General features: G+C 39.9%; 1 protein-coding gene across 3 annotated transcripts; it reads left to right on the top strand.

The window, feature by feature from the left end:
- Positions 1-41,936: 41,936 nt before the first annotated feature.
- Positions 41,937-60,548, top strand: LOC145537792 (eukaryotic translation initiation factor 1A, X-chromosomal-like). 3 transcript variants are annotated; one of them, XM_081568634.1, is made up of 8 exons: positions 41,997-42,524; positions 44,868-44,951; positions 50,372-50,475; positions 51,571-51,621; positions 56,380-56,461; positions 57,372-57,471; positions 59,007-59,043; positions 60,414-60,548. In XM_081568634.1, the coding sequence occupies exons 1-7, from the start codon at positions 42,509-42,511 to the stop codon at positions 59,020-59,022; spliced, it is 453 nt and encodes a 150-aa protein (XP_081424760.1). In that variant the 5' UTR covers positions 41,997-42,508; the 3' UTR covers positions 59,023-59,043; positions 60,414-60,548. The 3 variants fall into 3 exon arrangements, with proteins under 3 accessions (XP_081424759.1, XP_081424760.1, XP_081424761.1); XM_081568633.1 differs by lacking the exon at positions 59,007-59,043 and having other exon boundaries at positions 41,937-42,524; XM_081568635.1 differs by lacking the exons at positions 51,571-51,621; positions 59,007-59,043 and having other exon boundaries at positions 42,321-42,524.
- The last annotated feature ends 400 nt before the right edge of the window (positions 60,549-60,948 follow it).

A 60,948-nucleotide genomic window follows, 5' to 3' on the forward strand; every position in this document is an offset into this window, starting at 1 on the left:
TCCACTGGAGAAGGGACTGGAAAATCACTTCAGTGTTCTTGCCTTGAGAACACCGTGAACAGTATGAAAAGGCAAAAAGATAGGACACTGAAAGATGGACAGGGAGGGCTAGTGTGCTGTGGTTCATGGGGTCGCAAAGAGTTGGACATGGCTGAGTGACTGAATGTGACAGATGTAGCAGATTTCAGTAATGTTCCTTCCTAATATAAAATTTTATTGTATATAGAATAGAGAGTGGGAAGTAAATGTCATTACCTAATAGCAGCTATCCCATGTCCAAATTCATGTACAATTCCACTAAGGAGGACTGCAGCGAAGAAACAGGTTAATTGGTTGACAGGTAAATTTATGTCAGGAACCTGTCCATACACACAATGAGAAAGACATACTTGGGCACCAAGAGACCACAATGTTCGTTCTGTGTTAAAACTTAAAGTTCCAACTCAAAGTCCTGCTCACATTAAAACTCAAGGCAGAGTGTAGAGCATTTAGAACATTTAGATAATTGTGTTAAGCACATATATGAAGAAATGCAAGTTGCCTTGCAAATACGTGCTCCTAATATGTTGTATATGTCTATGTCATTGCATATACATGTGAAGTTTGGTCCTGCAACACCTGCATAACACATTTTTTAAAAAAGATAGCCAAGTATCTTTTTCTATAAGATAATCACTTCCAGTTGTGCCATTGGTTACAAAAATTGTGTAAATCATTTTTTAAACTGCTTAGATATTTTTCTAAAATGTTGGTTCGAAATATCTCTGTCTTAGTTATGGAATTCATTTTTCTAATAATTTTTAATGCATGTATAATACTCTATTCAATGACATGCCTATAGCCACTACTTAATAACACATTTTTGTTAATTTACATCTTCTCATAAAAATGAGCAGAATTCAGTTAAAGATGAATACATTTTTTTATATATGGAAGTATTTTCTGCTCGTATAGCATATTGTCTGATGCCCAATTACAGCCCAATCATAATACCAACAAAAGTAAAAGCTTTATGAGGGCTAGGATTAGATTTTTTTCCTCATGCAGAATTCAGCACATGGCATGTGCTTCACTCAATAAATGCTTAGTGAAGAAAAATAAATCATCTCTTCTGAGGTATTTTGTAGCTAATGTTTTAGCCTCTAAGAGTTATTACCACAGAAAAAATTCTCTATTACTCTCTTCAGCTGATTTCTATTCAGCTAGATCAGTCTCGTGCATCAGCCAAATAGAGGCCCCACAATAGATGAATTTTAAAAATGTATTACTAACACTTAGTAGTATATTATCTTTAACATAAGTGATTAAAACATAACATCCATAGCTTATGGAAGTGGGATGTATAAATGAAAAACTCAATCAGAAGAGAATCAATGTCAGAAGAATGCAAAATGATGAAGTATAGGTAAACATGTGCTTTAAGATGTGAATTATTAGAAAAAGTCTACAATCTAAAAGTATGACATATCACATTATAATTCACATTACAAAATCACAATGTCCATTTAGGTTCTTATGTCTTTATATAAAAGTGTGTTATTGATTAGATTCTCTGCTTCTCTCAAAGATGACTGTCAAGGATTCCAGCCTCCTCTGTAATTCCCTCTCTGAGAGGATGTAATGATTTGTATCTACTAAAAAGAATAAGGCAAAGTGATTCTAACTGTGGCAACAGTATAAAAGACTGTGCCTTCTATTTTCTGTGATTCTCTTTATTTCCTTGTGGATTACATGTTTTGATAAAGCAAGCTACCCTTTGCAAAGGTCATTGTGATAAGAAATTAGAAGGTGACAACAACCAACAATGAAATGAAGGGTTTTATCTTTCATCTCTCAAGGAAATTAGTTTTGCCAGCAACAGTTTGTGTGTATGCGGATCCTAATTTGGTTGAGGCTTTAGATAAGAGGGTAGAACCTGGCCAAAATCTTGAGACATTAAAGGAGATAACCCAACTAAATTATGGTTGAACTTCTGACTTCTGACTCACAGATGGTTTGTTGGTTATAGCCTCTTAAATTTGAAAGTGAAAATGAAAGTCACTCAGTCATGTTCCACTCTTTGTGACCCCATGTATTACACAGTTTAAGAGAAATTTATTATGCAGCAGTAAACAATTACAGGGAATCCTGGTGTGCTGCAGTCCATGGAGTTGCAAACAGTTGGACATGACTGAGTTACTGAACTGAATTGAAATAACAACTAAAGAGTCTGAAAACCATAAAGAATGAAAAGGCAAGCATTTTGCATCAGATTTAAGTGCTATATGTACATTTTAGGTTTTAAGTAAATAGTCTTAGTTTTAATCATTTATTTAACACATCTCAGGAAGACAATATGAATAAACTGGCTGTTAACTATTTGGTGGCAGTCTGAATACTGGTCTGTTTGTTCTGCTATTACTTAATACTACAATAGTTTTTGCTAATTCTTTCTATATTCTTACTACTGTTTATTGTAAAGCACATATTTTATAATGTTATGAGACAACTTATTTTCATATTTTTATTATTGATAGAAATTATACAACATACTCTAATATTTTATATCTATACTGAAACTTATTTTTGTTTAAAAGGAGGGCACTTAGCTCAACTTTTAGTACTTACTCACTATGAATTGAAGAGGAGAAGGAAGAAGAAAGAAGAGGAAGAGGAAGAGGAGGAAGAATGGAGAGAGTTCAGCATCATTTGTGTCAAAGTCTGCATAAGTGTTTTTCCAAGGAAGAAAAAAAGAGCTAAAAATGGCCGTTACTCCAAACATTCTAAAGTTGAACCTGTCAAAGGGGAAAAAAATCACATAAACGTACAACTCCTCATAACTGAAATACTAAGTCATATCTATTTTACAGCCTCAAGAGACTGTCCAAATATTCAACAATTTGCTTCTTTCATTCACATGAATCTCAGCTATTTGACTAAAGCATTTGCACCTAATTATTTTAATGGTTTTACAAAGTTAACTATTCCATGGTTTAATCATAAATGGGTATTGCATTTTGTCAAAGGCTTTCTCTGCATCTATTGAGATAATCATACATTTTTTTTATCTTTCCATTTGTTAATTGGTGGATCACATTGATTGATTTGTGAATATTGAATTCTTGCATCCCTGGAATAAAGCCCACTTGGTCATGATGTATGATCTTTTTAATACATTGTTGCATTCTGTTTTCTAGAATTTTGTAAAGGATTTTTTCATCTATGTTCATCAGTGATAGTGGCCTGTAGTTTTCCTTTTTTGTGGTATCTTTGGTTTTGGTGTGATTATAACCTCATAGATTGAGTTTGGCAGTTTACCTTCCACTGCAATTTTCTAGGAGAGTTTGAGTAGGATAGGTGGTAGCTGTTCTCTAAATTGTTGGTAGAATTCAACTGTGAAGCCGTCTGGTCCTGGACTTTCGTTTGTCGGAAAATTTTTGATAATGGTTTTAATTTCCATGCTTGTGATGGGTCTGTTAAGATTTTCTATTTCTTCCTGGTTCAATTTTGGAAGGTTATACTTTTCTAAGAATTCATCCATTTCTTCCAAGATGTCCATTTTTATTGTCATATAGTTGCTGATAATAGTCTTTGTGATCCTTTGTATTTCTCTGATGTCTGTAGTGATTTGTCCATTTTCATTTCTAATTTTGTTGATCTGATTCTTCTCCCTTTTTTTCTTGATGAGTCTGGCTAATGGTTTGTCTATTTTATTTATCTTCTCAAGAGTCAGCCTTTAGTTTCGTTGATTTTTGCCACAGTCTCCTTTGTTTCTTTTTCATTTATTTCTGCCATAATTTTTATGATTTCTTTCCTTCTACCATCCCTGGAGTTGTTCATTTCTTCTTTTTGTGGTTGCTTTAGGTGTAAAGTTAGGTTATTTATTTGATTTTACTCTTCTTTCTTGAGGTAAGATTGTATTGCTACAAACATTCCCCTTAGCCCTGCTTTTACTGAATCCCATACATTTGGGGTTGTCATGTTTTCGTTTTCATTTGTTTCTATGCATATTTTGATTTCATTTTTATTTCTTCTTTGGTTTGTTGTTTATTCAGAAACGTGTTGTTTAGCCTCCATATGTTTGTATTTTTAATAGTTTTTCCCCCCTATAGTTGACATCTAATCTTATGACATTGTGATCAGAAAAGATGCTTGAAAAGATTGCAGTTTTTTTTGAATTTGCCAATGCTAGATTTATGTCCCAGGATCTGATGTATTCTGGAGAATGTTTTGTGTGCATTTGAGAAAAAAGTGAAATTCATTGTTTTGGGGTGAAATGTCCCTATAGGACATATCAATTTTGTCTAACTGGTCCATTGTATCATTTAAAGTTTGTGTTTCCTTGCTAATTTTCTGTTTGGTTGATCTATCTATAGGTGTGAGTGGGGTATTAGAGTCTCCCACTATTATTATGTCAGGGTTAAAACCCCCTTTGTACTTGTTAAAATTGCCTTACATATTGCAGTGCCCTCATGTTGGATGCATATATATTTATAATTGTTATATCTTCTTGGATGGATCATTTATTCATTATATAGTGTCCTTCTTTGTCTCTTTTCAGTTCAGTCACTCAGTGATTTCCGACTCTTTGCGACCCCATGGATTGCAGCACGTCAGGCCTCCCTGTTCATCACCAACTCCTGGAGTTTACTCAAACTCATGTCCACTGAGTCAGTGATGCCATCCAACCGTCTCATTCTCTGTCATCCCCTTCTCCTCCTGCCTTCAATCTTTTCCTGCATTAGGGTCTTTTCTAATGAGTCAGTTCTTTGCATCAGGTGGCCACAATACTGAAGTTTCAGGTTCAGTATCAGTCCTTCCAATGAACATTCAGGACTGATTTCCTGTAGGATGGACAGATTGGATCTCCTTGCAGTCGAAGGGACTCTCAAGGGTATTCTGCAATACCACAGTTGAAAAGCATCAATTCCTCAGCACTCAGCTTTCTTTATAGTCCAGGTCTCACATCCATACATGACTATTGGAAAAATCATAGCTTTGACTAGATGGACATTCATTGGCAAAGTAATGTTTTGGCTTTTTAATATGCTGTCTAGGTTGGCCATAACTTTTCTTCCACGGAACAAGCATCTTTTAATTTCATGGCTGCAGTTAATATCTGCAGTGATTTTTGAGCCCAAAAAAGAAAGTCTCTCACTTTGTCTCTTTTCACAGCCTTTATTTCAAGGTCTATTTTAAATGATATGAGTATTGCTACTCCTGCTTTCTTTTGGTCTCCATTTGCATGAAATATCTTTTTCCAGTCTTTCAGTTTCAGTCTGCATGTTTCCCTTTGTTTGAGGTGGGTCTCTTGTAGACCACATATAAAGGAGTATTGTTTTTGTATCCATTCAGGCAGTCTTTGTCTTTTGGTTGGGAATTCAACCCATTTACACTTAAGATAATTACTGATAAGTATGATCCTGTTGCCTTTTACATTGTTGTTTTGGGTTCAGGTTATAAGCCTTTTCTGTGTTTCCTGTCTAGAGAAGATCCTTTAGCATTTGTTGAAGAGCTGGTTTGGTGGTGCTGAATTCTCTAGCTTTGGTTGTCTGTAAATGTTTTGATTTTTCCTTCATACTTGAATGAGACTCTTGCTGGGTATAGTAATCTGGGTTGTAGGTATTTGTCTTCCATCACTTTAAGTCTGTCCTGCCATTCCCTTCTGGCTTGCAGAATTTCTGTTGAAAAATCAACTGTTATACTTACGGGGATCTCCTTGTACGTCCATTGTTTCTTTTCTCTTACTGCTTTTAATATTTGCTCTTTCTGTTCTTTTTTGCCTAATATGTGTCATGGTGTGTTTCACCATGGGTTTATCCTGTTTGTGACTCTCTGGGTTTCTTGGACTTGGGTAGCTATTTCTTCCTCCATTTTAGGAAAGTTTTCAACTATTGTCTTCTCAAGTATTTTCTCTTGCCCTTTCTTTTAGATAGAATGCTATCATGTGGGAAATGATTCAATCAACCCAGCCTGCATAATGAATCCCTAACAAAGGCCCGGGATCCCCATAATGAAACACTAAAAAAGACCCGGGACCCTTAATGGTTCAATGAGCCTCCCTGGAGACGCTCCTGGATATGCAGGAAGGAGGTGCCCCAAGAACCCCCAAAGCATAGTGCATCTCTGCATTGGAGCATCACAGTGACTTCTCTCATGGTCCCGAGACGGGGCCTCCCCGCTCCCAGTGCAGGGGGCCCAGGTTCCATCCCTGCTCAGGGAACTAGATCCCACATGCTGCCACTAAGGGTTTGCCTGCTGCCACTTAGCCCGGGTGCAGCCAAGTGAATCCAAATAGCTATTGATGGACATATTCATCTATATAATATTACATTGTGAGCACGGCACTTTTCTGAATGCTGCGAGCCCCTAGTGAACACCAGAACTTGAGGGAATGGAGGAATCCTGCCCTGGTAGCCAATTGATCACACGGGTGGGCAGCCTGGGAACCCACAGAAAACTTGTCTGGTGTCTAAAGAGAGGGCAGTTTTGTGGCCCCCACACCCACCAGGTGAGGTATATAGACCCCAAGTCCTGTGAAAGAAACTGAGCCAAGACGAGGTGAATGAGAACCAAATCAACAAAGACTTATTCGCACGTGTTTTGCCTAGTGTGAGACACAGGGAAGGACCCAGAGGTGAGTGCCTCAAAGAGGGGCCAGGATTTGCAGTCTACGTACCTACCTTACTTACGGGCTTCCCTGGTGGCTGAGACATTCAAGAATCTCTCCCTCGGGAGAGATTGGCTGGCTGGGGAGGCTGGGGACTGTTGCTCAGGCCTGTGCTGTGGATCAGTTTCAGGTGTACAGTGAAGGGCCTCAGTCAGACAGATAACGTGAATCCATTCTCAGAAAGGCCATTTTGATACCTGGCCCAAAGGTGGCAAACATGAGTTCCTTTTTCCCTCCCTTGGACACACCAAACCCAGACTGCCAGGAGGCTGGTGAAAGGAGTGCCTCCCCAGACTCCCTGGGGAGAGGAGACCGGCAGGTCCTGCAGGAGGGAGACCTGCGAGCACGTGAGCCCAGGCCCTCGTCTCCCCCTCGGGCCTCATTCCTCCCAAAAGCAGGGCGACATCATTTCCGAAGGCCCTCGAGGATTTCCCCAGTCATGACTTCACATTCATCTCAGGAGGCTGTGCCTCTAGGTGACTTGAAACCCTGCACTGAACACCACTGTGAAGCGGATGGCATTGCTGAAACCAGGAGTCCCTAGTCCCTGTTTAAAAATACACACGTGGCAGCTGACGCCTGACGTAGGTTTTGCACCCGCTCTGCTTCCCCCGCCACCCTGTTTTCTGCTCCTCAGGGGGTTCAGCTCAAGGATTCAGGGTCCCGCTTTGGGTGACTGCACCTGGAACATCTCCGGCGGGAGTTAGAATGCAGCCGCAGTTCCTTGGCCGCCAATGCCTTTGCTGCCCCCTCCCGGCTTGGGAACAGAAAGAGTGTGGCGCTGCGCCCACCCCCGCTGCGACGCCCTGCGGGACGTCAGAGCCGCCTCTGCTTCTTTGATACCTAGTTGCAACAGTGAAAACTTCTTCCTGAGTCCCTGTCACTCAGGCTTCGCCTGGGGCACGGGGCTGAAGACCCTGCTGGCTAATGCAGGAGACGCGGGCTTGGTCCCCGGGTGGGGAAGATCCCCCGGAGGAGGGCATGGCCACCCGCTCCAGTGTGCCTGCCGGGAGGAGCCCCTGGGCAGAGGAGCCTGGGGGGCTGCAGTCCACGGGGGTCGCACAGAGTGGCACACGACTGAGCGACTACACGGCAATTGTATGGTTCTTAGGGGATGAGGGGCGGAAGACCTCGTCCACCACCCGCTCCGCGGGGTCTCCGAGTGCCTGCTGTGGCCCCGGGCCTGAAGCCCGCGCTGCCCGCTGGCCGGGAAAACACAGCCGCGAGGGCCCCTCCGCGCCGGGCGCCGCGGGCCCGGCCCCCGCCTCCCGCCGCTAGGTGGCAGCAGGCCTCCGCGGGAGCCCAGGCGGCCGGCGCGCCAGACCGGCCGAGAGACGCGGGCCTTCCCGCGCGCCCGCCCAGCCGGCCGGCCCCTCCCAGGCTGCCGGGCGGCGCCCCCTCGAGACCACCCCGCACCCGCAGACGCGCTCCCAGGGCGCCCCCTCGCCTTCGCTCTGCGCCTGCAAGCGCCTCCCCCTGCATCCCCGGTCCGCTCGGCCCCCCAGCCCTGAGCACCGTCCCCTACCCTTCAGAGCCGCGGCGCGGGACTGCCCCCCCCGCTGCCCCCAACCCGGCTGTGACTTGGCACGGGTGCCCAGGGGCACGGAGTCGGGGTGGGGTGGGGCTTGATGCAGTGCTGGACCGGGGCGTCCAGCGTGGGGCGGGGGTCCTCCAAACGGGCCTGGGAGCCACCAGGGCAAAAGCACGGAAGGAGTGGCTCAAGACCCCCCGCGCACCTCGAGTCCACACGGGTGCTCAGATCGAGTGCTTATAACTGCCTGCAGCAAGTTTGTTGTCATCAGGGTCGGAGGACTGGAAATTCTGGCCTCACACCCCCTCTGTGAGCCTAGTGTCCTGGCATCACTGACTCCCCGGCGGGGGTTCCCCCTGGTACCCAAGCCCCGCCCCTCCCTCCCCTCCCCCACCTGGTCCCCGCCCGGGCCCAGGGCTTCCAGGAGCCGGGACGTGGGCTTTCCAGGGAAGAACCGTGTTCTACTGCCCAGCTGCAGAGACACAAGGGCCTGGACGCCCGGGGGTGGGGCGGGGAGGCCCGGGGGCTGAGGTCCCACCCTGCAGACTCACCAAATGCACAGTGACGCCCAGGCTCGCGCGGACCCCTCTCCCAAACACCCACACACTCACTCGTGCTCACAATGGCCCACTCGCAAAACCCCCAAGATTGTGGCAAGTGACAGTCTTTTGCAATGGGCACGCACTTACGGAAACACACCCCTCCTGGCCTGTGTATGAAGGACGGTCCTTACCCTTAAGGATGGACTCTGGTCAGACCTTAATCAAAAGGATTCTCAGCACAAAAGCCAAGAAATGCTGTAGACATCTGGGTAGCTGGCCCTTTGGGACTGTTATGAATGGACCTGTTATGAACATTCTTTATACTTATGCAGGTATGTATATAAAGTTTATATGTATATGTATGTGATCCATTGGAAACACTGATGCTGAAGCTGATGCTCCAGTAGTTTGGCCACCTGATGTGAATACCTGACTCATTTGAAAAGACCCTGATACTGGGAAAGATTGAAGACAGGAGGAGAAGGGGACGACAGAGGATGAGATGGTTGGATGGCATGGGTTTGGGTAGACTCCAGTAGTTAGTGATGGACAGGGAGGACTGGAATGCTGCAATTCATGGGGTCGCAAAGAGTCAGACATGACTGAGCGACTGAATTGGATCAAGATAAGAAAAAATCATATTAAAATTCCCATGATAAATCAAACTGACACAGAAATGGCAAAGATTTTAGAAATTGCAGACAGAGTAGAATACTTGGAAATACTGTGTTTTGTATGTTATAAAATTAAGTAGAGATATGAAAATAATAAAATAGACTCAATTTCCTCTTGTAGATAAGAGAACTATAGTGTCAGATGACAAACACAGTGGATAGAGTAAATAACAGATTAGCCAGGGCAGCAGGAGAAAATTGTGCACTTGAAGAGATAGCAATATTAATGTCCAGAATGAAGCACAGATTACACCAATATTTACAAAGTACACACAGCTTAATTTACTGAGTTTTGTCCCACTAAGAATGCAGGATTGGTTAAACATTTGAAAATCCATTAGTGTAATTTAACTTACTAAAGAAGTAAAAATGAAACACAGTAGCATCATCTCAATAAATGGTGAAATTTGATTTGATAAAATCTAACATCTCTTCCTGGGTTGGGAAGATCCCCTAGAGGACGACACGACAACTCACTCCAGTATTCTTGCCTGGAGAATCCCCTTGGCTATAGGAGCCTGATGGGCTTGCAGTCCTTGGTGTTGAAAAGAGCTGGACACAACTAAGTGACTGGGCACATTCTGTATAAAAACTCTTAGCAAACTAGAAATAGAAAACTTCCTCAAACTGATGAAGGTAATAAACTGTATAAATGATATCACTCTTTATAGTGGAAGACTGAGTGCTTTACTTCTAAGATCAGAATCAACAAAAAGATGTCCACTCTCTTTGTATTGAATTTCTGTCCATGAAGTCATATTAGAAATGATTATGTATTTATCCAGTTTGGAAAAGAAAAATTAAACTGTTTTTATTTGTAGGCAACATCTATTTAGAATATCAATGAAATATATGGCAACAACAAAATTACTAAAACTAAGTGGTAATAGCAAACAGCCTCTTCCAACAACACAAGAGAAGACTCTACACATGGACATCGTCAGATGGTAGACACTGAAATCAGATTGACTATATTCTTTTTTTTTTTTTTTAGGATTTTCAAAGTTTATTTACATATATCATCATCTTACTTTTATTTTTTTTAATAAATTTATTTATTTTAGTTGAGGGCTAATTACAATATTGTAGTGGTTTTTGCCATACACTGACATGAATCAGCCATGGGTTTACATGTGTTCCCCATCCTGAACCCCCCTCCCACCTCCCTCCCCATCCCTTCCCTCTGGGTCATCCCATTGCCCCAGCCCTGAGCATTTGTCTCATGCATCAAACATGGAATGGTGTTCTGTTTCACATATGATAATATACATGTTTCAATGCTATTCTCTCAGAACGTACCACCCTCACCTTCTCCCTCAGAGTCCATAAGACTGTTCTATGCATCTGAGTCTCTTATTCTGTCTTGCATATAGGGTTATCGTTACTATCTTTCAAATTCCATATATATGCATTAGCATACTGTATTGGTGTTTTTCTTTCTGGCTTACTTCACTCTGTATAATGGACTCCAGTTTCCTCCATCTCAGTAGAACTGATTCAAATGAATTCTTTTTAATGGCTGAGTAATATTCCATTGTGTATATGTACCACAGCTTCCTTATCTATTCGTCTGTTGATGGACATCTAGGTTGCTTCCATGTCCTGGCTATTATAAACAGTGCTGCGATGAACATTGGCGTACATGTATCTCTTTAAATTCTGGTTTCCTTGGTGTGTATGCCCAGCAGTGGGATTGCTGGTCATATGGCAGTTCGTATGGTAATAGCAAACACCCTATTCCAACAACACAAGAGAAGACTCTACACATGGACATCACCAGATGGTCAACACCGAAATCAGATTGATTATATTCTTTGCAGCCAAAGATGGAGAAGCTCTATACAGTCAGCAAAAACAAGACCAGGAGCAGACTGTGGCTCAGATCATGAACTGCTTATTGCCAAATTCAGACTTAAATTGAAGAAAGTATGGAAAACCACTAGACCATTCAGGTATGACCTAGATCAGATCCCTTATGAGTATACAGTGGAAGTGACAAATAGATTAAAGGGACTAGACCTGATAGACAGAGTGCTTGATGAACTATGGACAGAGGTTCGTGACATTGTACAGGAGACAGGGATCAAGAAAATCCCCATGGAAAAGAAATGCAAAAAAGCAAAATGGCTGTCTGAGGAGGCCTTACAGATAGCTGGGAAGAGAAGAGAAGCGAAAAGCAAAGGAGAAAAGGAAAGATATTCTCATCTGAATGCAGAGTTCCAAAGAATAGCAAGGAGAGATAAGAAAGCCTTCCTCAGCGATCAGTGCAAACAAATAGAGGAAAACAACAGATTGGGAAAGACTACAGACCTCTTCAAGAAAATTAGAGATACCAAAGGAACATTTCATGCAAAGATAGGCTCGATAAAGGACAGAAATGGTATGGACCCAACAGAAGCAGAAGATATTAAGAAAAGGTGGCAAGAATACACGGAAGAACTGTACAAAAAAGATCTTCACGACCCAGATAATCACGATGGTGTGATCACTCACCTAGAGCCAGACATCCTGGAATGTGAAGTTAAGTGGGCCTTAGAAAGCATCACTACGAACAAAGCTAGTGGAGGTGATGGAATTCCAGTTGAGCTATTTCAAATCCTCAAAGGTGATGCTGTGAAAGTGCTGCACTCGTTATGCCAGCAAATTTGGACAACTCAGCAGTGGCCACAGGACTGGAAAAGGTCAGTTTTCGTTCCAATCCCAAAGAAAGGCAATGCCAAAGAATGCTCAAACTACCGCACAATTGCACTCATCTCACATGCTAGTAAAGTAATGCTCAAAATTCTCCAAGCCAGGCTTCAGCAATACGTGACCCGTGAACTTCCAGATGTTCAAGCTGGTTTTAGAAAAGGCAGAGGAACCAGAGATCAAATTGCCAATATCCGCTGGATCATCGAAAAGGCAAGAGAGTTCCAGAAAAACATCTATTTCTGCTTTATTGACTATGCCAAAGCCTTTGACTGTGTGGATCACAATAAACTGTGGAAAATTCTGAAAGAGATGGGAATACCAGACCATCTGACTTGTCTCTTGAGAAACCTGTATGCAGGTCAGGAAGCAACAGTTAGAACTGGACATGGAACAACAGACTGGTTCCAAATAGGAAAAGGAGTACGTCAAGGCTGTATATTGTCACCCTGCTTATTTAACTTATATGCAGAGTACATCAGGAGAAACACTGGGTTGGAAGAAACACAAGCTGGAATCAAGATTGCCGGGAGAAATATCAATAACCTCAGATATGCGGATGACACCACCCTTATGGCAGAAAGTGAAGAAGAACTAAAGAGCCTCTTGATGAAGGTGAAGGAGGAGGAGAGTGAAAAAGTTGGCTTAAAGCTCAACGTTCAGAAAACTAAGATCATGGCATCTGGTCCCATCACTCCATGGGAAATAGATGGGGAAACAGTGGAAACTGTGTCCGACTTTACTTTTTTGGGCTCCAGAATCACTGCTGATGGTGACTACGGCCATGAAATTAAATGACGCTTACTCCTTGGCAGGAAGGTTATGGCCAACCTAGATAGCATGTTTAAAAGCAGAGACATTACTTTGCCAACAAAAGTGCATCTAGTCAAGGCTATGGTTTTTCCAGTGGTCATGTATGGATGTGAGAGTTGGACGGTGAAGAAAGCTGAGCGCCGCAGAATTGATGCTTTTGAACTGTGGTGTTGGAGAAGACTCTTGAGAGTCCCTTGGACTGAAAGGAGATCCAATCAATCCATCCTAAAGGAGATCAACCCTGGGTGTTCATTGGAAGGTCTGATGTTGAAGCTGAAGCTCCAATACTTTGGCCACCTCATGCGAAGGGTTGACTCATTGGAAAAGACCCTAATGCTGGGTAGGATTGGGGGCGGGAGGAGAAGGGGACGACAGAGGATGAGATGGTTGGATGGCATCACCGACTCGATGAACATGGGTTTGGGTAGACTCCGGGAGTTGGTGATGGACAGAGAGGCCTGGCGTGCTGCAATTCATGGGGTCGCAGAGAGTCGGACACGACTGAGCGACTGAACTGAACTGAACTGATGGCAGTTCTATTCCCAGTTTTTTAAGGAATCTCCCTACTGTTCTCCACAGTGGCTGTAGTAGTTTCTATTCCCACCAACAGTGTAAGAGGGTTCCCTTTTCTCCACACCCTCTCCAGCATTTATTGCTTGTAGACTTTTGGATAGCAGCCATTCTGACTGGTGTGAAATGGTACCTCATTGTGGTTTTGATTTGCATTTCTGTAATAATGAGTGATGTTGAGCATCTTTTCATATGTTTGTTAGCCATCTGTATGTCTTCTTTGGAGAAATGTCTGTTTAGTTCTTTGGCCCATTTTTTGATTGGGCCGTTTATTTTTCTGGAATTCAGCTGCAGGAGTTGCTTGATATTTTTGAGATTAATTGTTTGTCTGTTGCTTCATTTGCTATTATTTTCTCCCATTCTCCCAGCCTATTTCCCAAGGTGAAAAGGCTGTCTTTTCACCTTGCTTATAGTTTCCTTTGTTGTGCAAAAGCTTTTAATTTTAATTAGGTCCCACTTGGTTACTTTTGCTTTTATTTCCAATATTCTGGGAGGTGGGTCATGGAGGATCCTGCTGTGATTTATGTGGGAGAGGGTTTTGCCTATGTTTTCCTCTAGGACTTTTATAGTTTCTAGTCTTATGTTTAGATCTTTAATCCATTTTGAGTTTATTTTTGTGTATGGTGTTAGAAAGTGTTCTAATTTCATTCTTTTACAAGTGGTTGACCAGTTTTCCCAGCACCACTTGTTAAAGAGATTGTCTTTTCTCCATTGTATCTTCTTGCCTCCTTTGTCGAAGATAAGGTCTCCATAGGTGCGTGGATTTATCTCTGGGCTTTTTATTTTGTTCCATTGATCTATATTTCTATCTTTGTGCCACTACCATACTGTCTTGACGACTGTGGCTTTGTAGTAGAGCCTGAAGTCAGGCAGGTTGATTCCTCCAGTTCCATTCTTCTTTCTCAAGATTGCTTTGGCTATTCGAGATTTTGTATATTTCCATACAAATTGTGAAATTGTTTGTTCTAGTTCTGTGAAAAATGCTGTTGGTAGCTTGATAGGGATTGCATTGAATCTATAGATTGCTTTGGGTAGTATACTCATTTTCACTATATTAATTCTTTCAGTCCATGAACACGGTATATTTCTCCATCTATTTGTGTCCTCTTTGATTTCTTTCATCAGTGTTTTTTTTTCTTTTTTTTATCTTATAAATTTATTTATTTTAGTTGGGGGCTAATTACTTTACAATGTTGTAATAGTTTTTGCCATACATTGACTTGAATCAGCCATGGGTTTACATGTGTTCCCCTTCCTGGACCCCCCACCCACCTCCCTCCCCATCCCATCCCTCTGGGTCATCCCATTGCCCTGGCCCTGAGCCCTTGTCTCATGCATCGAACATGGAATGGTGTTCTCTTTCACATATGATAATAAACATGTTTCACTGCTATTCTCCTAGAACGTCCCACCCTCACCTTCTCCCTCAGAGTCCATAAAACTGTTCTATGCATCTGTGTCTCTTATTCCATCTCGCATATAGGGTTATCGTTACCGTCTTTCAAATTCCATATATATGCATTAGTATACTGTATTGTTGTTTTTCTTTCTGGCTTACTTCACTCTGTATAATGGGCTCCAGTTTCATCCATCTCAGTAGAACCGATTCAAATGTAATTTTTTTTAATGGCCGAGTAATATTCCATTGTGTATATGTACCACAGCTTCCTTATCCATTCGCCTGCTGATGGACATCTAGGTTGCTTCCATGTCCTGGCTATTGTAAACAGTGCTGCGATGAACATTGGGGTACACGCGTCTCTTTCAATTCTGGTTTCCTCGGTGTATATGCCCAGAGGTGGGATTGCTGGGTCATATGGCAGTTCTATTCCCAGTTTTTTAAGGAATCTCCACACTGTTCTCCATAGTGGCTGTACTAGTTTGCATTCCCACCAACAGTGTAAGAGGGTTCCCTTTTCTCCACACCCTCTCCAGCATTTATTGCTTGTAGACTTTTGGATAGCAGCCATTCTGACTGGTGTGAAATGATACTTCATTGTGGTTTTGATTTGCATTTCTCTAATAATGAGTGATGTTGAGCATCTTTTCATGTGTTTGTTAGCCATCTGTATGTCTTCTTTGGAGAAATGTCTGTAAATAGAAAGCCCAGAGATAAACCCACGCACATATGGACACCTTATCTTCGACAAAGGAGGCAAGAAGATACAATGGAGAAAAGACAATCTCTTTAACAAGTGGTGCTGGGAAAACTGGTCAACCACTTGTAAAAGAATGAAACTAGAACACTTCCTAACACCGTACACAAAAATAAACTCAAAATGGATTAAAGATCTAAACGTAAGACCAGAAACTATAAAAATCCTAAAGGAAAACATAGGCAAAACACTCTCCGACATAAATCACAGCAGGATCCTCCATGACCCACCTCCCAGAATATTGGAAATAAAAGCAAAAATAAACAAATGGGACCTAATTAAAATTAAAACCTTTTGCACAACAAAGGAAACTATAAGCAAGGTGAAAAGACAGCCTTCAGAATGGGAGAAAATAATAGCAAATGAAGCAACAGACAAACAATTAATCTCAAAAATATACAAGCAACTTCTGCAGCTGAATTCCAGAAAAATATACGACCCAATCAAAAAATGGGCCAAAGAACTAATCATCAGTGTTTTATAGTTTTCTATATATGAATCTTTTGTTTCTTTAGGTAGATATATTCCTAAGTATTTTATTCTTTTTGTTGCAATGGTGAATGGTATTGTTCCCTTAATTTCTCTTTCTGTTTTCTCATTATTGGTGTATAGGAATGCAAGGGATTTCTGTGTGTTAATTTTATACTCTGGAACTTTATTGTATTCATTGATAAGCTCTAGAAATTTTCTGGTAGGATTTTTAGCGTTTTCTATGTAGAGGATCATGCAGATTGACTATATTCTTTGCAGCCAAAGATGGAGAAGCTCTACACAGTCAGCAAAAACAAGATTGGGAGCTGACTGTGGCTCAGATCATGAACTCCTTATTGTCAAATTCAGACTGAAATTGAAGAAATTGGAGAAAACCCCTAGACCATTCAGGTATGACCTAAATCAAATCCCTTATGATTTCACAGTAGAAGTGAGAAATAGATTTAAGGGAGTAGATCTGATAGACAGACTGCCTGATGAACTATAGATGGAGGTTCATGACATTGTACAGGAGACAGGGATCAAGACCATGCCCAAGAAAAAGAAATGCAAAAGAGCAAAATGGCTGTCTGAGGAGGCCTTACAAATAGCTGTGAAAAGAAGGGAAGCAAAAAGCAAAGGAGAAAAGGAAAGATATACCCATTTGAATTCAAGAGTTCCAAAGAATAGCAAGAAGAGACAAGAAAGCCTTCCTTGGTGATCAGTGAAAAGAAACAGAGGAAAAAAATCGAATGGGAAAGACTAGAGATCTCTTCAACAATATTAGAGATATCAAGGGAATATTTCATGCAAATATGGGCTCAATAAAGAACAGAAATGGTAGGAACCTAACAGAAGCAGAAGATATTAAGAAGAAGTGGCAAGAATACACAGAAGAACTGTACAAAAAAGATCTTCACGACCCAGATAATCACGATGGTGTGATCACTCAAACTACCGCACAATTGCATTCATCTCACACGCTAGTAAAATAATGCTTATAATTCTCCAAGTCAGGCTTCAGCAATACGTGCACCATGAACTTCCAGATGTACAAGCTGGTTTTAGAAAAGACAGAAAAACCAGAGATCAAATTGCCAACATCTGCTGGATCATCGAAAAAGCAAGAGAATTAAAAAAAAAAACCCATTTATTTCTGCTTTATTGATTATGCCAAAGCTTTTGACTGTGTGGATCACAATAAACTGTGGAAAATTCTGAAAGAGATGGGCATAACAGACCACCTGACCTGCTCCTTGAGAAATCTGTATTCAGGTGAGGAAGCAACAGTTAGAACTGGACATGAAACAACAGACTGGTTCCAAATAGGAAAAGGAGTCCGTCAAGGCTGTATATTGTCACCCTGCTTATTTAACTTATATGCAGAGTACATCATGAAAAACGCTGGCCTGGAAGAAGCACAAGCTGGAATCAAGATTGCTGGGAGAAATATCAATAACTTCAAATATGCCAATGACACCACCTTTATGGCAGAAAGTGAAGAAGAACTAAAGAGCCTCTTGATGAAAGTGAAAGAGGAGACTGAAAAGGTTGGCTTAAAGCTCAACATTCAGAAAACTTAAGATCATGGCATCTGGTCCCATCACTTCATGGCAGATAGATGGGGAAACAGTGGCTGAATTTATTTTTTTGGGATCCAAAATCACTGCAGACAATTATTGCAACAATGAATTTAAAAGATGCTTACTCCTTGGAAAGAAAGTTATGACCAACCTAGACAGCACATTAGAAAACAGAGACATTACTTTGCCAACAAAGGTCGGTCTAGTCAAGGCTATTGTTTTTCCAGTGGTCATGTACGGACATGAGAGCTGGACTATAAAGAAAGCTGAGCACTGAATAATTGATGCTTTTTAACTGTGGTTTTGGAGAAGACTCTTGAGAGTCCCTTGGACTGCAAGGAGATCCAACCAGTCCATCCTAAAGGAGATCAGTCTGGGTGTTCATTGAAAGGAGTGATGTTGATGCTGCAACTCCAATACTTTGGCCACTTGATACGAAGAGCTGACTCACTGGAAAAGACCGTGATGCTTGGAATGATTGAGGGCAGGAGGAGAAGGGGACGACAGAGGACAAGATGGTTGGATGGCATCATCGACTCGATGGACATGGGTTTGGGTGGACTCCGAGAGTTGGTGATGGACAGGGAGGCCTGGTGTGCTGCGATTCATGGGGTCACAAAGAGTCGAACACGACTGAGCAAATGAACTGAACTGTACTGAAGAAGTAATTTAATCAATGTTACAATATATACAGTTGATAAATAAAATTCAGTTAATTGCTTTTCTATATGATAAGATAGACACTGAAAATTAAAATAAAAAATAACAGTAACATTGACGTACGCAAAACTTAACAGTCTGAGAAAATATATGAAATGCAACGATGCAAAAAAATGGAAAAAAGATTTGCTTAGTAAATTCAGCAAATCTATATATATATACACATAGGGCAACTAAGTGTGCACAGCACACCATAATGATGGCTCAAATAGGAGAATAGATAAGAAGAAGTGTGATGAATATGTGAAAAAATGTGAACTTTCACGCACTGCTTTTGGGAATAGAAAATTGGATAGCCCTGGTGGAAAACACTTTGGAAGTTGCTTAAAAAGTTAAACATTGGGTTACCATATGACCCAGCAATCCCACTTCTAGCTTTATACCAGCAAGAATGAAAAATAGAAAATTTACCCCAAAACTTGCCCATGAATGTTCATAGCAGTCTTAATAGTCAAAAAGTTGAGGTGAACAAGATGGTGGAGGTGTAATTGGACCAGGAGTATATCTCTCTCCAAGGGTGCATCAGGAATACACCTTCAGATACAGAAGTGCTTTCAGAACACCAGCTGAGAGCAGACAGGACTGCTTGAACAGAGGGACATAATATATGGAACCACAAAAAAATTGGAAGGATGAAGGAACTAGGGGAGAGAACATGAGCATTAGTGGGACTGGACCTGCCCTCGATGAGTGGAGACCCGAAGTAGGTGTCCTATCTCCATATGGGAACAACTGTCTGGATCAGAGGAGAAACATGTAATGCTGAGAGTGAAACAGCTGATATGTGGCATTAGGCTGCCATTTAGGCATGAAATGAGAATGAAATGAGAACCAGACAGTCCTTTCCACAGCCATACACATCTCAGAGAGGGATGCAGGTCCTCTAGATGGCACAGCAGCTGCCAGATGGTTTCTAAAGATTGTGGAGCAATCCCTGGTCATGATCTGCTGTTTACTGGGGAAAGACAAATTTATGGAATGTAAGAATGAGGAGACTGTGATGGGAAATGCCTGTGGAGGTAAGCCAGGCAGCCATGGAAGGAAGGTGATACTGTTGAGTCATGTGTAGGGGGTGGAGCCATCACCATAGTCTCTCTCTCCCCACACGCCAGCACTGGCAGCTGAACAACAGAGAGGCTGGCCAATGAAGCACCTGAATCACTGATCTACAGAGTGTAAGACTCCACCCAGGGTGCTCCTTTAAGTGTCTGATGCTCTGAACTACAGAGTAGGATATCAGCCTGAGGCGGGGCCGGGGTGGTGGAGGTGCTCTATGTGCCTGACACACTCAACAACAGAGTAGGACCCAAGAAAAGCGAGCCCTCTAAGTGTCTGAATGTGAGGAGCTACAGAGAAAGACTAACCAAAGAGGCCTTCTGATCGCCAGCTACAAGAGGCTCAAAAATTCTGATAGGGCAATAACTTGTGAGGCAGAGGCAATCCAAGTCCCTGAACACTTCACGTGCCATGGTCCATACAAGCCAAGCAGCTGTGCCACCTTCATGCTCAACTCTCACTGAGGCAGAACTGCCACAGGTTAAAAATCTATTGCACCTTTGCACTCACAGTCACGTCAATAGTGTCAGACTCTTCTACTCTGTAGACTGTAGCCTGCCGGGATTCTCTGTCAGGGATGGGGTTTCTCCAGGCAAGAATACTGGAGCACACTGGCCGATAATGATTGCCATACCCTTCTAGAGCACTATATTACCTACTGCCCTAATTGCCAACCCCCTGAGTAGCTGGTGCTGCCAGAACGCCTGTGATCCAAGCAGCTCACCACCTCCACACCTGGCCCTCACAGGAGCAAACCCAAGTCCTGCAAGGCAGCCTCAAGAGAAAACCCCAGTGGGTGAATCACATGCAGAGATGGAAATAAAACCACAATTGAAACCCAGGGGCAGTGTGGCTAAGGAAGAAGATGCAAAACGTTTCTACCAGCTGTAAAGCAGCAGATCAAATCCACACGATCAACTAGGCAGACTCTGTGTCTGTGGAATACATAAAAGGTAATTGAGAGCTCCCACAAAAGAAATTGCTCTAGTTCTGATAGCTGTGGATATTAGAGGCAAGAACACATAAGAGTAGGACCAGATTAGAATATGAGCTGCCCCCACAGCAGGTCAAGATTTCAAATAAATGATGGAGGGTATCCTAGGGAAGTGAGGTGGACTGTGACTTCCAGTGAGGGATGGGCCTCTAACAGGAGTGACTCAAGATAAACATACACTGTTCTTCTGTTTTGACTTGCTCTGTAGATTCTTTTATTATTATTTTTTCTTTTGTTTTCCCCCTCTGTTGTAGTTGTCGATTTTACTGGCACTATGAAATTGAATGAAGCTTTGAGCTTTTTTTCGTTTCCTCAGTCACATTTTTATTGCTGTTATAAACCTCTGCTTCTGTGTTGGGCTTTTGGAGTTCTGTGGAGTTTACCTTTTATTTTTATTTTATATTTTTCTAATTTTAATTTTTAAACCTATTATTTTTTCTATATTTAACCTTTGTTTGCTTTTCCTACTCTTCTTTTCCCCTTGCAGTTAACCTTTGATGCATATAAATCTTTATCTACCTCTGTTTAAATTTGCGTGTCTATTCTTTCTCTCCTTTCTTTCTTGTCTTTCCTCTCAATATATTTGTTAATTTTCTTTTCATTGCCTTATTCCCCCATTGGCACCTTGTTCCAGTTTTGTTTTCCAGTTTGTGCTTTAGTTAGTTTTCTTCTAGTAGATTAATTTTTGGTTTCCTGTGTCTGACAGGTTGATCTATTGTACCCTATTTTTGTTGAATTGTTTTCATGTTCCTTATGGGTGTATATGTATATGTGTATATTCAGTCACACTTTTTATTGTTGTTATAAACCTCCACCTCTGCATAGTTTTGTTGCTGCTCTGTGGAGTTTTGTTTTGCTTTTTTCCTTTTTTTACTGTCTTCTTCCATTGTTTTTTTTTCTCTGACTCTCTCTCTTTTTATACATTTATTTTTTTTAAAATTTTAACCCTATTATATTTTTCTACATTTATTCCTTTGTTTTCCTTTCCTACTCTTCTTTTCCTCTTGTGGTTAATCTTTAATATATATGAATCTTCTTCGTCTATCTCTTTTACCTTTGCATATCTGCTCTTTCATTTCTTTATTTCCTTGCCTATCAATGTTTGGTTAGTTTCATTTTCATTGTTTTATTCCCCAGTTGGCACCGTTCTTCAGTTGTTTTCCAGTTTGTGCTTTAGTTACTATTTTTCTGGTAGATATAATTTTTGATTTTCTGTGTTTGATAGGTCGATCTATTGTACCCTATTTTTGTTGGACTCTTTAGATTTTCCTTATGGGTGTATATATATGTGTGTGTGTGTGTGTATACTCAGTGACTCTTTTTATTGTTGCTATAAACCTCTGCCTCTACGATGGGCTTTTGCAGTTCTTTGGATTTTTCCTTTTATTTTTTGTTTCTTTTTTATTTCTTCTTCTGCATTTTTTCTCTTTTTATAATTTTAGTTTAAATTTTTTCAATCTATTATATATTTCTACACTTATTCCTTTCTTAGCCTTTCCTACTGCTTTTACCCCTTGCAGTTAATCTTTAGTGTATGGAAGTCTTCTTCAATTACCTCTATTTAATTCTGCATATCTATACTTTCTTTCTCTTCTTTCCTTTCCTCTCAACACATTTGTTAGTTTTGTTTTCATTGCTTTATTCCCCACTTGGCACCATGCTTTAGTTTTGTTTTCCGGTTTGTGCTATAGTTTTCTTCTTAATAGGTAAATATAATTTTGGATTTGCTTTATTCTCTGGCTCTATCTACTGTACTTTGTTTTTGCTGGACTCCTTTCACTTTGCTCATAGGGGTGTGTGTGTATATATATATATATATATACACACACACATACATACATATATATATATACACACACATACACACACACACACACACACACACTATATATATCTTGCCTGGAAAATCCCATGGACGGAGGAGCCTAGTAGGCTATAGTCCATGGGGTCGCTAAGAGTCGGACACGGTTAGTGACTTCGCTTTCACTTTTCCTGTTCATGCACTGGAGAAGGAAATGGCAACCCACTCCAGTGTTCTTGCCTGGAGAATCCCAGGGATGGTGGAGCCTGGTGAGCTGCCGTCTATGGGGTCGCACAGAGTCGGACATGACTGAAGCGACTTAGCAGCAGCAGTGTATATATATATATGTATGTATTCCATTATTTTCATTATTATTTGCCTGATTTTGTAACTGTCATTTGTCCAAGGTTCATCTTTGGTTTCTCATTTTTGCGTATTTCTCATAATCTCACTTACTGCCATAACAAACCACTTGTGGAATGTTCATTCCTGACCAGAGATCAAGCCCTGAGCCTTTGGAGTGAGAGCACTGACTCCAAGATCTAAGACTATCAGAGTACTAACCCTAGGAAGTAGCAAATAGTGTGAAGTCACACAGAGGAAGCCACTTGGATACAAGACCCAGCATCGCCCAACAACCAGTAGCACCTTGTGCAGGACACCTTATCCAAAAAGCAAACAAATCAAAAATGAAAACAAATCATCAGCGGACAGGATTGCCACCTTACTCAGACTTGCCTATCAGAGGAAAAACAAACAAACAGAAACACAGCACAAATCTCACACTATGAAAGCCATACACAAACCACTGGACCAACCTTAGTAGGCCAGAAACCAAAAAGAAGAAAGAATTCAACCTTGAAGCCTGAGAAAAGGAGACCTGAAACAAAATAAGTTAAAAAAATAATGAAAAGGCAGAGAAATAGTACACAAATGAAGGAACAAGCTAGAAACACAGAAGTCCAAAAAATGAAGAGGAAATAGGCAAACTACCTGAAGAATAATTCAGAAAAAATATAGTAAAGATGATCAAAAACCTTAAAAACAAAAGGGAGAAAGTGCAAGAATCAATGAATAAACCCCTAGTTGAACTGAAGAATAAACATTCAGAGACAAACAACACAAGTACTGAAATGAAAAAACACTCTAAAATGTATCAATAGGAGAATATCTGAAGCAGAACGAATCAATGAGCTGGAAGATAAAGTTGTGGAAATAACTGCTGAAGAGCAGAATAAAAACTAAAAAGAATGGAAAGAACAGAGGATAGTCTCAGAGACATCTAGGACAATATTAAATGCATCAATATTTGAATTACAGAGGTCCCAGAAGAAGAAGAGAGGAATAAAGGGTATGAAAATTTTTTTGAAGAGATTAGAGTTGAAATTTTCCCCAAGAAGGAAAAGGAAATAGTCAAACAAGTCCAAGAGGCACAAAGAATCCCACACAGGATAAGCCCAAGGAGAAATATGGCAAGACACTTAATAATCAAACTAACAAAGTTAAACACAAAGAAAGAATATTAGAAGCAGTAAGGAAGAAGCAACATGAAACACGCAAGGGACACCCCATACCCTTAAGAGTTATTCTTTCAGCAGAAACTCTGCAGGCCAGAAATGAATGGCAGAATACATTTAAAGTACTGAAAGGGAAAAATATAGCACCAAGATTACTGTACCCTGCAAGCATCTCATTCGAAATTGATGGAGAAATCAAAAGCTGTTCAGACAAGCAAAAGCTAAGACAACTCAGTAACACAAAAGCAGCTTTAGAACAAATGTTAAAGGGACTTATACAGACAAGAAATGCAAAAGAAGAAAAAAGATCTACATAATCAACCCCAATCAATTAAGAAAATGGGATAGTAACATATATATCAATAATTACCTTAAATGCAAATGAATTAAGTGGTCTAACCAAAAGACACAGACTAGCTAATGGATACAAAAATGAGACCCATATATATGTTGCCTACAAAAACCCACTTCAGACCTAAACAAACATATAGACTGAAAGTGAGAGTATACAAAAATATATTCCATGCAAATGGGCAGCAAAAGAAAGATAGAGTAGCAATCCTCATATCAGAAAAACAGACCTTAAACTAAGGAAGATTACAAGAGATAGGGGAGGACACCACATAATGATCAAAGTAACAATCCGAGACTAAGACATAACAATTGTAATTATCTATGAACCCAACATAGGAGCACCTCAATACATAGGGCAAACACTAACAGACATTAAAGGAGAAGTTGATACTAACACAATCATAGGAGGAGACTTTAACATGCCACTCACATGAATGGACAGATCAAAAACTGAAAATTAATAAGGAAGCACAATTCTTAAATGATACATGAGATGAGACGGATCGCATTGATATCTTCAGGACATCCCATCCAAATGTAGAAGGTTACATCTTCTTCTCAGGTGCACATGGAACATTCTCCAGGATAGACCACACCTTGGCCACAAATCAAACCTCAGTAAATTCAAGAAAATTGTAATTGTATCAAACATCTTCTCCGAATGCAATGTTATGAGACAAGATATCACTTACAAGAATAACATAGTATTCAACATGGTTTTGGAAGTTTTGGCCACAGCAATCAGAGCTGAAAAAGAAATAAAAGGAATCCAGATTGGAAAAGAAGTAAAACTCTCCCTGTTTGCAGATGACATGATCCTCTACATAGAAAACCCTAAAGACTCCACCAGAAAATTACTAGAGCTAATCAATGAATATAGTAAATTTGCAGGATATAAAATTAATACACAGAAATCCCTTGTATTCCTATACACTAACAACGAGAAAACAGAAGGAGAAATTAAGGGAAAATTCCATTCACCATCACAATGAGAAGAATAAAATACTTAGGAACCTACCTACCTAAAGAAACAAAAGACCTATATATAGAAAACTATAAAAGACTGGTGAAAGAAATCAAAGAGGACACAAATAGATGGAGAAATATACCGTGTTCATGGATCAGAAGAATCAATATAGTGAAAATGAGTATACTACCCAAAGCAATCTATAGATTCAATGCAATCCCTATCAAGCTTCCAATGGTATTCTTCAGAGAACTAGAACAAATAATTTCACAATTTGTATGGAAATACAAAAAACCTCAAATAGCTATAGCAATCTTCAGAAAGAAGAATGGAACTGGAGGAATCAACCTGCCTGACTTCAGGCTTTACTACAAAGCCCCAGTCATCAAGACAGTATGGTACTGGCACAAGGACAGAAATATAGATCAATGGAACAAAACAGAAAGCCCCGAGATAAATCTATGCACCTGTGGACACCTTATCTTCGAGAAAGGAGGCAAGAAGATACAATGGAGAAAAGACAATCTTTTTAACAAGGGGTGCTGGGAAAACTGGTCAACCACTTGTAATTGTAAAAGAATGAAACTAGAACACTTTCGAACACCATACACAAAAATAAACTCAAAATGGATTCAAGATCTAAACGTAAGACCAGAAACTATAAAACTCTTAGAGGAAAACATAGGCAAAACACTCTCCCACATAAATCACAGCAGGATCCTCTATGACCCACCTCCCAGAATATAGGCAATAAGAGCAAAAATAAACAAATGGGACCTAATTAAAATTAAAAGCTTTTGCACAACAAAGGAAACTATTAGCAAAGTGAAAAGACAGCCTTTGGAATGGGAGAAAATAATAGCAAATGAAGCAACGGACAAAGAATTAATCTCAAAAATATCCAAGCAACTCCTGCAGCTGAATTCCCGAAAAATAAACGACCCAATCAAAAAGCGGGCCAAAGAACTAAAGCGACACTTCTCCAAAGAAGACATACAGATGGCTAACAAACACATGAAAAGATTCTCCACATCACTCATTATCAGAGAAATGCAAATCAAAACCACAATGAGGTACCACTTCACACCCATCAGAATGGCTGCTCTCCAAAGTCTGCAAGCAATAAATGCTAGAGAGGGTGTGGAGAAAAGGGAACCCTCTTACACTGTTGGTGGGAATGCAAACTAGTACAGCCACTATGGAGAACAGTGTGGAGATTCCTCAAAAAAATGGAAATAAAACTGCCATAGGGCCCAGCAATCCCACTGATGGGCATACACACTGAGGAAACCAGAATTGAAAGAGACATGTGCATCCCAGTGTTCATCGCAGCACTGTTTATAATAGCCAGGACATGGAAGCAGCCTAGATGCACATCAGCAGATGAATGGATAAGGAAGCTGTGGTACATATACACAATGGAATATTAAAAAGAAATTAAAAAGAAATACATTCGAATCAGTTCTAATGAGGTAGATGAAACTGGAGCCTATTATACAGAGTGAAGTAAGCCAGAAAGAAAAATACCAATACAGTATACTAACACATATATATGATATTTAGTCAATAGGTAAAGATAACCCTGTATGCAAGACATCAAAAGAGACACAGATAAATAGAACAGTATTATGGACTCTATGGGAGAGGGCGAGGGCGGGATGATTTGGGAGAATGGCATGGAAGCATGTAAATTATCACATGTGAAACGACTTGCCAGTCCAGGTTTGTTGCATGATACAGGGTGCTCGGGGCTGGTGCACTGGGATGACCCAGAGGTATGGGATGGAGAGGGAGATGGGAGGAGAGTTCTAGAAGGGGAACACATGTACACCCATGGTGGATTCATGTCAATGTAAGGCAAAACAAATACAATATTGTAAAGTTAAAAAATAGAAAATAAACTAATCTTAAAAATATTAAATAAAAAATAAAAATTCAAAAAGAAAAATAAGAATAACAGTGTAAGAAACACAAACAGATGAAGATTAAACAACTCATGTCTAAATAACAAACAGATAACTGAAGAAATCAAACAGGAAATCAAAAATTTTCTAGAAACAAATGAAGACGAAAACACGATGACTAAAAACCTATGAGATGCAGCAAAAGCCATTCTAAGAGGAAAGTTTATAGCAATACAAACTACCTCAAGAAATAGGAAATATATCGAATAGACACCCTAACTTCACACATAAAACAGCTGGAAAAAGAACAACAACAACAACAAAAATTGGTAGAAGGAAAGAAATCATAAAGATTTGAGCAGAAACAATGGAAAAATAAAAGAAACAATAGTAAAGATTAATCAAACAAAGCCTTTAACTTAAGAAGATGAACAAAACTGGCAACCCTTTAGCTAATGTCATCAAGGTAAAAACTTCAGTTCAGTTGAGTCGCTCAGTCATGTCCGACTCTTTGCGACCCCATGAATTGCAGCACGCCAGGCCACTCTGTCCATCACCGACTCCCGGAGTCCACCTAAACCCATGTTCATCGAGTCGGTGATGCCATCCAATAATCTCATCCTCTGTCGTCCCCTTCTCCTCCCGCCCCCAATCCTACCCAGCATTAGGGTCTTTTCCAATGAGTCAACCCTTTGCATGAGGTGGCCAAAGTATTGGAGTTTCAGCTTCAACATCAGACCTTCCAATGAATACCCAGGATTGATCTCTTTTAGGATGGATTGATTGGATCTCCTTGCAGCCCAAGGGACTCTCAAGAGTCTTCTCCAACACCACAGTTCAAAAGCATCAATTCTGCGGTGCTCAGCTTTCTTCACTGTCCAACTCTCACAACCATACATGAACACTGGAAAAACCATGGCCTTGACTAGACGGACTTTTGTTGGCAAAGTAATGTCTCTGCTTTTAAATATGTTATCTAGGTTCGCCATAACCTTCCTTCCAAGGAGTCTTTTAATTTCATGGCAGCAATCACCATCAGCAGTGATTCTGGAGCCCCAAAAAATAAAGTCTGACACTGTATCCCCATCTATTTCCCATGAAGTGATGGGACCGCATGCCATGATCTTAGTTTTATGAATGTTGAGCTTCAAGCCAACTTTTTCACTCTCCTCTTTCACTTTCATCAAGAGGCTCTTTAGTGTTCCCCCTAAGATCAGAGACAAGAAAATAGTGCCATCCACCCATCTCACCCTCTGTCGAACCCTTCTCTTACTGCCTTCCACCTTTCCCAGCATCAGGTGGCCAAAGTATTGGAATTTCAGCTTCAGCATCAGTCCTTCCAATGAATATTCAGGACTGATTTCCTTTAGAATTGACTGGTTTGATTTCCTCGCAGTCCAAGGGAGTCCCAAATGTGTTTGGCAACACCACAATTCAAAAGCATCAATTCTTTGGCACTCAGCTTTCTTTGTAGTCCAACTCTCACATCCCTACTTGGCTGCTGGAGAAAACATGCCTTTGACTACACGAACATTTGTCAGCAAAGTAATGTCTCTGCTTTTCAATATGCTGTCTTGTTTAGTAGTAGCTCTTCTTCCAAGGAACAAGCGTCTTTTAATTTCATGACTGCAGTCACCATCTGCACTAATTTTTGAGCACCCCAAAATAAAGTCTTCCATTGTTTCTCCGTCTATTTGCCATGAAGTGATGGGACTGGACGCCATGATCTGAGTTTTTTAAATGTTGAGTTTTAAGCCAGATTTCCACTCTCTTTCACTTTCATCAACAGGCTCTTTACTTCCTCTTCACTTTCTTCCATAAGGGTGGTGTCCTCTGAGTATCTCAGGTTATTGATATTTCTCCTGACAATCTTGATTCCAGCTTGTGCTTCATCCAGCCCATCTTTTGGCGTGATGTACTCTGCATATAAATTGGAGAAGGAAATGGCGACCCACTCCAGTGTTCTTGCCTGGAGAATCCCAGGGACGGGGAAGCCAGGTGGGCTTCCGTCTATGGGGTCGGACAGAGTTGGACACGACTGAAGCGACTTAGCAGCAGCAGCGGCAGCACTCTGCATATAAATTAAATATTCAGGGTGACGATATACAGCCTTGACATACTCCTTTCCCAAATTGGAACCAGACTGTTGATACATGTTTGGTTGTAACAGCTGCTTCTTGACGTGAATACATATGTCTTAGAAGGTATATGAGGTGGCCTCGTATTTCCGTCTCTTGAAGAATTTTCTAGTTTGCGGTGATCTACACAGTCAAAGGCATTTGTGGAATCAGTAGAGCAGAAGTAGATGTACTCCTGGAATTCCCTTGCTTTTTCTATGATCCAACAGGTGTTGGAAACTTGACGTATGGATCCTCTGCCTTTTCTGAATCCATCTTGAACATATGGAAGTTCCTGGTTCATGTATAATTGAAGCCTAGCTTAGAGAATTTTGAACATGACTTTGCTAGCTTATGAGATAAGTGCATTTGAGCAGTAGTTTGAACATTCTTTGGCATTGGAATGAAAAAGAAATGGACAGGAAAAGGTCGGTTTTCAATGGAATATTACTCAGTCATAAAAAGGAACACATTTGAGTCAGTTCCAATGAGATGGATGAATCTAGACCCTATTCTACAGACTGAAGTAAGTTAGAAAGCAAAAGACATATATTATATACTAACGTGTAGATGTGGAATCTAGAAAGATGGTACTGAAGAATTTATTTGCAGGGCTGCAAATGAGAAAGAGACATACAGAACAAAATAATGGACATGGGAAGAAGGAAGGAGAGGGTGAGACATATGGAGAGAGTAAAATGGAAACTTCCATTACCATATGTGAAACAGAGAGACAACAGTAATTTGCTGTATGTCTCAGAAAACTCAAACAGGGACTCTGTATCAACATAGAGGGGTGGGATGAGCAGGAAGATGGGAGGGAGGTTCAACATGGAGGAGATACATGTATGATATAGGCATACCTATGGCTGATTCATGTTGAGGTTTAAAAGAAAACAACAAAATTCTGTAAAGCCATTATATTAAATTTTGATTTAAATTTAATTTAAAAGCCATTAAAATAAAAATTCAAATTATTAAATAAAAAAGTTTTAAAAGAAATTAAAAAAATAAAAAAATCAGTTGAAATGACTCAAATGCCCATCAACTGGTGATGGAATAAATAAAACATGCAATGCAATATTATTTGGTCCTCAAATGAATGGAGTTCTGATACATGCTATAGCATGCTATATCTCTGAAATGATTATGTTAATTAAAAGAAGCCAGGCACAAAAGGCTGCATAGTGCATTATTCCTTTCATATGAATGAATTTCTCTCCGAGTAGGTAATTCTCTAAAGATAGAAAATAGAGAAGTGGATGTCAGGGCCCAGATGCAGAGCGGATGGAAAATGTCTAATCAGTTCAATTCCGTTTGGTCGTTCAGTCGTGTCCAGCTGTTTGTGACCCATGAACTGCAGGACGCCAGGACTCCCTGTCCATCACCGACTTCCAGAGTTTATCCAAACTAATGTCCAATTGCACTGCCATCTCAGCCTCTGTCATCCCCTTCTCCTCCTGCCCTCAATCTCTTGCCCTCATGCTTTCCCTGCATCAGGGTCTTCTCCTTTCAGTTGACTATTTGCATGAGGTGGCCAAAGTATTGGAGCTTCGGCAGCAGTACTTACAGTGATTATTCAGGATTGACCTCCTTTAGGATGGACTGACTTGATCTCCTTGCTGTCCAGGGAACTCTCCAGCACTAAAGTTGAAAAACTTCAACTCTTCAGCGTTCAGTCTTCTTTACATTCCAACTCTCATGACTACTCATGACTACTGTCATCCATACATGACTACTGGAAAAACCATAGCCTTGACTAGACAGACATTGGTGTCAAAGTAATGTCTCTGATTTTTAATATGCTGTCTAGGTTGGTAATAACTTTCCTTCCAAGGAGTAAGTGTCTTTTAATTTCATGGCTGCAATCACCATCTGCAGTGATTTTGGAGCCCCCCCCCCAAATAAAGTCAGCCACTGTTTCCACTGTTTCCCCATCTATTTGCAATGAACTGATGGGACAGGATGCCATGATCTTGGTTTTCTGAATGTTGAACTTTAAGCCAATTTTTTCACTCTCCTCTTCCTAAGTGATGCTTCCTAAGGCCCACTTGACTTCACATTCCAGGATGTCTGGGTCTAGGTGAGTAATTACTGCATGATGATTATCTGGGTTATGATTTTTTGTACAGTTCTTCAGTGTATTCTTGCCACCTCTTCTTAAAATCTTCTGCTTCTGTTAGGTCCATACCATTTCTGCCCTTTCTTGAGCCCATCTTTGCATGAAATGTTCCCTTGCTATCTCTAATTTTCTTGAAGAGATCTCTAGTCCTTCCCATTCTGTTGTTTTTGTATATTTCTTTGCACTGATCGCTGAGGAAGGCTTTCTTATCTCTCCTTGCTATTCTTTGGAACTCTGCATTCAAATGGGTATATATTTCCTTTTCTCCTTTGCTTTTCTCTTCTCTTCTTTTCACAGCTATTTGTAAGGCTTCCTCAGACAGCAATTTTGCCTTTTTTAATTTGTTTTCTTGGGGATGGTCTTGATCCCTGTCTCCTGTACAATATCACGAACCTCTGTCCATAGTTGATAACTATACAATATGTCCCTTTGGAGTGATGAATATATTCTAGAATGAAGTAGTGGTTATGCTTATGAAAACTATGAAGAAATTAAAAACCAATTAATTATACTCTTTAACTGGTAAAGTCATGGTACATGAACAACATACCAATAAATAAAAAGTTTTCTTTAAAAAAAAAAACAAAAAACTACTGATCTTAGCTTCTAGGTCCAGGAAAAACATCCTTTTTGTAAAGGAGAAGTAGGTGTTTTCATATGAACAAAAAAACTCGGGAATTTATTCTCAGCAGATATCTGTTCTGTAAGAAATATTAAAAGTAGTTATTTACACAGAAGAAAGTGATAGAAGAGAAGTTATGAGGTAAGAAAGAGTGTCCTAAGAAGTAAATAAATGAAGGCAAAATAAAAGGAAGATTTTTTTCTTACTGTTAATTGGTAAAAGATAAATTCTTGTTTAGGCTTCTCCATTTTCACTTATCACCGATTACAAATCTTTATAATTAAAATGTGGTTCTTGTATACACAACATGTATTTTGGTTCTGTGATAAAGCATCCGCCTGCAATGCAGGAGCTGTAGCAGACAGGAGTTTGATCTCTGATCAAAAAGATCCCCTGGAAGAGAGCTTGGCAACCCACTCCAGTATTCTGATTTGGAGAATCCCCATGGACAGAGAAGCCTGTTGGGCTTGCAGTCCATGGGGTGGCAAAGAGTTGGACACAACTGAGCAACTAAACAACAACAGACACACATTCCTAACAGAAGCTCTTAAGATAGTAGAGATAGATGAGAAAATCCTCAACCTTAACAAAATTATTCAAAAAGCCTAGACAGTAGAGGTGAATTACAAAAAACCTAGACAAAAGAATTGAATTATAAAATATTTTAGGCAATAAAATATCTCCCAACAGTAGTTTAAACAGTGTTTTCCATACAAAAGAGAGGAGTAATTTTTAATACCCATTCGGTAGAACAACTTTCCAATTACATTCATAAATTAAAGGGAATAATGTCCAGAAAATAAACATAGTATAATGTCTATTGATCATTTTACAGCTATTTATGACTGTAAAAATGTAAGGGAATTTTTAAGAAAAAAATCTGTGAAAGGTACAGTTTTAACAGCCCCAATTAACATAATTTTATTTTCTTTGGACCATAGTTTCAAAATAACTGACAGGAGTGAATTTCACTTTATTTATTTTTTTTTTTATAAATTTATTTATTTTAGCTGGGGGCTAATTACTTTACAATATTGTAATAGTTTTTGCCATACATTGACATGAATCAGCCATGGGTTTACATGTGTTCCCCTTCCCGGACCCCCCACCCACCTCCCTCCCCATCCCATCCTTCTGGATCATCCCATTGCCCCGGCCCTGAGCCCTTGTCACATGCATCGAACATGGAATGGTGCTCTGTTTCACATATGACAATACACATGTCTCAATGCCATTCTCCCAGAACGTCCCACCCTCACCTTCTCCCTCAGAGTCTATAAAATTGTTCCATGCATCTGTGTCTCTTATTCTGTCTCGCATATAGGGTTATCGTTACCATCTTTCAAATTAGGGTTAGGGTTAGGGTTACTTTAAAACATTTTTCAAATTCAGCAAGATAGTTTATGTCTCAATATAAGAAGATTTCATACATTTCAAGCTTAAAATGTTTGTACCTTTCATGAATACTTTTTGTCATTGATTTAGACATAAATAAAATCACATTGTATGTCTTTATCTTGATAATCTTTGTTGTATCACTGTGTATTTATAATCAACTGTTTAAACGTGCAGTGTGCGATAGGACATTCCCTGCAGGATGGCAGGCTATGCAGAAAGTGGTCTCAAGGACTTCCAAACCATTAATGATGCTCTGTTTAATGGAGCAGTGGTAATCATGGTAGACTGTGTTGGCAGCAGCTGTTTAACAGGGTCTTCTATTAATTAACTCCCTCACAGAACACAATGAATTTTTAAAGATAAGTACTAAAACTGTGGCCCTCTGAAATTATATACGTATATATACACATATCGGAGTAGGCAATGGCAACCCACTCCAGTACTCTTGCCAGGAAACTCCCATGGACGGAGGAGCCTGGTAGGCTGCAGTCCATGGGGTCGCTAGGAGTCAGACACGACTGAGCGACTTCACTTTCACTTTTCATTTTCATGCACTGGAGAAGGAAATGGCAACCCACTCCAGTGTTCTTGCCTGGAGAATCCCAGGGACGGGGGAGCCTGGTGGGCTGCAGTCTATGGCGTCGCACAGGGTTGGACATGACTGAAGCGACTTAGCAGCAGCAGCAGCAGTATACACATATATATATACATATGAGTGTGTGTATGTATATATACACAAATATTTTAAAACTTTCTACCTTGTGAATAATATATGAAATATTAAAACCTGACATAAACGACAACAAACTTTAAAAATTTTAATGAACAAAATTTGATTTTAAAGAGGAAAAGTGTTTAGTTGCTGACATTATTGAAGAAGACTGGAGTATGGACATCATAATAAAAACAGAACCGACTTTATTCTTGTAATAAAACTCTTTGTGGGCAATGCCCCCCAGTATTGCGTTCACTGGATGTGGGCCACTCCCTCTGGCCTGCTTGTGGGAGGCCACTACTCCATTCTAAATTCCTTAGCTAAAAAGGGCCTAATTAACATTGGCTTTATGAACTCCAAAAACACCATTCTTCCTTCTTTTCTTTGTTCCTTCCTCTCCACTATTTCTTTCCATTTCTTTCTTTTTATGCAATTGTTAAAGTTAGTTTTACATTTGTAATTATTACAAAATGCTGGCTCTATTCTGCATGTTGTACAATACATCCTTGAGTTCATCTTACACCTAACCCTTTGTGCTTCCACTCCTCCTCCTCTGTATTGCCCCTCCCCCTCCCCACTGGTAAACAGTAGCTTGTTTGCTATATCTGAGAGCCTTCAGTTTTGGTAAATTCTCTACTTTGAGGTATTTTTAGATTGTATAAGTGATATCGTACAGAATTTGTCTTTTTCTGTCTGAGTTATTTTACTTAGTATTATACCTTTCATGTTGCTGCAAATGGCAATATTTCATTCTTTTTATGGCTCAGTAGTATTTCAAAGGTCTTCTTGGGGGCTCAGTGGCAAAGAATCCGCCTGTCAAGCAGGACATGTGGGTTCAGTCCTTAGGTAAGGAGGATCCCCTGGAGAAGGAAATGGCAACCCACTGGAGTATTCTTGCCTCGAAAATGCCATGACAGAGGAGCCTGGAGGGGTAGAGTCTGTAGGGTTGCAAAGAGTAGGATATGTCTTATTGACTGAACAACAACTAGTGGCCTATAATACATATATACCATATCTTTATCCATTCATCTATCATCTAATGGACATTTAGGTGAATGGTGTGCTTCAAGGAACTTTAGGGTACATGTGTCTTTTTAGTTTAAGTTGTGTTTTTGTTTTTGCTTTTGTTTTAATACATAACCAGTAGTGAAAATTTTAGGTCATGTGTTGTTCCATTTTTAGCTTTTTGAGAAAACAAAACACCTGAAAAACACCATTATTTAACTCCTATGGACTACCTTTTAGTAAGCAAGATTGAGTTTTTGAGGCTGTTAGTTGCTGACATCATATCTCAAGATGTAATAAACACTACTAGGAGGTAGGTGTCCTAGGGACAACTATTTTTTATGCCTTTTTTTAGCAAATGGCATGGCCACCCCATACATGACACGACTCCCCAGCTAAGTTCCAACTTCTGCACTCACACAAACACCAAGTCCTCTTCCTCTTCTCCCATGGGAAATGTATCTTTTGGGCTCAGTCTGGACCCAGTTTTTCCCTCTACTTTCTGGCTAACTGAATCTTCTGCTTCCATCTTCAACTCCATGGGGCCCATCTCCCTCCCTCTTCACACACTTACGCCCCACCTCTCCTCTCTTCCACCCACTATCTGTCAAAGAGCTCAGTGACACACATAATTTCACATCACATTGAATTTATTTAATTTTCATTATTACTGTTTATTGTTTGTATAAGATTCAACATCTCTACTCTTGGCAGTTTCTCAGAGGCAAGACCCCCGAAGATTTCTGAGATCTCTAGCCATACTCTGAAGTCACTGCCTACTCGCTGGTCCAGCTGGAATGGCAGTCATCTCCATGATCTCTCGGATTTCTTCTGGTTTGTTTTGATTCAGTTCTTCATTCACCTTGAAACACTGGCTACAGAGCTTTGAGCTTCTGATTTTCTTAAGATTCTCTGAGATGGAAGTTTCTTGAGAAACTTTCTTGGTCAGCTTTGGTTGAATATGCTTATTCACCCTCACAGCTACCCTGGCCACCTGGAGAAAACAAGAGAGAAAGCACAGAACGGCACTGGTTTGGGGAAGAGGGTGAAGATGTTTGGAATTGATAGCTCCAGGACAAAGAGTGTGGGACAAAAGAGGGTGTTTGCCAGGCAAAGACAGAGGAATGTGTCTTATAGGGTGGTGTCAATGGGCAAGAGGAGCTTGGGTGGGTTCAGCTCACCTTAACACTTCTTTTGGACCTCTGTTGAGAGGAGGTCTTCATCTTTTCATCCTAGATATATGGAGTTGGCTGTTGCATAAGTGCACTAGAGCGTCTGGCTTCCTAGTCACTTTAGTCATTTTGAAGACTCCCAGTGGTCTGTTCCAGAGCTGCTGAGAACCCCCATATATAGGGGGCTACACCCTTATGCTTTATGAAGTCACCAAATCCCTTCACCAGCCCTGGGTGAGCCTTGACATCACAAAGCCCCATCCTGACATCTCTAGGGGAGGATGGAGAGCAACTCAGATGTTTTGGTGGGAGAAATGGGGCTTTTTTAATTCCCCTAAAGAGCCCTCCAAACTCAACTGCCAACCCAATCTCTCTAAGTCAACTCAGTAGTGTCAGATGGCAAAGAGAGTGTGTCTCCTCCAAACCTTGCTTCACAGCCACACTATTCGGGGTTTCATTTTGTTGTCTCTCAATTTCATCTATAAGTAATTTTTAATATCTTGCCTAAAAGCCTGCATGATAATTAGGCTTTGAAAATGATAATCATTTCACTTTCCTCCTACAGGTGATCTTAATGCAACTTGAAGACTATTTAACTCTGGGTCACCTACCAGAAACCTTTTCCATCCCCGCTCCTTTTCTCAGTTGTTCATGTAGCCGTCCTCAGTTTTCTAGTTTTCAGTCTGAAATCTCTATCTTAAGGCTGTGAGACTGCACTGAATACACTTGCCCTTGCTCCACTTGGAACTGTCTTCTTTCAAGTCTAGGACTCATGGTCACCTCACTAGGTATAATACCCACGCTTGGGTTTTAACAGGGTGATGGGGATGAGGGACATAAATACATGCTTCAGGTTGTACTGCGTGATCCTGAGAAGGAAGTGACCACCTGTGACAGATTAGTATTCCCAGGAAGGGGCGGAGTTTGCCCAGAAGTATGAGAGCCTCCTGTGCAAAGGTCTTCTCAACATGTGCCCTCATAAATCTCTTTTTCTGATCTTGCTTTTCTGCTGGCATCTCCTTTGGATGTTACCTCACAGTCGAGACCATGGTGGAATTCATTTCCATGAAGAGTTACCACAAGCTTCCAGTTTCTGGGAGAAAACCCTGAGTAATCATGCCCTGCCCATCTAGTTCCCAAGGTCTCTCATTGAGGTTGTTGGCTCTGGATGATAGGGGAATGAGTTGTGTGCTTCACTGCGGTCCTTGTGTTTCTAATTGACTGGCAGTTTCAGCCAGCTTGAGGGGTGTCCCCAGGGACAGTTTGTTGGCTTAGAGGGATTTCCAGTGGTTTCCGTGGAGTGCTCACTTCCTGGTGTCCACTGGTTGCTTATTCACCCAGGATGCATCACACAGCTCAAATTCTTAAGAGGTATAACAAAGCACACCATAAACAAACCAACAAGATGACTCCATATTTTTATAACAAAGAACCTAAAACCTGATAGAAATTTATGAAAAAGACAAGAGCCAACAGTTTCTAAGTTACAGCACTGACCTTTAACTTTATTAAGAGATGTTTAAAAGACATGAGCAGGCAATTAACAAGAAAGGTATAGAAATAGCCCCAATCACATTAAAAAGATATTTAATCTCACTAAGGAAAGAATAATCAAATTATAATCCCCTTGATAAATCAAGCTGACACAGAAATTTAAAAGATTTTAGAAATTGCACACACAGACAGTAAAATACTTGGAAATACTGTGTTTTGTGTGTTATAAAATTAAGTGTAGACAGAGAAATCATCAAATAGACCCAATATCTTTTTGTAGATATAAAAACCATAGTGTCAGATGACAAACACAGTGGACTGAAAAAATGACAGATTAGACAGGGCAGCAGGGAAAATTGTGCACTTGATGAAGTAGTAATAGTAAGTGTCCAGAATGAAACACAGACTACACCAATATATTCAAAGTACACACAGCATAATCTACTGATTTTTGTCCCCCTAAGAATGCAACATTGCTTAAATATTTGAAAATCCATCAGTGTAATTCAACTTATTCAAGAACCAAAAATGAAACACAGTAGGGTCATCTTGATAAATGCTGAAGAATAATTTGATAAAATCTAACATCTCTTCTTGGGGTGGGAAGATCTCCTGGAGAAGGGCTAGGCTACTCACTTCAGCATTCTTGGGCTTCCCTGGTGGCTCAGCTGGTAAAGAATCTGCCAGGCATGCGGGAGACCTGGGTTCCATCCTTGGTTTGGGAAGATCCTCTGGAGGAGGGCATGGCAACCCTCTTCAGTATTCTTGCCTGGAGAAGTCCCATGTACAGAGGAGCCTTTTAGGCTTACAGTCCATGGGGTCACAAAAAGCTGGACACAACTGTGTGACTGAGCACATCCTGTATAAAAACTCTTAGAAACTAGAAACAGAAAACTTCCTCAAACTGATGAATGTAATAAACTGTATAACTAACAGCACTCTTTATCGTAGAAGACTGATTTCTTTACTTCTAAGATCAGAAGGAACAAAAAGATATCCACTCCATTATTTTGAATTTATCTCCATGAAGTCATCTTAGAAAATGATTGAGAAGTTATCTGGTTTGGAAAAGATGAATTAAAATGTTTTTATTTGTAAGTGACATCTATTTAGAATAGCCAGTGAAATCTACAGCAACAACAAAATTACAAAACCTAAGAAGTAATTAAAGCAATGTTTCAAGATATACAGTTGATATATAAAACTCAGTTAATTGCTTTTCTATATAGTAAGATAGACAAATGAAAATTAAAATAAAAATAATATCAGTAACATTGAACTATGAAAAACTTAAGAGACTTAGACAATATATGAAAGGCAACAATGCAAAAAAAAATGGACAAAAGATTTCCACAGGAAATTCTCCAAATAAATATACACAGATGGCAACTATGCATGCACAGCACAACAAAATGATGGCTCTAATGAGAGAATAGACAAGAAGAAGTGTGATGAGTATGTGAATAAATTTCAACTTTCATGCACTGCTTATCGGAATACAAAATGGGACAGACCCAGTGGAAAACACTTTGCAAGTTGCTTTAAAAGTTAAACATTGGATTGCCATATGACCCAGCAATCCCACTTCTAGGTATATACCAACAAAAATGGAAAAAAAAAGAAAGAAAGAAAGAAAGAAAGTTTACCCAAAGACTTGCTCATGAATGTTCATAGCAGTCTTATTTCTAATATTAATAAAGTTGAGATGAACAAGATGGTGGAGCTGTAGATGGACATGGATACATCAGGGATACACATTCAGGTGTGTAAGTGCTTGCAGAACACTAGCTGAGAGCAGACAGGGCTGCCTAACCAGAGGAAAATAACATATGGTACCATCCAAAAGTCTGTAGGATGAAGGAACTAGGGAGAAAAGTACAAGTGTTAGTAGGACTGGACTTGCCCTAGGTGGGTGGGAGAACTGAAGTAGGTGTTCAAACTCCACATGGGAGCGCCTATCTGGACCAGAGGAGAAACATTTAAGGCTGAGAGTGAAACAGCTCATTTGTGGCAGCCTAAATGGAATGAGAATCAAACAGTCCTTGCCACAGCCACACACACCCCAGAGAGGGACACAGGTCACCTAGAAGGTGCAGCAGCTGGTAGCTGGAGCATAGGGATTGTGGAGCAATCCCAGGGTGAGGGCTGCTGTTTACTGGGGAGACACAGATTGATTGTATGTGAGAATGAGGAGATCGTGGTGGGAAATGCCTGTGGAGGTATGACAGGCAGCCATGGAAGCAAGGTGAAACTGCTGAGTCACATGTAGGGGGTGGAGCCATCACTATAGCCTCTCTCTCCCCACTTGCCAGCATTGGAGGCTGACAAAGAGAGAGGCTGGCCCATCAAGCGCCTGACTCCCCAAACTACAGAGTGGGACTTCACCCAGGGTGCTCCTTCAAGTGCCTGATACAGAGTAGGATCCCAGCCTGAGGGTGGGCCCTCTATATGCCTGATAGGCTGAACTACAGAGAAGGACCCCAGACAAGGGAGCCCTCTAAGTGTCTGAATGCGTGGAGATACAGAGAAAAACTAGCCAAAGAGGCCTTCTACTCACCAGCTGAAGAAGCTCAAAGAAAGATACTGATAGAGCCATTAGTCCAGCAGTGGAGGCAGTCCAAGATCCTGCACACTTGGCACTGCCAGGGTCCCTGCAAGCCAAGCAGCTGTGACACCTTCGTGCTCAACCCTTACTGGGGCAGAGCTGCCAGAGTTAAAAAAAAAGTCTTGAGTCTACACGTGCAGTCGCTTCATAGTGTCCAAATCTTTTCTAACCTGTAGACTGTGGCCTGCCAGGATTCTCTGTCAGGGATGCGGGTTCTCCAGGAAGGATACTGGAGCATATTGGCCAACACTGATTGCCATACCCTTCTAGAGCACTATATTTCCTGCTGTCCTATTCACCACACCCCTGAGTACCTGGTGCTGCCAGAATGCCTGTGACCCAAGCAGCACACCACCTCCACACCTGGCCCTCACAGGGGCAAACCCAAGTCCTGCAGGGCAGCCTCAGGAGCAAAACCCAGTGGGTGAATCACATGCAGACATGGAAATAAAACCACAAAGGAAACCCAGGGGCAGTGTGGCTAAGGAAGAAGATGCAAAACCTTCCTACACCTGTAAAGCTGCAGATTAAATCCACATGAACACCTAGGCAGACTCTATGCCTATGGAATACATAAAATGTCATTGAGAGCTCCCACAAAAGAAATTGCACTAGTTCTGATAGCTGTGGACATTGGAGGTAAGAACACATAAAAGTAGGACCAGATTAGAATGTAAGCTGCCCCCACAGCAAGTCCAGAGATCAGCATTGGAGGGTACCCTAGGGAGGTGAGGTGGCTTGTGACTTCTAGAGAGGGAAAGGACTCTGACAGCAGTAACTCAAGATAAACCTGTATTATTCTTATGTTTTGACTTGCTCTGGAGATTCTTTAGGCTTTTTTTTTTCCTTTCCCCCCCTCTTTGTAGTTGTTGATTGTATTGGCACTATGAAATCTAATGAAGCTTTTGAGCTTTTTCTTCTTTCCTCAGTCACATTTTTTTATTGCTCTTATAAAATTCTGGTTCTACATTGGGCTTTTGCAGTTCTGTGGAGTTTTCATTTTGTTTTTCTTTTATCTTTTTCTACTTTAAATTTTAAATTTTAAACCTATTATTATTTTTCTATATTTATCCCTTTGTTTTCTTTTTCTACTGTTCCTTTCCCCTTGTAGTTAATCTTTAATGCATATAAATCTTCTTTATCTACCTCTGTTTAACTTTGCATATCTATTCTTTCTTTCTATACTTTCTTTCCTTTCATCTCAGCAAATTTGGTATTTTTTATTTTAATCACTTTATTCCTCAATATGAATCTTGCTCTAGTTTTGCTTTCTAGTTTCTGCATTAGTTTTGCTCCTGTAGAGATACTTTAGGTTTCCTTTGTTTGTTGGGTCAACTTAATGTACTTTATTTTTCTTGGACAGTTTTGATGTTCCTTATGGATGTATCTGTATATGTGTATATTCAGTCACATTTTTTATTGCTGTTATACACCTCTGCCTCAACGTTGGTATTTTGTTGCTCTGTAGAGTTTTTTTTGTTTGTTTCCTTTTTATTCCCTTCTTTTTTTATGTTTTTTTAAAATTAGTTTATCTATTTTTTAACTTTACAATATTGTATTTGTTTTGCCATACATTGACATGAATCCACCTTTTTTTTTCTCTCTCTGTATGTATACTTTTCGGAGAAGGAAATGGCAACCCACTCCAGTACTCTTGCCAGGAAACTCCCATGGACGGAGGAGCCTGGTAGGCTGCAGTCCATGGGGTCGCTAAGGGTCGGACATGACTGAGCAACTTCACTTTCACTTTTAACTTTCATGCATTGGAGAAGGAAATGGCAACCCACTCCAGTGTTCTTGCCTGGAGAATCCCAGGGACGGGGGAGCCTGGTGGGCTACCGTCTATGGGGTCGCACAGAGTCGGACACGACTGAAGTGACTTAGCAGTAGCAGCATGTATACTTTTAATTAAAAAAATTTTTTAAACCTATCATAATTTTCTACATTTATTCCTTTGTTTGACTTTCCTAGTTTTCTTTTCACCTTCAATCAGGATAGTCAGTTGGTTTGGACTACATGAGGTCCATAGGTCAGAAGAGACTGCGTTTTGGGGATAGGCTGGTAGCGTCAGAGGCGACGAGAGTGACGTTAAACCCTGTGACACCAGCTGGGTCGCCATTTTGCTGCCGCTAAGTGTGGCCGCGTGCCGATCTCTCCCGAGTTCTCAATTCGGAGTGCGTAACAGTTCTTTGGCAGCCTCGGAGGATTGCTTGGCAGCGGCAGCGGCACAGGAAGCTGCTTGAACACAGTGAGCCTGCCGTTACAGCTATGCCCAAGAATAAAGGTAATGACTCGGTTTCCCAGAACCACGGTTTGCTCAGCCGCCACCGGTGGTAGCCCCTCCTTCTTGTGGTTGGCTGATATCTTTGAGCAGGACTGCACAGTCCACATAGGAGCTAGGAAGCTGCCCCTGCCTCCTCCCGCTCTGTTCACATAGCGGTATCATTTTCTCTCTGTGTTTGTCAGTTTTACACGGAGGGTGAAATAGATTAGTTTTCCATTCATGCCAGGTTGAAGCTGAATACTTTGGCCGCCTCACGCGAAGAGTTGACTCATTGGAAAAGACTCTAATGCTGGGAAGGATTGGGGGCAGGAGGAGAAGGGGACGGCAGAGGATGAGATGGTTGGATGGCATCACCGACTCGATGGACATGGGTTTGGGTATACTCTGGGAGCTGGTGATGGGCAGGGAGGCCTGGCGTTCTGCGGTTCATGAGGTCGCAAAGAGTCTGACAGGACTGAGCGACTGAACTGAACTGAACACGCCAGGTTAACTGCCAGCGCATTAGTAAACTGAGGAGAAGGCTACTTTTGGGCAGCCAAGGCTTCGCCTCTGTGGCCTTCATCCTTTCCCAGGACTCTGCCTTAGCTGTTGTTTACAACACACTGATTCTTTCTTTGGGGACCATTAAATATTTCTCCATACTTTACTTTGTGGACAGTTGACTACTACTGAAAATACTGCTTCTTTGCAAACACGAAGGTAAAACACCGTTGCATGTTTAGGTTCATGTCTGCCAGTTTACTTTCTTCTTCTGCTGCTGCTGCTGCTGCTAAGTCACTCCAGTTGTGTCCGATTCTGTGTGACCCCATAGACGGCAGCCCACCAGGCTCCACCATCCCTGGTATTCTCCAGGCAAGAATACTGGAGTGGGTTGCCATTTCTTTCTCCAGTGCATGAAAGGGAAAAGGGAAAGTGAAGTCACTCAGTTGTGTCGAACTCTTAGTGACCCCATGGACTGTAGCCTACCAGGCTCCTCCGTCCATGGACTTTTCCAGGCAAGAGTACTGGAGTGGGGTGCCATTGCCTTCTCCTTACTTTCCTCTACCTGTCACAAACCTTAACTTTCTTTAGAAGGCAAGCATATACCAACATGTTCTGCCTTCTTTTCTCATAAAATAGATGCTGGCACTATGTATTTCTACTTATCTTTATTCTGAGGCAGACAGTTCACAAATAATCAGATTTGACAATAACTCTACTTGTAACTTCCAACATCGTACTTGTAAGCTAACTGAAGCAGACCACTGGGACAGTCATTCCTTGAATTCTCCTTTTTACAGACCTCAATTCTTCTTGTGTCATGTTTAATGGCCTGTAATGCCTCCCAGAAAACTGTAACTGCAAGGAGTGAGAATACCTCCTTCAGAATAGCACCACATTTCACATTGCACAACAAATCTCTTCATTGTTCATTCCTGGCACTTCATTTTAGCTCTCAAGCCTTACTTAACGTTTGCCATATTCGGTCACATTTCTTTACCTTTGAGTTCAGTGCTCTCTAGATTCCCCAGACCAACTGGCCCAGCCTTTCTCTAGCAAGCAAATGTTTTGCTGCTACTAGTCAGTGAAACTCTAGGAATGTCTTTTTCATAATGTGTTAGGTAAATTACAAACCATTCTACTTGTTTTTTCTAGTCTATTTAATTCACGTTTAGCTTACAAATAACTGTACATTGCCATGCATTCCTTGTTTCCTCTTCTGTTTCTAGGAATGAAGTTTCCTATGCCCACATTTGGTAGTGTATTCTAAAGAGAACAGGACTTTATGAATGCTGAATTGCTACAGCTTGGTGCTTAGTAGATGTTCAGTACATTTTTGTTAGTGTTATCTTCCTAGGCTTCACTCCAGCCTTGGTTAACTCTGCTCTTCCTTCTGTGGAACTTTTGTACTAGCTGCTACCTCTCATGCCAAACTGAAGACATTTCTACATATGATTTTTCAGTTTTCAGTCCTTTACAAATATATGGACTAGTCTTGGTTTATCAATTTGAAAATAAATTGTGGAAGAAAATGTATAGAATCCAGGTTTAATCGGAAAGCATGGATAATAACAAAATGCTAATGGCTGTCTCTGGTAATGGGTTATGTGGTTGATAATATACTTATCAGGTAAGGGATTTAGGTGAAAGCCACTGACAATTTGTAACAAGCAGCTAATCAGAAAGCAAATAAAGTTAAATTGTAAATCTCTTTTTAGGTCTCTTAATTTAAATGGTAATGTGTTTGTTTCCCTGTATTTTTATAAAGTTTAAAATCTTACGCTAGCTTGTGCGATAGTTGAGTTTGTAAACTATTATACAGGTGCTCAGATGTCAATTTTTATTCACTCTTTAATCATTTAGGTAAAGGAGGCAGAAACAGACGCAAGGGTAAGAAGGAGAATGAATATGAAAAACGAGACTTAGTCTTTAAGGAAAACGGACAAGGTAAGACTTCTTTAGTTATTTATACCTTTTCTAGTAATTTAATTTGAGTTTAATCTGAAACATACCTTAGTCATAATCCCGAGGAGTTGTCTCATATCTCCTTTTTTTTTTTTAATCTCAATGATTTTATTTGCTTATATGTTTCTTTGTTTGTTTGGCTGTGCTGGGCCTTCATTACTGCACATGTGCTTTTCTCTAGTTGTGGGGAGTGGGGGCTGCTCTGTAGTTGCAGTGCACGGGCTTCTCATTGGGGTGTTCTCTCCACTTGTGGAGCAGAGGCTCTAGGGAGACCAGGCTTCAGTAGCTGCAGTATGTGGGCTCAGCAACTGCAGCTGCCAGGCTGCAACTATTGAGAGCACAGCTATTGAGAGCACAAGCTCAATAGCTGTGGGACAGGGGCTCAGTCGTTTGGAGGCATGTGGGTTCATCCTGGACCAGGGATCAGTTGGCAGTGGATTCCCTACCACTGAGCCACCACAGAAGCCCCTCGTATCTCCAGCTTTTCCCCATTTACTGTGCCCTACATTGCTCCATAATTTCTGTTTTAAGTAATTCAATTTACACTGTTTCTCATGCAGACTTAATGTGGCATTTCTGTAAAGAAAGTGTCCAGTTTTTATTCTGTGACAAAGCATGGCATGAGTGCAACTGAATTGTAGGGTTTAGAGCAGAGTAAGCCTGACTGCCAACATTGAAAATTCCCTACTATTGTAATATTTTTCAGTAGACTCTGAGAAATCCAAGCCAAGACCTCAGACCCTCAGTACTCCAATGTCCTTAGTGTATTTAATAAAGTAACTGAGTAATTGACTGTCTCTTATTTAAGTAAGTGCAGACTAAAATAAGAGTAGAATAATTGACTGAAGCACTTACTTTTTTCCCTTTAATGGATAGCTAAGCCCACGGAGGAGTTGAAATATGAATACAACTCCCATATTTTTTTTTAACTTAGACTCACTAATATTTAATGTTTTCTTCTTGTACTTTCTTTCTGTACATGAACATTTTCTTCCTAATATTTTAATCTTTCTTATAGGCAGATCTAGTTACATACAGTTACAGTCTTTAGCCCTAAATATCTCATCTCTTAAGAGTGAAGGCTTTCTCTTATGTAACTCCAGTAGCATGGTCACGAGAAATTTAACCTTACCATTGTATTGTCACCTAGTAAGTACTTTTTTCTAGCCCCGTTGCTTGCGCTTAGTCATGTCTGACTCTTTTGCGATCTCATGGACTGTAGCCCACCTGGTTCCTGTGTCCATGGAATTCTCCAGGCAAGAATACTGTAGTGTGTTGTCATTTGCTTCTCTACGGGATCATCCTTGCCCAGAAGTCTAGTGCGTGTCTCCTTTGTCTCTTGCATTTGCAGGTGGATTCTTCATGGCTGACCACTGGGCAAACTTGTGTTTTGGAATACCCAGTAGCCATATGTGGGTGTTGAAATGAATTGAAGTTAACATATATTGTTCAGTTCACATGTAAACTTTTCTCTTAATGAAAATGCTATTCTCTGTTGTTGAGCTGGTGTGTAACTGCCATTCACATGTGTCCATTTGCTTCAGTAATTTCTAGCACTTCATAAAAAGCCATGTAATTATTCCTTCATAGTGGAAGTCACTAAACACACACACACACACACACACACACACACACTCAGGCACAAACACAAATATTTTTATTAATTATTTGAAACATGGTGTGTGGCTAAAGATAATCTGGTCTTTGACCTTCGTATTTTTTCCTTACATTAGAAATTTGTTTTCAGGCCCAGGTTTTAAATTGCAATTTTCTTTTCTTTGTTATTTTCTCCTGTGTAGCAGTCCTGAACAATAAGCTGGGTTCATGGCCTGTGAACCAAGGGACTCTCCATCATGTGAATCCTATTTACCCTTCAGGATAATTACAGATTAGGATCTCTTTGGTGGAGGTGTTGTTATTCAGTCGCTAAGCCATGTCTATGACTCTGTGGGAGCCCGTGAACTGCGGTACACCAGGATCCCCTGCCTTTCACTATCTCCTTGCATTTGCTCAGACTCATGTCTCTTGAATCCTGTGATACCATCCAACCATCTCATCTTCCGTTGTCCTCTTCTCTTGCCCTCCTGCTTTCCCAGCATTAGGGACTTCTCCTTGCTATTGACTCTTTGCATCAGGAGGCCAAACTATTGGAGCTTTGGCAGCAGTCCTTGCAGTGAATATTCAGCGTGATCTCCTTTGGGATTGACTGATTGGTTGGTCTCCTTCTGTTCAGGGGACACTCAAGAATCTTCTCCAGCACTATAGTTGAAAATCTTCAACTCTTCAGCGTTTAGCCTTCTTTACGGTCCCAACTGTGACATCCCTATGTGACTACTGGAAAAACTAGAGCTTTGACTATACAGACCTTTGTCAGCAAAGTGATATCTCTGCCATTTAACGTGTTGTCTAGAGTTGTCATAGCTTTTCTTCCAAGGAGCGGTTCAGTTCAGTTCAGTCACTCAGTCGTGCCTGACTCTTTGCAACCCCATGGACTGCAGTGCGCCAGACCTCCCTGTCTATCACCAGCTCTTGGAGTTCCACCAAACTGGCGTCCATTGAGGTGGTGATGCCATCCAATGATCTCATCCTCTGTAATTCCCTTCTCTTCCTGCCCTCAATCATTTCCAGCATCAGGGTCTTTTCCAGTGAGTCAGCTCTTCTCATCAGGTGACCAAAGTACTGGAGTTTCAGCTTCAACATCAGTCCTTCCAATGAAAACCCAGGATTGATCTCCTTTCACATGGACTGGTTGGATATCCTTGCAGTCCAAGGGACTCTCAAGACTCTTCTCCAACAGCACAGTTTAAAAGCATCAATTCTTCGGCACTCAGCTTTCTTTACAGTCCAACTCTCACATCCATACATGACTACTGGAAAAACCATAGCCTTGACAAGATGAACCTTTGTTGACAAAGTAATGGCTCTTCTTTTTAATATGCTGTCTAGGTTCATCATAACTTTCCATCCAACTAGTAAGTATCTTTTAATTTCATGGCTGCAGTCACCATCTGCAGTGATTTTGAAGCCCCCCAGAATAAAGTCAGCCTCTGTTTCCCCATCTATTTCCCATGAACTGATGGGACTGCATACCATGATCTTGATTTACTGAATGTGGAGCTTAAACCAACTTTTTCATTCTCCTCTTTCATTTTCATCAAGATGATCTTTCACCAAGGTTGGTGTCATCTGTCTATCTGAGGATCTTGATATTTCTCCCGGCAATCTTGATTCCAGCTTGTGCTTCCTCCAGCCCGGCGTTTCTCATGATGTACTCTGCCTAGAAGTTAAATAAGCAGGGTAACAATATACACCCTTGATGTGCTTCTTTCCTATTTGGTACCAGTCTGTTGTTCCATGCCTGGTTCTAACTGTTCCAGGTGTAGTTGCTTCCTGACCTGCATACAGATTTCTCAAGAGGCGGGTCAGGTGGTCTGGTATTCCCATCTCTTTCAGAATTGTCCACACTTTATTGTGATCCACACCGTCGAAGGCTCTGGCATAGTCAATAAAGCAGAAATAAATGTTTTTCTGGAAATCTCTTCCTTTTTCTGTGATCCAGTGGGTGTTGGAAATTTGATCTCTGGTTCTTCTGCCTTTTCTAAAACCAGCTTGAACATCTGGAAGGTCATGGTTCATGTATTGCTGAAGCTTGGCTTGAAGAATTTGAGCATTACTTTGCTAGCGTGTGAGAGGGGTGCAATTGTGCAGTAGTTTGAGCATTCTTTGGCATTGCCTTTCTTTGGGATTGGAATGAAACTGACCTTTTCCAGTCCCGTGGCCACTGCTTAGTTCTCAAAATTTTCTGCATATTGAGTGCAGCACTTTCACAGCATCATCTTTGAAGATCTGAAATTTTTCAACTGAAATTCATCACCTCCACTGGCTTTGTTTGTAGTGATGCTTCCTAAGGCCCACTTGACTTCACATTCCAGGATGTCTGGCTCTATGTGATTAATCACTGCATAGTGATTATCTGGATTGTGAAGATCTTTTTTGTACAGTTCTTCTGTGTATTCTAGCCACCTCTTCGTAATATCTTCTGCTTCTGTTAGGGCCATACAATTTCTGCCCTTTCTTGAGCCCATTTTTGCATGCAATGTTCCCTTGCTATCTCTAATTTTCTTGAAGAAATTCTAGTCTTTCCCTTTCTATTATTTTCCTCTCTTTCTTTGCACTGATCACTAAGGAAGGCTTTCTTATCTCTCCTTGCTATTCTTTGGAACCCTGCATTCAAATGGGTATATATTTCCTTTTCTCCTTTGCTTTTCACTTCTCTTCTTTTCACAGCTATTTGTAAGACCTCCTCAGACAGCCATTTTGCTTTTTTGCATTTCTTTTTCTTTGGGATGGTCTTGATCCCTGTCTCCTGTACAGTGTCACGAACCTCCATCCATAGTTCATCAGGCACTCTGCCTATCAAATCTAGTCCCTTAAATCTGTTTCTCACTTCCACTGTAAGATCATCAGGGATTTGATTTATGTCATACCTGAATGATCAAGGAGCAGGTGCCTTTGAATTTCGTGGCTGCAGTGGCTGTCACTTTGATGTTAGTCCTTAGTAAAAAATTTAGTAATGTACACGCTTTATATTAACTACCTGTTTCTTTCTCTTTATTCTGATGCCTGCTTTTGTCTTTTAAATCAAGAAGACATCATCCCATACTAGCTAATGATTTTGTCATTGTTTTCAAATGACAGTAGAATCAGGTGGCCTCTACTATTCTTAGATATAATTGTATTTAAACATTTGACACTTTATCTTAAGATACCATTTTAAGAACTTGAGAATAAGCATCAACGTGTTCTCAAGCAAAAGTTTGTTAATGATCAACCTGCTGTTGATTATCGGTAGAGTTAATGAGGGAAAGGAGAGTCGAGGTTTGGCGAATACTCAGCCTGAGAGGTTGCTAAGTTAGCCTTTAGGGTGCAGTCTGAAATGAGCCGCTTTGATGTCCAAAGGTAGAGCATGCAGTCATGAAGACCACGACTGAACTGATTTTCTCAAATTAGTAGATGACTTAAATATTCAAAGTAGCAGGTAGCTTTTTGTGTTACTAACATTTCTAATTTTGGATTAACTGCTTCACTTTTGTCGACTTTTCCTTGCTCTGAAAACATGAGGGTAAATGCATTAAGTGTAGCTGGAAGAGACTATAGACATTGTTTGGCAGATTAAGAGTTCTCTCATTTTTGTGGATAAAATTAATATAGGTCACCTTGAGACAGCTCTCCTTTGTTATAATATTTGAACATTTTGTTCTTTTTTAAATCATGGTTGGTGTGGTCTAAATTTGGCAATAAAAGTGAAGTTACCAACCTAACAACAAGTGTCACATTTTAAAAAAAAATTGAACAGTATTTTACAGTTCTCTTTTTTTTTTTCTTTTTTGCCCCTTCCTAAGAATATGCCCAGGTAACCAAAATGTTGGGAAATGCACGATTGGAAGCAATGTGTTTTGATGGTGTGGCAAGGATATGTCATATCCGAGGAAGCTTGAGAAAAAGGGTGAGTGTGGAGATATATTTTCCTTTAATACAAAACTTACCTTTAAAAAATTTAGCTGTGCTTCCAAGTGACTGACTTTGGTGAATTCTTCAAGACTTCAAAAATAGTGATTTATATGACAATAGAAACACATAAAATTAGAAAATCCTTGATAACTTTCATCAGAGGATTTAGATTTAGAAAGAATGATTTGTGACACCTAGGCTGGATTTCGGCCAGAAATGTTTGCTCTTGAGGAAACAGACACATTCCGTGTATGAAACAAATGACCTAGACTCTTAACAAAAATATTAACCCATGAGAGAAAGAAAGAAAAATAAAACATCTGAAAATTATTTTTAAGACAAAAGGAGTCTAATTGCTAATTAAATCCAGTGTATGGTCCTGGGTAAGACTTTGCTTTGTGGGAACAGCTGTACGTGGTGTTAGGAACATTTGAAATGGGACCATCTTATTTAATAATTTTGGCACACTGATTGATCATATTGTTTAAAAGTTCCTTCAACCCTAATTTTTTGGATTAAAAAACAGTTTTGTTCTCTTGAGTCATTCTTTTCCAGTTAGTGGTTTGGGGGCCTAAATTGATGTCCGATGGTAACTAGATGGCTATATTTGGGTCGATGAGTTATTTTCATTTGTTTAAAATAACTAAAGATGTCCAAAGTGATTTGTGAATAAAAGTAATTCACGTGGCAAAGAACTATGCTTTTGTAAACTTAAAGACTTACTTGAAGTAAAATTATTATGTATTTTAATATCCTAAATTAGAAATCTTGATCCAAACTGAACTGCCTATCTTTAGTTTTTACTTAATAGATGGTAACTCTCTGTAACTAGACTTTGCCTCATAGGCATGAGCACACACACAGATCACACATACATACATGCACATGTACACATGACACATACACACCACAAACACACACACACACACGCACACACACACTCATCTGTCATTTTGCCCTAATTTTTTGTAGGTCCTTTTCACACACTGAGTGAATTGTATCTTTTGTATTATGTTAAGTATGGCTTAACATCACACACTATTTTTTGTTTGCATTTTAAGTATAATATACTGTGAGTTTTCTTTTATAGGTTTGGATAAATACTTCAGATATTATATTGGTTGGTCTTCGAGACTATCAGGTAACAATTACACCTAAATTTATAATGTTCTTGTATTTAGAAATCATTAACATCAGTATTTAGATGATGCAATAAAATGCATTTGATCTGTTCCAGCCAGTTATGATTCTCATCCTTCTGGCAATAAAATTTGTTATGATCCATGATGTATAAGATGATAGAATTCTGGCTGACTGACGGCATATGACTGATGGTTTTGTGGGAAAACTTATTGTTTCTTTTTTTTATTATAAATATGCTATGCAATAAGTATTTTCTTATAATTTTGGATAAATACTACAACTCATCACTCTGTCCTCCTTTAAAGCGCACATGTATTCAAGGCTGTGTGCTAGGTTTTCTGGAATTTTGCCGCAGGCTGACGTTTTCAGTGTTTTGTAGTAAAATGAGAAGATATCTTTCTATTTTGTGACATATATTTCACAGAACTAGATTATTCATTTTCCTTCCATTTTTCTTTTTTGTAAATTTTGACAACACTGCAGCTTGTAGGATCTTAGATCCCCAGTCAGGGATTGAACGCAGAATACTGCTGAGAAAGTCCTGAGTCCTAATCATGGGACCACCAGAAGACTCCCCCCCGTTTTGCCTTTTAAATATTTTGGTAAAATGACCTTTGCTGAAATAAGAACAGTAGCATATGACAGTGATTTTCGTTAGTATTCTCACTCATCAAAAGAAAAATTTAGTAATTTTATATTGGGTTGTCAGTTCCCATTTTTAAATTTCAAGGTCTCAGATCCAAGTTTGAAAAACCACTGCTGTAGATGATGCAATTAATTCAGGCAAAACCTGTAATCTCCAAAAAGGGTGTTTGAGGCTTATAGGAGAAAGGTAAGACATAGACTAGGTTGTTTAGAGTCTATGTTATAAATCTGAGATGAATACTTAGAAAACTACTTGGTAGTTGCCCCCTACGACCTTAATGTTTGGACTATAACTTGTGAGACAGAAATTCTTTTGATTTCTGTGTCAAATCCATCCCTTGGGCTAAATTAGATTTTGAGTGAAACAACTGCTCGGTCGCTCTCTATTCAATTATCAGGTCATGTTTTCTGTAAATACTTAAGATGTTCTGATTTGTAAAGTTTCAGTCTTCTGTTTCCTTGTCAATTTTTTGGTGTGATTGTTCTATTAGTGACTAAAAGAGACATTTTGAAGTCAGCTACTTCACTTTTCATCTGCACTAGTTTTCTCTTAAAGAATCTGTATGTCTTGATTCTCTAGTGAAATATTCTTGACAATTAAAAACATTATGCATGTTGTTTCTTGTCTTCTTTTTACGTATACTACCTGAGGTGAAGTCTCTGTTAAGTCCAGCTTCTAGGCTTTCTCAGCCATGCTTTGGATTGACTGCTAATTTTCTGGTATGTGACAAAACACCTTTTCCTTTTTCTTTGTGTGTCTTGTGTTTGTTGTTATTTTTGTTGTTGTTGAAAACTAGAAAATGCAAATATAACGTGGTGAACTGGGAGATCAGATTTCTTCCCCCAGGGCTTTTATCTTGCCATTGTTTGTTGAGTGATTTCTGAAACAGATTGTGTATGGCATGTATCTTTTCCTTCATGTGGCCGCTGAATGCTTGTTTATAACGTTGCACACAGCCCATGTTTGAGGTTTCATTAAAAGCCAGCAGTCCTCTCAGCCTCTGCTTTTAGGCTCTGTGCATGCTGGGGCATACCTTTAATACTCATCCAGGCAACTGATAGTTCTGAGTCATCATTTCGGGCTTGTGCAGAAACTCCAGGTCACTCAAAGCTGAGAGACTAGGAGCATCCCTCAACTTTGATGAGTTTGGGTTCAGTCCTGATTCCACATATAAATGAGGTCCTACAGTGTTTGCTTTCTCTGTGTGACTTGTTTCTCTTAGCACACTGTCCTCCAGGTTCATCTCTGTTCTTGCAAATGGCAACATATATCTACGTTGGATGTTAATCCTTTAGTGGTCTTATCATTTGCAAATATTTTTACTGATCTAGTACACTGTCTTTTTTATGTTGTTGTTGATGATTTCCATTTCTGTGCAAAAGTGATTTAATGTGAAGTACTTCCACTTACTAGGTTTTGCTTGTGTGGCTTATGGGTTTGGTGTCCTATACCAAAAACAAAGAACAAGAGCGGCATTTGGTAGTTTTACACTGTGTTCTCTTGTGGCAGTTTTATGGTTTCAAGCCTGGGTTTAAATCTCTTCAGGGTTATTTTAGGTGGTTTGTGGTGTAAGATAGGGGTACACTTTTATGTTAAGTATTGTTTTCCTAGACCTGGTTATTAGAGAGGATGTCTTTTCTACACAGTTATCTTGCTTCCCTTCATAAGTATTCGTTGACTGTCTTTGAAAAATTTTGTCTCTGAGTGCTCGGTTTTGTTCTAGGAGTCCGCCTACTGGTGGAATGCCAGTGCCATATTGTTTGGACAGTTGTGTTTGAAAAGCAGGAAGTGTGTGTCCTCCAGCTTATTCTTCCTCAAGATTGCTTTGGCGGTTAGGATTCTTTGAGGTTCCATATAACTTTGTCTGTGAAAAAAACTGCTACTTAAATTTGTATAGGAATTACATGCAATCTGTACATTACTTTGGGTAATGTGGACACATTACTGTTATAACTGATTTTTTTGTTGTTGTTTTGTTTATTTTTTTTTATAAATTTATTTATTTTAGTTGGGGGCTAATTACTTTACAATATTGTAATAGTTTTTGCCATACATTGACATGAATCAGCCCTGGGTTTACATGTGTTCCCCTTCCTGGACCCCCCACCCACCTCCCTCCCCATCCCATCCTTCTGGACTGATTTTTGTATGTTGATTTTATATCCTGAAACTTTACTGTATTTTTTTTATAAATTTATTTATTTTAGTTGGGGGCTAATTACTTTACAATATTGCAATAGTTTTTGCCATACATTGACATGAATCAGCCATGGGTTTACATATGTTCCCCTTCCTGGACCCCCCACCCACCTCCCTCCCCATCCCATCCCTCTGGGTCATCCCATTGCCCCGGCCCTGAGCCCTTGTCTCATGCATCGAACATGGAATGGTGTTCTGTTTCACATATGATAATATACATGTTTCAATGCTGTTCTCCCAGAACGTCCCACCCTCACCTTCTCCCTCAGAGTCCATAAGACTGTTCTATGCCTCTGTGTCTCTTATTCTGTCTCGCATATAGGGTTATCGTTACCATCTTTCAAATTCCATATATATGCATTAGTATACTGTATTGTTGTTTTTCTTTCTGGCTTACTTCACTCTGTATAATGGGCTCCAGTTTCATCCATCTCAGTAGAACCGATTCAAATGTATTTTTTTAATGGCTGAGTAATATTCCATTGTGTATATTTACTGTATTTTTTTCCTTTGTATGTTTTTGTGATCTAGATCATCCATTTATAACCTTTCCATTTTTCATGCTTGATGACTAAAAACATAGAATCTGTCTGTAAAAGTGTATCATTTTCATGTCCATTTATTTTCATTTAACTACATATAACCCCGCAAATGGATTGAAGAATTCTAAGTTCCCAGTTTAATTCTTTGTTGCACTGGCAGTGTAACCACAATTATATCAATCCATTAAGGGGTTAAAATACTAACTTTAAAGTGGATAGCCAGAAACAGCTCTTCTGATTTTTAATCTGTTGCAGATAATTACAAACCCTTGCTAGTCAAATCATAATGTAAAGAAAATAGCATCACCACTCTGTGGAAGTGTATTAGCAGGTTATTAGCTAATCTTGGGAAAAGGCGATGGCACCCCACTCCAGTTCTCTTGCCTGGAAAATCCCATGGATGGAGGAGCCTGGTAGGCTACAGTCCATGGGGTCGCTAAGAGTCGGACACGACTGAGCGACTTCACTTTCACTTTTCCCTTTCATGCACTGGAGAAAGAAATGGCAACCACTCCAGTATTTTTTGCCTGGAGAATCCTAGGGACGGCAGAGCCTGGTGAGCTGCCGTCTATGGGGTCGCACAGAGTCGGACACGACTGAAGCGACTTAGCATAGCATAGCATTGCTAATCTTGTCCCTACTGAGTTGCACTCAGAGTTTTAACACAATACATACATGTTTTTTGTGCACATTATAGTTTGAGAAGTGTTGGTGTGTATTACACTGCAGTTTTATGACTGTGATATTTTCAGTTGCCTTTCTTTAGGTCTTTTCTAGGTTAATTGTAAGCGCTCAGGATTGTTTGTTCTGTCAGTGTCTCAGCTTCTTTAAAATGGAGAAAAGTGAACATTTTAGGGCAGTACTTCTCAGGCATATTTGCATCAGAAACACCCAGAAGAGCTTTATAAACATGCAAGGACTTCACTTCAGGCCTGTAAGGTTTTAGGAAGATATAGGTATCTTTTTAAAGCACCGCAAACAATTCGAATCAGTAAGATACTCTAAGAACTGTGGGTTGTAGAAAGGTTTCTTTTGGGTAAAATACCACTTTCAGTTTGAACTACAGTGTTAGAGTGTGGACAAGGACCACATTTCAAAACCACCACACAAACCCGCCCCCGCCTTTCCTTTTCTTTCTTTGATTCAATGCATTGTATGCATCATTTTCCTTGTCTATACTTCATTTGGTCATGCATGCAAACTTCGTCATGTGAATTTGTGTGTGTGTGTGTGTGTCTGTGCCGCTCATAGAAGGAAGGTGAGAGAATAGTGAGGTTTTACATAATTGTGTTTAATTTGAAAGTAATTTAGGAGACAACTGATGATTCTTTGTATAACCACTTTTCATCCTTCCTTGTTTTTCTCCAAGGATAACAAAGCTGATGTAATTTTAAAGTACAATGCAGATGAAGCTAGAAGTCTGAAGGCTTATGGAGAGCTTCCAGAATATGGTAGTTAATGTCAAAGTTATTACATTTCCCTGTCTTCTTTTAGTATTTGCTAATTAGTGTTTAGGTGAAGCAGTTGTTTCTGCTCTTGTTCTTTCTCTCTCTTTTATGTATTTTTGCATATATACTTCAATTCGCTTTAAGAATGTATGAAATACTTTAGTATATTAACAACTTAGTAATGGATTCTCTTCCTAATATATGCTGTTTTGGTGGGGAATTAAAAAGTTTACAGACTGTAGCCTTATACATAACAATTGTTCAAGGAATGCCTCTTTTAAACAATTCTTAAGAGATTATACCTGGTTTCAGCTAATCAAGGACAACAGTTATGGTACTGGTATTGATCTTTATGGAGGAGTATTCAGGTTTTCTTAGTACATAAAGTACTGTTGTGGCATTTTGTGGAGAGTGTTCTTAAAAGATATCCCTTTTGTTTCTTAAAGACAAAAGTATTCTATTCTTCCTCTAGTGAGCTTGGAAAGATTAAAATAAGTTTCTAGTAACAAAAAAGAGGAAGTGTACTAAACTCACATTGTGAACATGATAGCAACTTTATTTATTCAATTACAGTGCATTTTATTACAAAGGTATGCGTTTTTTAGTAAGAATGAAAATTCTGATGACATATAGGCCATTTAAAAAAGACTAAGATAATTGGGAATCAGATCAACATTTACTTGGCAGTGAACTTCTTTTAGTTGTTTCATTCTGAGTTTGTTCTCTGTGATATGTTTGCAGTTAGGCAGATTTTTCTTGGAATGGAACTGTTGAATCGATGATTGATTACAAGCAGTTTCTTGTACAGTTCAGTGTTTTAGTATTAATCCAGTATTATTTCTTTAAGTAGGCAACTAATCTAGTAACATCTTGATTTTATATTTTTAAGAGTATGCTCTTACTGTGTTTTTAGCAGAACTTAGTGAAACAGATGAAACAAATTCCTTTGATCCTGAAGATGATGATGAAATCCAGTTTAAGGACCCTGCAGATGAGGTTGAAGACATTGAGGTGTAAGTCCAGGCTGAACCATGTGTGTGTGTGCTTTTTATTGTTTGGTACATGAAAGTAGTCAGACCTTTCACCATCTTTGGGCTCAGAAGGAGGAACACTTGAATTGAATATATATTGAGGCTCATGTATCCGTGAATTTGAATAGCCATTAATATTCATAAGACAGCATGGCAACCTTTTTAATTTTTCAAAAACTTTGTAATTCTTGGGATCTCCTTGTTTGTTTGATTTATGTCAACTGGGTCTGACAGTGGGCACTCCTTGTCTTTATTAGGTAAGAGGGTCTACAGTGATAGTAGTAAGAAGTTTAGCAGACAGGTTTAAAATGTATCATCTCCCAAGGCTGGTACGTTAAAAGAAGTAAAGCATGTTGCAGCCACCTTGCAGAAGCATTGGAATTTCAGTGTACTCCAAAGCATTCTTAAAATGAAGGCCTGTTTTGTTGCCCATGTATTTAGAGGTTACATTAATTGTCCTGTATCACTCTAGAAAAAACTTTTGGTTTGAAGTTTGTAGGAAATGGTTGTTAATCTTGGTTAGGAAATAGTGATGATAAGACTTTTAAATGCCTCACGGTTCTTTTTTTTTTAATTAGTTTATTTATCTATTTTTAAACTTTACAATATTGTATTTGTTTTGCCATACATTGACATGAATCCACCAAGGGTGTACGTATGTTCCCCTTCCAGACACCCCCTCCCACGCTCCCTCCCCATCCCATCCCTCCAGGTCACCCCGGTGCACCAGCCCTGAGCACCCCATATCATGCATCGAACCTGGACTGGTGATTCGTTTCATATGTGATAATTTATAATCTTCAATGCTGCTATGAATGTTTTTAAGTACAAATTTTATTGATTTGTATCTCTTGACTTTTTAGACAGGCATATCAAGTAATTGGAATGACAATATGGCTTATACTTTTGTAAGGCATGTTAGACTTCTTCATCTTCTTCTTTTGGTACTTCTGTAGTACAAATGTACTGTAGAAGACAGAAGTGCAAAATCAAAAATGAGTGTTTGATTGAATACTAAGGTAGAAGTTTAGAATTCCAGGAGCAGATTTTAGGAAGTCTAAATTGAATCAATGACTTAGAACACAGATTTCAAGATCTTTCAGTCACCAACATCCTTATTAAGAGCATTTTCAGACACTCAGAGAAATTGAATTTTAAGTGGAAGTGAGCAATCACATATTCACCAAGATTACACAGTTTACAATTTTATACTCAGTCTCTCACATCTATCCTGTTCATCCCAGTCCGTATTATACTTTGATGGATTTCCAAATCATTTAGGAAATGAAACCAAGGCACTACCCTGGTGTGCTAGTATTTTAAGATTCTCAGCGTCCACTGTAGGGGTCACGAGTTCAATTCCTGGTCTGAAAAGGATGATCTGCATCCTGTGCGACATGGCCACAAATAACATTTAACACCCAAACTGCTTAAGATTATTCACACCGTGAATTAGAACAGCTGGTTATGTACCAATAGTGGAGAATTTATTTCTTTCTTTTACCCTATTTTTATAGATCTTTAAACATATGACAATACTCCATTGAAGCGAAGGTGAAGTCACTCAGTCATGTCTGACTCGTTCTGACCCCGTGGACTGTAGCCTACCAGGCTCCTCTGTCTGTGGGGGTTCTCCAGGCAAAAACAGTGGAGTGGATTGCCATTTCCTTCTCCAGGGGATCTTCCCAACCCAGGCAGACTTTTTACCCTCTGAGCCACCAGGGAAGCCCGATACTCTACTGATGTTGCATGCTTTTAAAGCACACCAGAAACAGGAAATTAAAAAGGAGTAGAAAAATATTGTTGCAATATCATTAAATATTTTTAAAAATTTTCTCTTCCAGTTTTGCTATCACTTATCAGAGGCTCCAAAATTTTACATCAGTTTTTATTTTATATATTTATGATGCCTCTGTCATCATCTTTTATGTATTTGGAGTTATGAATTTTGTAAATGCTAAAATGAACATCTTAAAGATTTCAGTTAAACCGTGGTTAAAAATGAAAAGGCAGTTTTATTTGAAAAAGTGGACCCCGGGTTTTATGATTCAGTTGTAAATCAGAAAGTAAAACACAATTATATACTAAGAAAGAATCCAGTAATGAAATGTCTTTTAAGTAGATGTCTTTTTAATGATATCTTTGTAGTATCTAGATGGTTTGTAATGCTGACCACAGATTTCTTAGAAATGCTGTCCTCTCTCTAATGTTTTGCTCAGTTTTGCCAGAGATTCCTTGTGGCTAAATTAATACTGAGGAGGTACAGTTGACAGTTATTTTCTGTGGTAAGAATGTAAAATGAACCAGTTATGTAGTATGTTATTCGAGACTGGAAGGTTGTCACAGCTGAGGTGGGGTTGAAGGCAAGGGATCTAACCAAAGGGAAGACTTGAATACCAAGCCACACAGAGTTAAGCTTTTCCTTAGAAGGAAAAGAGAACAGGTTTCTGGAGCTGTGACTAAGCAGGTCAGTTGGGGAAAAGACTAAAGACAACCGTAAGTGAAAGAGTTTGTCTTATATTGGAAATTTTGTTTAGGTTTATGTGTTTTATGTCAGAATCGCAGTTCTTGCCACAGTCAGATATCCTGGTGATTACTAGAGTGTCACGCCTGTGATCAGATTGAGTCACAAGCATTGGATTTAGTACCATCCTTCTCTCTTTGGGAGGCGAAAAGATTCTAACCTGCCATTAAGATGAGTGAGTTAATTTAAAACATTGAAAAAATAATAGCTTGCATAACATGATGTTCTCATTGAGATCATAGAGATTCACTGAAAACACATAGGAATTGAGAAAACAATCTGGTTGTTGTTCTTAACTTTAGTTCAAAAGGAATAATTTTCTAAATAGTGTAAGAAGATCCTTTAAGCATTATTACAAGAATTATTTTTTCTGTAGATCTGATGTTCTTTTCACTTACAGATCTGAATTGAATTCAGAAGTCTGAGGAACATGCTACAGTTTGAATTTTGGTCATCACCTGCCGAGAAGAATAAAATTCAGTATGAGTGTAGTTTAAAGCACACTGTGCCTTAAATAAACTATGGTTTATTTTCATTGTTTTATTTCTTTATTTTTTATTAAATTAGTTTCTTTATTATTTAACTTTACAATATTGTATTTGTTTTCCATACATTGACTTGAATCCACCGTGGGTGTACATGTGTTTTCCTTCCAGGACCCCCCTCTGACCTCCGTCCCCACCCCATCCCTCCGGGTCATCCTGGTGCACCAGTCCCGAGCACCCTGTATCATGCATCGAACCTGGACTGGTGATTCGTTTCACATATGATAATTTACATGCTTCAGTGTCATTCTCCCATATCATCCCACCCTCGCCCTCTCCCATAGAGTCCATAACACTGGTCTATACATCTGTTTCTCTTTTACTGTCTCTCATACAGGGTTATCTTTACCGATTTACTAAATTCCATATATATGTGTTAGTATACTGTAT

Source organism: Giraffa tippelskirchi, chromosome Y (genome assembly GCF_054371585.1).
Source record: "Giraffa tippelskirchi isolate mGirTip1 chromosome Y, T2T-mGirTip1v1.2.pri, whole genome shotgun sequence".
Classification (NCBI taxonomy): domain Eukaryota; kingdom Metazoa; phylum Chordata; class Mammalia; order Artiodactyla; family Giraffidae; genus Giraffa; species Giraffa tippelskirchi.

Excerpts from the sequence above, each read along its gene's own strand:
- LOC145537792 (XM_081568633.1), top strand. Across the intron at positions 50,476-51,570 it reads GAGGAAGCTTGAGAAAAAGG|GTTTGGATAAATACTTCAGA; the intron begins GTGAGTGTGGAG and ends TTTCTTTTATAG. Across the intron at positions 51,622-56,379 it reads TTGGTCTTCGAGACTATCAG|GATAACAAAGCTGATGTAAT; the intron begins GTAACAATTACA and ends TTTTTCTCCAAG.